This window comes from Panicum virgatum, chromosome 1N (assembly GCF_016808335.1).
Source record: "Panicum virgatum strain AP13 chromosome 1N, P.virgatum_v5, whole genome shotgun sequence".
Taxonomy (NCBI): Eukaryota; Viridiplantae; Streptophyta; class Magnoliopsida; order Poales; family Poaceae; genus Panicum; species Panicum virgatum.
Window position 1 is genome coordinate 56,000,616 of NC_053145.1, and position 60,948 is coordinate 56,061,563.

At 45.3% G+C, this 60,948-nt stretch overlaps 5 protein-coding genes across 6 annotated transcripts; 1 reads left to right on the forward strand and 4 right to left on the reverse strand.

The window, feature by feature from the left end:
* The first annotated feature begins 4,915 nt into the window (after window positions 1-4,915).
* LOC120656815 (MADS-box transcription factor 6-like) lies at window positions 4,916-12,439 on the forward strand. Its single transcript, XM_039934998.1, has 8 exons — window positions 4,916-5,353; window positions 7,902-7,980; window positions 8,987-9,048; window positions 9,127-9,226; window positions 10,223-10,264; window positions 11,611-11,652; window positions 11,767-11,924; window positions 12,066-12,439. The coding sequence occupies exons 1-8, from the start codon at window positions 5,172-5,174 to the stop codon at window positions 12,163-12,165; spliced, it is 765 nt and encodes a 254-aa protein (XP_039790932.1). The 5' UTR covers window positions 4,916-5,171; the 3' UTR covers window positions 12,166-12,439.
* Window positions 12,440-34,396: 21,957 nt separating this feature from the next.
* LOC120656816 (brassinosteroid-responsive RING protein 1-like) lies at window positions 34,397-35,860 on the reverse strand. Its single transcript, XM_039934999.1, has 2 exons — window positions 35,056-35,860; window positions 34,397-34,861 (listed from the first exon to the last, which is right to left on the reverse strand). Exon 1 carries the CDS (start codon window positions 35,642-35,644, stop codon window positions 35,120-35,122), a length of 525 nt encoding a protein of 174 aa, XP_039790933.1. The 5' UTR covers window positions 35,645-35,860; the 3' UTR covers window positions 34,397-34,861; window positions 35,056-35,119.
* A 2,229-nt stretch (window positions 35,861-38,089) lies between these two features.
* On the reverse strand, window positions 38,090-41,585 carry LOC120656817 (protein TRANSPARENT TESTA GLABRA 1-like). Of its 2 annotated transcripts, none has more exons than XM_039935001.1 (3): window positions 41,411-41,573; window positions 39,915-41,078; window positions 38,090-38,395 (listed from the first exon to the last, which is right to left on the reverse strand). In XM_039935001.1, the coding sequence occupies exon 2, from the start codon at window positions 40,996-40,998 to the stop codon at window positions 39,919-39,921; it is 1,080 nt and encodes a 359-aa protein (XP_039790935.1). In that variant the 5' UTR covers window positions 40,999-41,078; window positions 41,411-41,573; the 3' UTR covers window positions 38,090-38,395; window positions 39,915-39,918. The 2 variants fall into 2 exon arrangements, with proteins under 2 accessions (XP_039790935.1, XP_039790936.1); XM_039935002.1 differs by having other exon boundaries at window positions 38,105-38,395; window positions 39,893-41,078; window positions 41,411-41,585.
* A 311-nt stretch (window positions 41,586-41,896) lies between these two features.
* LOC120656818 (mitochondrial import inner membrane translocase subunit Tim13) lies at window positions 41,897-44,951 on the reverse strand. Its single transcript, XM_039935003.1, has 2 exons — window positions 44,675-44,951; window positions 41,897-42,244 (listed from the first exon to the last, which is right to left on the reverse strand). The coding sequence occupies exons 1-2, from the start codon at window positions 44,789-44,791 to the stop codon at window positions 42,095-42,097; spliced, it is 267 nt and encodes an 88-aa protein (XP_039790937.1). The 5' UTR covers window positions 44,792-44,951; the 3' UTR covers window positions 41,897-42,094.
* A 12,394-nt stretch (window positions 44,952-57,345) lies between these two features.
* On the reverse strand, window positions 57,346-59,601 carry LOC120656819 (B3 domain-containing protein Os02g0683500-like). Its single transcript, XM_039935004.1, has one exon. It carries the CDS (start codon window positions 58,941-58,943, stop codon window positions 57,693-57,695), a length of 1,251 nt encoding a protein of 416 aa, XP_039790938.1. The 5' UTR covers window positions 58,944-59,601; the 3' UTR covers window positions 57,346-57,692.
* Between the last annotated feature and the right edge of the window lie 1,347 nt (window positions 59,602-60,948).

Below are 60,948 nucleotides of genomic sequence, written 5' to 3' on the forward strand. Positions count from 1 at the left end.
GGCATGCGGTTAGTACAATATCAAACTCGATCAGCAGGGCCAGACAACGGTACGGTCCTTAACCGACACAGACGGGGCTAAACATTTCCCGCCCGGTCTCCAATTCCTTTCATTTCCTGCATCTTCCAATATTCTATATATTCAATTTATAGAGACATCCTATATCTCGCGAGTAACAGGAAATTACTCGACTCTAAAATATCATATATCTCGCGAGTAATAGGATATCACTCGACTTCTACCGAGACCTCTTAAGCATAGCAGTGCTACCGACCTACACATACTAGTATAAGGCTCAGGAAAACCTAGGGATCATGCAACTAAGGTTTCAAACAACTCCTGAAATGTAATGCACAAGTAATAAGCATACATAGTGATTCATAAATTGAAATAGTAGGACATGCACCGGGGCTTGCCTTCGGGCTACTGCTCAGAGCTAGGGGCAGACGGGCTTTGGGCCGGATCCTTGCGAACCCCCTGTTGGACTTGCTCCGGGTGCTCTTTCGCCTCCGCGATCACTTCATATACGACTCCTTCGGCGGCGGCGTCTACACGTATGCACATGACATGAGAATGTATGCAAATACGACATGTAACAACAATCTTTGAAATGCCCAAGTAGAAACACTACAAATTTACCCTAAATTTACCCAATTCTACATCCAACAGTTCTAATAAAACGCAGAATATCCGGATTCATATCCGGAGTATCCGGACTCCGAAGTCCGGAGTTTCCGGGCCTATACCCGGAGTTTCCCCCGGAGTGTCCCAAACCCGGAGTATCCGGGCTTATACCCGGAGTTTCGCCCGTAGTGTTCAAAACCCGGAGTATCCGGGCTTATACCCGGAGTCTCCGGGCTTGACAGCATTTTCGCCCCAAAAACTGAAATCTTGATTTTTGGCAAAACCACCCCACCAATATCAAAACCCTTTTAGATCCTAGTTGAGGGATGCATATAGAGTTGATTGACCAAAAAAAATCACTTAGAACCTCCTAGAAACATAGATCGGGGCGGCACAAGTTGGAGTACCTTGAACGAGCTTTTCCCCGCGCGAAGAACTTGAAACCCAAGGTTTCGTGGGGAGGAACATGTGGAGAAGAAGGTGCTCCTCGCCATCTTGAAGCCTTCTTGGCCTTGAGCTCAAGTTGGGGTGGAGGATTTGGGGTTTAGGGCTCTAGGGAGAGGGAGAGCACTTGAGGGAGAGAGTGAGGGAGGGAGTGGATGTGAGAGAGGGAGAGAGTGACGTGAGAGAGTGAGGGTGAGCGTGAGGGAGTGCGGAATAGAGAAGAGCTGATGTTTTAATGTTTGGAAATAGTGCAAGAGCTAAGACACGTGATATAGAAACTCCAGGTCCAGACTATCCGGAAGCAAATCCGGAGTATCCGGGTAATTCCGGAATATCCGGGTGCAAACCCGGAGTATCCGGGTTTTCCCCGGCTCCAGAAAATTGGACTGAACTTGAGTCGATTTTGGTGACTCGATTTGTACCCGAAGGATTAGGTCTCTAATTAACTAGTTAAGCCGTGATTAATTTTGATTATAAGTGATTAACACCTAGGGTGTTACAAGTCGTTGCGGTAGTGGTAGGAAAAGGTAGGCACGCACGTCAGGGCCAATCCAACCCAATCTCGCCTACGCGCCCTAGCTACACAACCACTGCTCGATCCCCTCCAGTAGTGTCCTCTCCGTGGTTTATTAAAGTCTCGGCGCCCCTCATTGGATTTGGACCCGGCCGGGGCGCCGCTTGCTTTTTTTGGGACGCCAGGCCACCCACCCAGAAATGCCAACCCCGCCCATTTCCTCTCCCCGGCAATCTGCCTCTCGCGACCCCTTTGCCGGCTTGCCGCTCGTCGGTCGGTCGCAGCAAATCTCTATGCGATCTAGGCTTTCCCCATTTGCACGAACGGCGCCCTTTCGTCGGCCGGCCGGCCGGCGGTGGACGACGAGGACTCCTCGCCGGGCTGGACGCCCCTGCGGCCAATCTTTTGCTTGGATTTGGCTGGTCCGCCCATTCGGGGAGGGCAGCACGATTCAAAGCGCGCACCCTGCCGGCGAATCCGAATATGGACGCTTTTGGGGGTGCAGGGAGAGGCAGGCGCCATGGGATCGATCGAGGTAGCGTGTGGTGGCAAAGCAGCTGGCGGATCGGAGGAGAGGACGATGCATGGCGCGCGGGCTTGCCATCCATAAGCCCACGATTCTCTTGCGCCTAGCAGCAGCAGGACGAGCTAGGGCTGCGGGCGCCAGCGGGAGTTTATGGCCGGAACCGCGGCCTCTCGTCGGCTCGCTCGCCGCCGCTCGCCGAGGAAAATCCGCGTACGGCCTCCCGCGCATCCCGATGCCCCCCGGCCCCCTCTGACAAGCGGGCACGTTCAGGCGAAACCCACGTGCTTGCGCTGGCATGGGCGCGTGGATCGTGGATGGACGATGCGGCTTTGGCCTGGCCCAGCGGAGGAGGGAGACGGTGGTTCTGTTCTGGCGCGGTGGAGGCGGGCGGGAAGGGTGGCGGATCGGATCGAAGCGGGCGAGGACAAGGATGGAAATGGACTGGTTTCGTGACCCCCCGTGACAGGACGGCGCGCCAGTCCACAGCCGACACGTAGCGCAGCCTAGGGCGTCTCACCTACGATGCACCCTCGCTCTCCCCTGTACTGTTTGACGTGGCCCTATCTTTTTCTCTCTCTCCTCCTAACTCCTGTGGTGTGTGACTACTAGATCCTTGAAGTATCAGAAAAAGCTTCTGTTGCGGCCAGTTTATTGAAACGATGGAAGAGCCTTGCTCCCGAGCTCCCAGCTAGGAGTGAACCAAGGGTAGAATAAACAAGGAAGGGTACTAGAGTTACTGGACACCTTGATGACATTCTATCAGCCATACCCTGATACCCAACACACGTAGTGGAATAGTTGCATGCATGCTTCTCCTTGCAAAATGATGAATAAATAAACAATAAAAGGCTGTAGCCTGTATACCAAGTGATTTTAAGATCAAATAAAGATTGGCAACAAATTGAAAAAGAAAAAAACAATCAGTTCCCTCGAGGATCAGAAGAACTGCATGCATCTCTACCGGATGCCATTAAACTAGTAGTGGTATAAACATGCACCTTCAGGGTACCTATATACTATTATAAGAATTAAATTGTTGTTCTGTTTAGGGATACTTTGTGCAATTTATTTTTCAAAGCTCTCATGAAAAAGCACAACAAAACAATTGTCCAGCATGTTATACCGCGACCGATCTTATAGGCCTTCTGATTGATATGAATAACTTTGTTTGAACTTTCGTTATTAACGGCACAAATAAATCCTAAGAAATGGGTTGTGGTATGCTGGCAACCCATATTTCGCAAAAAACAAACCACCAGATTTTCGCTTGCTCACTTAATAGTTTCAGTATTTTTTTGTTGCAATGATTGTAAAGTACCAATGGGTACTTTCAGGTACTTTTGCTTTGAAATTTTTTCTACCCATCGATTAATGGAAGGTATTTACAAAAATTAAATTAAATTAGTATTCGGTCTCATTTTTTGGTATTTGGTCCCACATTTTTGTACCAACAGGTACTTTAGTTTAGATACTTTTAAGTACTTCCTACCTTGACCACCGTACGATTCTGTCAGATGAACAACTTTTTTTTTCAATCATTGTAAAAATTCTCTTCATTGATATGTCCCAAAAAATATATCAGTTGGATTTTCTTGCAATGAAACAGACATATTCTTTTAGACTCTTAATTAAATTATATTCAGAATTTTTTGTTCGGAAATTGTCTTTCCTTGTTTGTTGACCATCCTGTTTGACCAATACAAGTTATCTTATCCTTATTAAAAAAACATCACACACAGGCACTGAATATGGCCGGGAAGCCAGCCGTACATGTGTTGCTCCCATTTTTAAACAGCTATTTTATACATAAACTGCATGATACTTGCACAAGGATAATTGTTTTACTATACTTGTGCAAGTAGTAGTGTGCAGTTGCTTGTGTGTGCGGATACGTACAGGGGTCTAAAGCAACCGTGTTGTGTCGTTTTCAAGAGGGATCTCTTAATGAAGAATGCTTTGGTTGAAGATTAACTAGCTAGACGATCCAACCAAGAAGCCCAAGTGTACGGTCTTTTGCACTGTTCGCTAACAAATCCGGTCCATCAGGAGTCACTAAGCGAGTACTAACTCCTGCCTAATAATAACGCTACGCTACTCATTTTGCTATGTATCCAAGTTTCCCATTTCATGTAACAACAATACATATATAGCAGCATTGCATGGATGGATCTCAATCATGTTCATATGGTTGATGCCGTCCCAGACTTGCCTAAAGACGAAATTTCCACAAATCAAGCCAGCTAGCCGGAATACACTAGCAGGGAGTACGTTCACAAGTACTAGCATCCACCCAAGGGCAAGGCAAACTGGCAACTGGAGAATAGCTTATGGGATGAAACAGGTGTTCCAACTCCCACCCGGCTTAAGCCACTCCTCCCTGCCTCTATATTTCCGGGCAGCCTCCGTCCGGCCGGTAGCTCCGGTGGACGGAGGAGTTGCCCCCGCCGGGGTGCGGTGGTGGTCCAAAGCCGCCGAGGCCGGCCGGGACCCAGAAGCGGTGGCGACATGCACGGTTGGGGCTAGGCCTAGGAGGCTCTCTCTCCATGGGTAGCCAGCCCCCTCTGGCCAAGGCCGCCCCTTCTCGTGTATGCGCGCATGCAGCCATGCACCGCGGCGTGCAGCATTGGAGCGCATCCGTTTCGGCACGGGCCTCCCAGTTAGGGTAAACCCGGCCGGGCAGTGGGGGTAACTGCGCAGGCAGCGCCCCTCCTCCGCCTCCTCCTCCTCCAAAGTTACCCTCCTTTAAAGCTGGGGGAGAGGGGATGGATGGATGGAGACGCGTGAAAAAGATGCGAGAGGAGAGACCGGCAGCGTGCTACAGGGCAGCCGCACAGTGATCCTGGCTTTTTTCCCGCCGGTCTCCACTAATATTCCGCTCCCGGCCGTCCTCTCCTCCCCCGCCGGCTCCTCATTATATCAGCGCGCACAATGCAAGCTTAGCTAGCTAGCCCTTGTTTGTTGGGTGTGGCCTAGCTGAGCTGCAGGGGCGAGCTGATCGGCCGGCGGCAGAGAGCGAGAGCCAAAGCCAAAGCTCGGAGGGGAGGAGGAGAGATCGTCGTCGTCATGGGGAGGGGACGGGTTGAGCTGAAGCGGATCGAGAACAAGATCAACCGCCAGGTGACCTTCTCCAAGCGCCGCAACGGCCTGCTCAAGAAGGCCTACGAGCTCTCCGTGCTCTGCGACGCCGAGGTCGCGCTCATCATCTTCTCCAGCCGCGGCAAGCTCTACGAGTTCGGCAGCGCAGGGTAAGCGATCGATCAAACACGCGAGCGCACGGCCACCTAGCTAATTAATTTTCAGCTCCTGCAAGCAGATCTGCTGCTTTTGCCTTTTAATTTTGTTTTCCCTTTGCGGAAAAGATCTGGTGATGCTTTGCTCCATTGCTCAGCTTTCGTTTCCGATCCCTTTTATTTGCTGCGCGTGCCTTTCTTCTCCGTGATTTCTTGCTTTTCTTTTCTGCAGCGAGTAGCCGAGAGCTCTACTCCTGTAGTAGTTCCAGGCCATGCTGAGGCATGTTATTTTATTCCTGCCATCTGCGTGTGTATCTGTGCGCGATGTAGGGGCATGGCGGTGTTCATATAACCCGGGTCCTGGATCCCTAACTGGTATGAGACATCCCTTCGGCAGATCTAAGATACCTACCCCTTTGCCTCTTTCTTCCACCTTCTCCGGGCACTTGAAGTAGTCGCCCACGCACGCACCTCTTTCCTCCATCTTCTCCGGGTACTTGGACTGGCCATCTTTCGTGTGTTGGAGCGTGCGTGTGTCAGAGACACGTTTCGGTTGCTGAGATAACAGGGGATCGTTGGGGGGGAAGGGGATGGAGAGGAGTTAACACGATGAGGCCTGCGAGGGGAAAGGGTGGTATGTTCTTTCCGTTTTGATCCCAGCGCCGTCCCTGCTTGTATGAAAATCCTGCTTCCCACGCTCGCGAGTCTTGGCACTTGTTTAGCTCTGGCCACCTCGGCGCACAGCAAACCTCTTCATCTTGCCTGATCTATCGATGCTGAACTGCTCCTATTCTCTGTTGCAATTTCATGTCAGTTTGCTCGATCGGCACTGAAAAATTGAACCGATTTTACCACGTTTTCCCCATACGAGATTTAGATCTACTTCAGTTTCAGGAGGTCTCAGAACTTCTTAAGTTGAGAGCTCAAGGCTTGATGATAGTCTTTCTGTTTTGCCCCTTCTCTTTCATCCTATGCACCTTGTTCCTCTCATTGTGTTCACAGTTCCATTACTTTCATTTCCTAATGGTTTTCGATGTCTAATATAGATTTTTGGTTTCCTCTTAAGGTATTTTGATCGGAAGTTATGTGGAAGAATATATGCTTTTGTTCCTTTTCTTGCTCTCATTTTATGCCTATATATGCATCTCAGTACTACTGAGACATGTATCACGCTTTCGACTTTATTGATCTTTATACGTTCCTTGCACTTCCTTAATTGGTTTCATGTATTTCGGACTTCATTGACCCTACTGCTTGAAGATTCTTTTACCTACATATTTCTGCATATGACAGAGATCTAAACTGATACTTCAGTTAAAACAAAGTTATTTATCTGCTGAAATAGATAAAGTTCATGAGAGGAAGCCTCCTGTTGTCCTTATTATCTTTGTACGTGAATGATAATTTTGTCGCTGCACGAGTGATCAGTTTTTTAAGCACTAGTTTTCAGTTCGTATGCAACTTGGATAATGAAATTATTGCTTTTCCCAGGTAATTTTAATAGCTAAAGTTTCAATTATATGCTGCAGGTTGTATAGGTTTCACAGTTGTAACTTCAACTAAACAATGCATTTTACAAATATTCAGTGATATATGAGGTAGATCTCTTGTATTATGTGTTTTTGTGCGATGCATGTTCGATCTATTTATGACCAAAGTGTGAGAATTGTTTGCTTTGTAGCAGGAAAGTTAGGTTTCCTTAAATTTAAATCCTTTGATTTTACTTGGTGAAAAATGTTTAATTTGAATAATAAGGTGCTAAAATAGTCACCGCTAATTCACTAAAATTTTGTTGCATCCTGGAATAACTAGCTATTCTGCTTTCTCAATTATATTCCATAGAATCGTCAGTTCATGGCTGTGTTCTTGCTCCTTATTACCCTCACAATATAGTGTCAAGCAATATGTTAATATAATGTTGAAATAAAATGGACTCCATCTGGGTCTGAAAAGTTACATCTATGTACCTCTATTTCTTTTATTTATGTATAGCTTTATAGATTTGGGTGCTTTTTTCGAGTTCATGATAAATCTGGATTAGTATTGAGATGACATTTGCAAGCCAACACCTTCTTTGGTTAGGCATGTATAGAATTGAATTTTTCAGAGTTGCATACGAATTGTTATGTAGTATGATTATAATGGTTTTACATAATCGTGTGATATGATATGTCATAGGAAATATATAGATCTGGCCATGGCACATAACGCTGGTAGCCATATAATGTAGCAAGACAGGAGGAGACATTTTTAGACATACATTAATTTACATAAACACAGGTTGTTTCAAAGATGGATGCCCCAAATAATCTTTGACCAAAAGCTTATGTGCATCCGTCATGTTTCAAAAAGCAACCACCTATTAATGCGATTCACTTATACTCGGTCCACATGGAATCAGACTTCCATAGAAGAAGAATATACTGATATTAGTAAATAGATACGTATCATCAATGGGGGACCTTATGTACACATGATACTTTTCTTAGACGTTATAGTATTATTTTTCAGCTTCCTTTTAATGGCATCTAATTTGTTTTTCCCCAAATAACTTCCTGTGCAGAATAACTAAGACATTAGAAAGGTACCAACATTGCTGCTACAATGCGCAAGATTCCAATGGGGCACTCTCCGAAACTCAGGTATATATATCAATTGTTGTCCGTGATAACGTCTACTTTAAAGTTCCATTTTCATCCAAAAGGTAAATATGATTTGTCTTTGTTTATATTTTTAAAATCCTACCGGACCAACAATTTTCATTTGATCCATGCACCATCCAGTTTTAATACCAAGGTACATGTACATAAAGATAAGGAAGGCAATGTACATGTACCCACAATAAATTTTGTGGTGGAGATATATATTAACTCCAGTCATAAAAATTAAGTTGAACTTTATATAAATAGAAATTGTTTTTTGGTGTATCTTAATGTTTAAATCACTTCCCATTTTCCAACAGTTTATAGTTTATCAACAAAGGAAACATGGTGAAATGAAATCAATATATTGCATTGTTGTTACAACCACAAGTAAAACTAACAGAGAACTATAGTTACTAGTCCAGGCAAACTGATTTCATTTTTCAGATTTAATTACCATACCCCAGTAGTAGTAACCTTCCAATCTGATATTTATTGCATGACCTGTTCTTAGATTCCGAGGTGTCATTAAGCTGCTAGCCAATAAGGACCACTAAGCAATTTTTTATCCAATATACTAGTACACATAAACTGTGTGATGCATATTGTTTGTCTTTTGACATCTCTATTCATCAAGTTAGTTATTGTCAATTGCAAAAAAAAAGATCCTAATGCTAGCCTAGACGTTATTTCTGGAATTTAGTATACTGATACAACATATATAGACTTGCTTTTCCACCTGTGTTTGACATTGTAAAATGGTTATTCCTGCTGTGTCTTTCAATGGTAGTTGTGTGTAGTGGATATGTCTTTAACTCCCAATGAAAGCCCAGCAATTAATTGTAAATTTAGTGAATTCCTCCAAGAGTTGATTTTTTTTCTATGTGACGTTCTTAAAAGGTCATTCCTGTTGTTTTCCAATGAATTACAGCTTGTAGATACGGTTGACTTGGCAAATGGAATAGTCATGTAATTCAATTGATGAGGTTCTACCTTTTGTGTGTAGAGTTGGTACCAGGAAATGTCAAAGCTGAGGGCAAAATTCGAGGCTTTGCAGCGCACTCAAAGGTTTGATTATCGTATTTTTACATGGGATAATGTAATGCCTGTGGAATTGTCATGTATGTATTTCTGTAACTTCAACAGGCACCTGCTTGGGGAGGACCTTGGCCCACTGAGCGTCAAGGAACTGCAACAGCTAGAAAAACAGCTTGAATGTGCTTTATCACAGGCGAGGCAGAGAAAGGTTCATATCTCAGTTTTCCCTTATGCTATGGAAAATAAAACACACATATGATTCGGTGTAACCACAAAACTCGGGTCGCAGGGATGGAAACAGTATGGCACCGTAATATAGTAGTAGCAATCTTGTTTAAGATAACACGCATGTAATAACTGAGGTATTTGAACTTCTTATGGGGTGAAAATAATTGATTTATAGAAGAGCAATGCTTCTTCCACATAGTTGAAGGAAACTTCCCACAAGGATGATTAAACACTTCAGCCTACAAATATGGGTCACTAATAATGAACCATAAAATGGTCTTATTTCATTAGCTTTAATGTTATTAGCACGTGTAATGAAGTTGTAAAGCAGCATTATACTGGTCTGTATCTGTTCTAATTACTGACATTAGCTTTTATAGGAAAAGGATAGTGCAGTAGCCTATATGCATCCTATCCAGAATAAAGCACACAATTATTTTCTTTGTAAATAAATTACTACAGGGCCCACCATTCTGCAGCATATCCAGTAGTTTGGTTGCATACATGCCTGTGAATAATTAAATTAATTACCTTAAAAATATGCTCTCACATTACTTATTATTGTACATTCTTTTCCAGCAAAAAGCAGTAAAAGAACTGAAAAAAGCATAATCTATATTCAATTCATATAAAGAAAGAGAAAACTGAAAAGTATTCTCTGGATGAAATTATTGGTGGAACTCTGTAGTCCAATGTTGCAATGTATGCATCTAAATTTCAGTTGACAGATTTCATCTGATACCTTCCGAATGGCAGAGCAAATTTCAGTTTTCTTCCCACTTTTATACTCCACTCTGAAATCTGAATGCATGTGGCCAATCGCCAATAATAAAACAATTCCTTTAGAATATGAAACCAAAATACCGAAAGAAATGTAACAGAAAAAATAATTGGACATATTGAATTATCAGTTTGTGTATAGATGGAAATGGGCACATTGTATGGCTAATTATATATTCCTCCAAAATTTTGCCAGACACAACTTATGATGGAACAAGTGGAGGAGCTTCGCAGGAAGGTAGTTTACGTCAGACTTGTTTATTCGCAAAACAAAATATAATACATGTTTACAGCAGTAATTATTTGAGCAGTACAGGCTCATGGAGTCATGGGCTTGTGGCTCCAGAAGTGCAAATATTCTACTACTGCCTATGACTTGCCATAGGTTGATACACTGTAGCCAGCTTGGGTATATCGCATGGACACTAGCTAGGGTAGATCCTAGTCCTTCAGTTAGAACAACCATGTGCTGTACAGCTATAGATATGATATGCATAGGTGTCTTCCATACTTTCTTGTAGCTCTGCTAATGGGTTGGAACCCGCACCATACCCAACCCCACCCAAAATTAACATATTTAGATACCCAACCCCACCCAACCCAATTAGTTAATTTCTCAACTCTAACCAACCCGCCCCATTATAAGCGGGTAACCCATAAAAATCCATGGGTTCTACTATGCGGAGGAATTTAGTGTTTCTACACTTAATATGGAGACCACATATATGTCTAGCTACACTACTTTGCACAGAGTATCTGTCAGTCATATTGACTCATCTCTAAAAATTCCAGTCAATTTCGATAAAATTTTATGGTGTGAACGCGAGATTTTAATTCCAGGATCCGGCTCTTGATGTGGAGCCCACGTGTAGTTCTAGCCACGCTGCTTTGCACAGAGTAGCTGACAGACGTACTGAGTCATCTCCAATAAATTTCAGTCAATTTCGATAAAATTTTATAGTGTGAACGCGAGATTTTAATTCTAGGGTCCGGCTCTTGATGTGGAGCCCACGTGTAGTTCTAGTCACGCTGCTTTGCACAGAGTAGCTGCCAGTCGTACTGAGTCATCTCCAACAAATTTCAGTCAATTTCGATAAAATTTTATAGTGTGAACGCGAGGTTTTAATTCCAGGGTCCGGCTCTTCATGTGGGGCCCACAGATAGTTCTAGCCACACTGCTTTGCACAAAATAGCTGCCAGTCGTACTGAGTCATCTCCAACAAAATTCAGTCAATTTCGATAAAATTTTCTGATATAAACACGTGGTTTTAATTTCAGAGTCCAGCTCTCACGTGGGACCCACATTTATATATAGTTATACTATTTTGTAAAAAGTATCCATTTCAACCCACCCCAACCCGCCTCAACCCGCATTTATATAGAACCCGACCCGATCCACCCCATTAACTAATACAACCCATTTTAACTCATCCAAACACACTCCATTTCAAAACCCACCCCACAAAACTCATTTCAACCCAACCCATTAGCAGGTCTACTTTCTTGTGTACAAGAGATTCAGCTGCTGGTCCTATACTCCTATGTCTAATTTACCACATCTATTATTTCCGATGGAGTTCGCAGGAGCGTCACCTGGGAGAAATGAACAGGCAACTCAAGCACAAGGTCCTTATCTGTTCCTAGTGGAACACCTATACATTATTGGATTGCACTTTACCATGGACATCATTTCTTTGCATTGTCGTTACAACTTTATGTATATGTTGTTCGATTTTACAGCTCGAAGCTGAAGGTTCCAGCAACTACAGAACCTTGCAGCATGCTGCCGCCTGGCCAGCTCCCGGCGGCACCATGGTGGAGCATGACGGCGCCGCATATCATGTGCATCCGCCTGCTCCCTCCGCTGCTATGGACTGTGAACCCACTCTGCAAATCGGGTACAATTTCTATCTGATTATATTGCAATTCAAGAAACAAATTCAACATGTAGCTCTGCTAGTTGGTGATCATACTGATCAATCAATCATAAAACTGATCATTGCGCAGTGTACTAACAAAACAAAGCTATCCGTTGCTAGGTATCCTCATCATCAGTTTCTGCCTTCTGAGGCAGCGAATAATATTCCACGCAGCGCCCCCGGAGGCGAGAACAACTTTATGCTGGGATGGGTTCTTTGATCAGTTCCCCTGCAGATCCACCCATCAGATGAAAATTGCAACAAATAAAAGGCGCATTCAGCCCTATATGTGCATATCCATGCTCAAGTGCTGGATGACGCCATCTTTTAAAATTTGTGTGTAAGAACTAACTAAGAACTGCACCTTTATTCCATGTGGCTGTGGTGTGGCACGTTTATTATATTTTCATTAGGACCATGAATCTTGTAAAAATACTTCTATGCTGCCGGTGCATGCACCATGCAATCCAAAATTATCTCTACATACCCAGTGCTGCTAGCTAGTATATGCTGATGGATCATTGCCATTAATTACTTGTTTGCTCATACCCGCAAAAAAAATTACTTGTTTGCTTTGTCTTTTCTAGCCCTGGTGCCTGTCAAAGCAGACAGATATATTTATAATCAAAGCTACCACAGCTAGCCATATGGATGTTCGGGTGATTTTGATTTTTGTGTTATATCTGCAAATACTTTCTTTGTCAAGTAACAGAAAAGGCAATGCTATCGCCAGAATTTCGACTCAAGTATAAACAGTTTAGTTGTTCAATGATGACAATGACATGTCATTGTCTTAGCAAATGCTGGTTCGTGCAAGAATGTATAGGCCGGGTTCGAATAATTGTCCTGTTTCAATCATGATGGAATCTAATCTTTACCAGATCGACTGTCGTATGCACTCATTGATGGATTTAAATGATTTTCTCTTCAAATTTGTGTAGATTATTATTGCTGAACTCATACTGCTAACACTATCTTTGTTTTACAGGAGTGTGGTGGCTGGACAAACATGCATGTCAGCATGGGCTTGCCCATCCGACCATATATATATATATATCACCAAAAAAAATAAATTAGTTGGTGGCTGATGCACTGATGACTTTAATTTGTTTGGTTCTCTGCACGACTAATATGGTGGCAACTTGGAGTAAAACACCGGCTGAGAGCAATTCATTTCATCTATACCTTTTGTCAATCCCATGCCTGTATTTAACTGAGAAAAAGTTATATGTGTTTACATAACTCATATAGCATATTTGATCTCAACACCATGCAATAGTAAATGTCATGAGTTGCCTATAAAATCGTGACATGATATTGAGCATTGTGAGGGGCTGTTTTCTCCCTAGCATCTAAAAAGATCTAAAAAGATGCCGGACTCCACTGGGAATGGGAATGGCCTAATAATGATTACTCCCTGGCATTTAACATGCTTGATAGCAAATTATCAATTTGGAAATGTATATGTGTTGGGGTTAGTAAAATTTCATTCACACAAAAAATATTTGAATATTGTTGGGGTTGCAGAAAGCTTTTATGGAGTCAGTGTCAGACCCAGATCCACGGGACTGTGCACATCACATAGATGTGACACCCGATCCAATTTGGAAGTGGTCTAGTAGTGGTCCATGAGTGCTATGTGCACATATTTAGTACCACCTTACTAGTTGAGTAGGGGTGGCGCCAACTTATAAGCTTTTGTCTCATACCATAGCACCTTCGGATTTACCCTTTTGCACAAAGCGAGAATAAAAGTGTAAGCAAGGTGCTATGTGTATGCAAGCCCGCCCCTCGGAAAGGCTAGACTCTTGCGGTTGCGCGTATGGATCAGTGTGTGGGCATATGGCACATGACGTGTGTGGGCCCGGATGGAATACACGGTATGGCATATGACGCCGACATTGGACATATGGTTGAGTTGGACCGATGATGATGTTGGATCCTTTGAAGGGGGTGTATGTGAAACCCGGTCCAATTTAGATGTGGCCTAGTAGTGGTCTATGAGTGCTATGTGCACATATTTAATACCACCTTGCTAGTTGAGCAATGGTGGAGTCAACTTATAAGGCTTTGTCCTCCAATCACGGGTTGACCCTTTTACACAAAGCGAGGACGACAAAGCGAGAACGAAGGTGTAAGCAAAGTGCTATGTATATGCGAGCCCTCCTCTCGAAAGGGCGGGACGGTGTGACAATACATATTCTAGAATAAGAGATAGCACATGGTGTCAGACCTAGGCCCATGGGACTGTGCACACCGCATAGATGTGAGGAAGATTCCGGATACCCACAAGAAAGGAAGAAGCCAGACTTCTACTAGGATTCCTCTGTAATCCTACTAAAACTCTGCATTCTAGGACTCCTACCTTGTACCCAACTAGTATCTCTCCCCCTGGACTATATAAAGGAGGGCCGGGTACCTAGATCGGCAGATAACCCATAAGCTAGATTGTTCAACAGAGCACAACACCCCAGCGCAGGGCGCAATATACCAAACCACCACACAGGATGTAGGGTATTATGCTATTCCGACGGCCCGAACCTGTCTAAATTTGTGTCTTGTGTCCATGCGTTTACCATCAAGTTCCAGATTCGGCGATCTGCTCCCAATAATCTCCTACCTTAGGGCATCCCAAGGTAGGTTGACGGTAAAATACCGACACGTGGACCATACCTCATACATGTTGTAACTTCTCGGATACGTGAAGGACTAGTAATGAAAATGAATCTCGATCTCCACCCTCTCGGAAGGGCTGGAGGGTGTTGAAACGAACCGAGTTCCAGAAACGAGAACCCGACTCCCTTCGTGATAGTCTCTGGATCGGTAGCTATCACATATAGAACATATTTCAATTACATATCACAGTCATACTTCTCGATGAAGTCATTACAGGGCTTAAATATACATAATCCAGAGGATTTGCAATACGAAAATCAGAGTACAAGCCCCTTGGGATAAAGGAAGTCAAACAGAACTCGAAAGCGTAGCTAGTCTTCTGGGCATCTCTCATCTTCAGGCTTTACTCTTCCACAGGCAAACTTGAGTGTAGCTCGACCTGTCCATAGCGTCCTTCATCGTCGTACAGCTCGATCGTCGAAACGGAAATGGATCCTGCATCTACCAAACTATCCCCAAGGACGAGATAGGCTCACATCACCGTCTGAATGCAGTTTTTAAGTGGAATGCACAGATATATAAAAAAAGAAGCCAAAGATAAGGTTAGGGTTTTCCTATGCAACAGTAGCAAGTTCATAGCATCAGTCAAATTCCCCCGACGTGGGCCATTCCGGCATCCCAGACTCCCGGTCAACTCACACCTTCCAGACTAAGCATATCCCATCAGAAACCCACCAAGTTGGTACCAAATCTCCCTCTCCTCACACCTCAACTACTATCCAAGCAGGCCAGTAAACTAGAGGGAGGTAGAAATATCCAGTAACACTAACTAATGGAAGCAACAGAAAAGTAGGGTCGTACATGACCGAGTACGCGGCTATACATATAGTTTACACTCTGCAGAGGTTGTACACCTGGACCCACTCAAATCGAAGCCAGCCGGAATCAAACCAATTGTCGACGACACACCGGTCTACTGAGAATGAGAACTAGCAGCCATGGCACCATCCTGCTTTCCCGGGTCTGGGCGTGTCCTCCCATGAGAGGTCGCCCCGGGACTGTGAAGCCTAACTTGCAACTCGGGGAACGCAAGGTTAATACATCCTTCCCCTGCACTGATATCCTATCCTCCTACAGGCTTGGCACCACACTTGCTAGCTATGGACTGGATCCTTCCGCATAGAGGATAAGTGGTGTGCACATACATAGTCCCACCAATCATAGTTACCCCAACCGGTTCCTTATATGCTGAGGCGAGCATCTTTGTCACATCTGTGTATCCGTCGCACAGTCCGCAGTGGGCACCCATCATAGGTCTCGCCCCTCTACTCCTCCAATCTGCCACGTCTTCCCAAAGGAAGGGTTTCCCGAAGGAAACATGCACCCGCCACAGGTGCTCTGCAGGATGTGTGAAAAGATCTTGATCACATGATGTCATAGCCTAGAGGGGGGTTTGAATAGTCTTTTCTTCAAATTTCAACACTTGACCCTGCTGACCCTGCCTGGACCGGTTAGACTGGTCTGTTCAGCCAGACAGACGGCGATTGCTAATTCGCGAGCGCGTGCTAGCAGCGAAACCAACAATCAATTTCCCGACAAGGCAGTACTTTCCCTTTCCAGTAAACAAAACATTCCCTTTTTGGCTTCTCAAATTTTTTCGTGCCCAGGCGGTTCCGCTTCAGGCGCGGCGTGCCGCGCAGCGCCTCTAACCCATTTTTTTTCCCTTTCTGCGCGCCAGCACTACCGTCAGATTCCCTTTTCCGCTCAAAATCATTCGGGGCCCCTAGGAAAAATAGGGGAGTAAAAATTGGGTGGGAGGTTTCACTGTAAAAGTTAATTTCAACATCACTTTTCTGAAAAGATAACTGCGCCCTATATACTTTAGCATGTGTATAAGTTGTCGATTCTGCGACAGGCAGCAGTCTTTCCTTTTTTTGGAGAGTTTTTTTGTCCCACATTTTTCTACTTTTGGAAATTTATAATTCGTAAATATAAATTTTTAGTATAACTTTTTGCGCACCTTCAATGAAGAATAAATTATTATCATAACTTTTTAATAAATTATTATCATAACTTTTTATGATATACATAACTTTAAGTATAACTTTTTTCCAGCAACTTGAGGAATAATTTCTTAGTACAACTTTCACGATACATACAAATTTAATGTATAGTTTTTTGAAATAACTTATAGAGGATAACATTATAGCATAAATTGTGTGATGATGTTATCAGCAAGATTTCTCACACAAACCTTTTACACACAAATTCATAAGTTTATGATACAACTTCTAAGTACAAATCCTCGGTACAATATTTTTAGTATAATTTTCTATATAAAAGTTATCGGGAAAAGCTTCAAATATATTGGAAGGTAAAAGGAAATATCTGGAAAAGAAAATAATGATAACACTCGTACTCACGTTCCCTTGGATTTGATAACCCTTGGAATACTCTGAGGTGAAAGCCCTGGGTACGAAAAACCGAGAACCGAGGACCGAACCGAAAAAACCGAGAACCAGAGCCGAACCGAACCGAAACCGAGAACTTCGGTTCCATTTCGGTTCCTAGTTCTCAGGAACCAAAATACTCGGCTCGGTTTCGGTTCCTAGGCCGGTTAACCGAAGAACCAAGCACATATGCATTCAGCTCATGAAGGCATCAACCTGGGCTAAGGCCCCACCAAAACCCTAACATACCCGTCCACCGCACCCCCAGCCGGCTAGTCCCAAACCCCCCAGTCCACTCGACAACCACCGCTTGGCCGCCCACCCCTGACCTCCAGACCCCTGACCCGGCCGGCGAACCCCAAGGCGGCTAGGCGGCGAGGCCCTGACGCGGCGACCCCAACACCCCGCGCGCAGTCTCGGCGTCCCCCCCGACCCCCCGTCCCATCCGGCGTCCGCGCGGACCGCACCGGCGCACCTCCGCCCGCCACCAGCTCTGCCTAGTGCCTACCCGGCCAACCGCTAGCATTTCGTCCTCCACGAGGCCTCGTCGCCTCGTCGCCACGTCCGGCTCCAGCCCTGCCTCTCCAGCAGGCCGCCACCGCCCGTCGATCCCGGCCTGGATCCGACACCCGCGTCCAGCTCCCGCCCGGCCGCCACAGCTTCATCCTCCACCCTTCTCCCGGCGCACAGGTGAGGGGCGGCGGCGCACACCCCACCGGCCAGAGCGGGCGCGGCGGCGGACACCTCTCGAGGTGTGCGGCTCAGCGGCACTGTGGCAGCGCCTACCTCGGCAGGCGAGCGAGCTCCTGCACGGCTCGGCGGCGCCGCAGCGACCCCTCCGCTCGGATTTTTTTTTCCGATTTTGTGAACTGTGTTGAGAGATGGTCTCGGTTTCTTCGGGTAGAACCGAAACCGAACCGAACTAACCAAAACCGAATTTGCTCGGTTCCTGACTATAAAAAGAACCGATCGATTCTTATTTTCTAGGAACTGAACTTCTATGGGAACCGAGGAACCGACTAACCGAATGCCCATGGCGAGCTACAGCGGTATCCGTAGTCGTGCGTTGCCACGCTTCCTGGCGAAGGATTCTAGAGCCGCGACGGCCGCAATTAGACTAAGAATCAGCTGTAGACGTCGGGCGACGGCTTCGCCTGGTCAGACCAAAAGTTCCGTCATAAGGCTTCTACCATGCAACCGAACATGGAGGATTACGATGACACTAAACAGGACGGTCACCACCTATAGGCTACATCTACAAGCTGTGGGAGGCACATCAATCGAATGATAAAGTCTAGCCTAGGCACCACCTCTAGACTATCGTTTACTAGCTCTAGTCTCGGCCCAGAACATCCGTCAATATTAGGTGTCTTAGATTAGAGATAACTACCATATAAACACTCAATCCAGTAAATAGCATGAAACTACTAACATGAACTTGTAAAGTAAATTATGAAACTGAGATAGTCATGAACACTTACAAACTGTGAACTTACAGATTTATAAGCATCCATCGAGGTACAAGTATAGAAGAGTGCCGACAGGCCCGGCACTTCCCCTAGGCTGCTAGCCAAAGCTGGAGGACGAGAGGTGGGGTGTGAGATGTGTGTGTCCTATTCTAACCCCCCTCTCATATTTATAGGGAGGAGCCAAAGGGTCTTCTCATGGCAAAACCAGCAGGCGAGGCACCCCAAACCGACTTAAGGAAGCTTCCTGGAACCTGCTGGACAAAGCTGGAGGTTAGTGGACGGGTCCACTAGTCGGCTGACCAGTGGGTCCCACCACTGGCCACCGTCGTTGGCCAGGAAGCTTCCTAGTGGGTCCCCTTGGTCTTGCCACATGCTTGATCTTCTAGAACGTCGGTTGTCTTGCTCTGGTGGGCCTTTTGATCCATGTGATGACACATGTCGTGCTCTGATTCATCAAACTTTTGTGCCTCGGATCATGACCTGTCGTCTAGCTCCAATTTAAGCTCAATTTTACCTGCATGCATTCTCAAACCAACAGTTGTGGAATTCTCATATTTACCTGCAGCATTCTCAAACCAATAAATAATCCTAAGCTACCATAAATTCCGCTTTAATGTATGGTTTTTAGGCCGGAGTTGACGTTCAAAACGGGTCGAATTAGACTGCCAACAAGATCCCCCACACTTAGCCCTTTGCTCGTCCCGAGTAAAGGTTAATATTAAGGTAGAAAAGATCTTTTTTTGGATAAGACAACCTGCGCAAAGGATATTCAATGCTTTACCTTTATTTGTGAACCTTTGGATTTCTTCCTCGCCGTTTTGGATTGTTGAAGATTGGAACAATCTTGATCCAAGCACCTCCCACATTTTGCTGCAAGTTTGGAATTTTTGCAAGTTTTACTCAAATTAAAATTATTCATGGACTTACCCTTGTATAGAATTTCTCAAAGTCTGAAAGGATTTTGATCACACGATGTCGTAGCCTAGGGGGGGTGAATAGGCGTTTCTTCAAATTTCAGCACTTAACCCCTGCTGACTCTGCTTGGACCGGTCAGACCGGTCGGAACAGGCAGACAGGTCACAGCAAGGATTAATCCCCTTCTCGAGCTTGAACCTATATGAAACTTGGAGTGTAGCTTTTACAGAGTATTTTCATCAATATAATTAGCTGCCTACACACAAGTAGAACACAACCAAGTAGATCGAGCGGAAGCACAATTCAAACTCAAAGACTATAAATGCAAGGTAAGTAAATCAAACCGAAATGAAGATGATGCAAAGGAGACACAGTGATTTGTTTTATCGAAGTTCGGATTCACCCCGTGCACCCACGTGTGAATCCTACTCTCAGTTGAGGAAGCTTATAGTGACCCCAAGGTCAAGCTATCTCCTCTCTCCACTATATGATTATGCGCCCACTTGGCACACGATCGTTGCTGCAACATACTTGCCGCTGCTCACCACAACCTTGGGAGCTAGCCGGCGACGCCTAGCTGTCTAGGAGCCAATTCTCCAAGAGTAACGAATGCTTCAATTGAGTTGGCCGACGCAACCGCAAGTGCTCAAAAGCTAGGGCTCAATCTCTCTTGCTCAAATGACTCTTAAGGAATGGATTCACTCAACCCAACTCAAGGATTCAATCTGAATCAAGCAACACTCACAAAGAGATGTTGGGGAGGACTCTCCAAGTGCTCACAAAGCTCTCAAATGTGTTCTGAGTGGAATGGCATCAGCACCCACGAATGGGTGAAGTCATGGGGTATAAATACCCCTCTCACAAAAACTAGCCGTTGCCCCTGTCAGTGTTAGATCGGTCGGACCGGTCCCCTAGACCGGTCAGACTAGTCGGTTTGAAAAACTAGCCGTTAGATGCTTTGACTGCTCAGACCGGTCAGACCGGTCCCCTGGACCGGTAAGACCGGTCCCTCACTGGTTTTGCAGTTAGCTCTTTCTTTGGCTATTCTCTTTAGGGACTATTTTGAGCACTTTTGGTATTATCTAAAGCCACTGATGTTGCATCCCTCTTGATAGTACGGCATACCTATACTCAAGTGCATAAATAAAATATATAATTTTCACGATTACTTGAGCTTCTTCATATTTTGATCATGCCGACCTTTCTTCGATCAATCTGTGAGGGCATCAACATCTTCATTCTTTGAGCACGCCCGCTTTGAGCTAGTGACTTTGAATCTTCAATTTGCATAGGAATGAATTCCAACATTGATTCACAAGTCACCTCTTTCTCTTGAATAATGATACTCTTCAACATAGAGCTCTCCATGACTCTAGGATCTCCGGCCTTTGACCCGTATCGGTTTCTTTGCTCCTCCAAGCCTTCGCTTGCGTAGCCTATTGAAACACGCCTCTCGGTCCTCTACCTTTATCCAAGCCGTCCATCTTGAACTCATGTTGATTTGTGTCATGCATGGAATCTTCTTTATCAATTCGAATTCTCAACTCAATCACATATGCAAACTTTCTATTTTGAGACGTTATCTTTGCATAAACTCATGTCTCATTCTCTTTTGTCTTGATTGCTTCTTTTGTTAGCAACCATTTATCACAAGTGACAAGTTCTTCCATATTTGAGACTATGCATAAGCATATCACATCTCATTCGCAAGACCTTTACTTGTCATTTTGAATCCCATCATAAGTCTAACAAACCTTAACAAATATTATAGCCTTTATATCAACCATGAATACCTTGCTCTATTTTTCCTTTTCTTGTTTTGCTTGTCACATATACATTATTCCAATGGGATAAACACACTTGCTTGCAACACATGAGCTCTCTTGTTTAATACCAATTCCTTAATTAAATTCTTGCTCATATTCTCATGCAAACAAGTTAGTCTTTTAATCGTGTTGTCAATCAATACTCCAAAACCCACTAGGAGCCTAGATGCTTTCAATTTCCTCTTTTTTGGTGATTGATGACAACTCGATTACAGCTTACAAAAGATACTCAATAAATTTTTTGAATTCTCAGATTTAGTTGGATCTCCCCCTCAATATGTGCACATGAATGGAATTCATCACAAGTTGGCCTCACATGCCAAATTGCACATATTGAGCACAAATGAGACTCCCCCTAAATCTCAGCATCCGTGGGGTGCGACAGGTGTGTGTGAACATCATAAATAAACCCGTGATGCAATATGACATGTAATCCAAACAATTTAGCAACTAAGCAGTGCTGCTGCCACAGACCGATCAGACCGGTCGCAGGGACCGGTCAGACCGGTCCACACCAACCAGCACGCCACATGGCTTAGACCGGTCAGAGACAGCCAGCATAGCCCAAGGCTGAAACAAAAAACATCACATCATACAAACATTTCACACTATCATAAATATTTCTTATGCTTTTAAAACATGATAAATACACCAAGTAGCACACAATAAAAATGTCTCAAGTCCACAAGTCCTTAATTAGATAGAGATGGATATGTTTTTATAAGATGAGACAAGAATATCCAAAGCACATCCGAATGTGTTAACCATCCATATCATGATGTCCATAACACAAACACATCCATATGTGATAAACATCCATCCATCATCCATACATGATAAGATCTAGATAATACAAGATGATGATCACAACACATCACTCCTACTCAACACACAGCACACACACATACTAAGATCTCTCAGCTTTAATCTCATCTTCTCTCCCCCTTTGTCATCCATCAACAAAAGGCGCACAAGAGGAGAATAGTGTGCTACCGTCTGAAACTCACTGTCCACCCGAAGAGAAGCCACCGGAACTACCCGGATAATCAAAGAACGAGTCACTCCAGCTGGCCACTGTCGCCTCAATAGAGTCAGGAGCTGGAGAAGGTGAAGGTGTTGTCCCTGCATATCCCGTATTTGGTGAAGATAGAGTCCCTCCAAGCCCAAAGTGAAGTGGAGGTGGTGCAGAAGCTATAGGAAATGTCGTCGACTATCCTGGAACTGTCGACGAACTGATGTGTTTCCCAAACTGAGCTGCTGCACTGAACGGTGGAATCTGCCCCATGAAACTAGAAGTGAACGGCGGGGGCCATGAGTACGATCATGCAAACTGAGATCCCACAAACTGTCCTGCGAACATCTGTGGGTCTGTAGCAAAAAGTTGTGGACCTGGACGGAACTGAGGTACAAAGTGTGGCGGAGGTCCGTGAGGAAACTGGTGAGCTGAAGAAGAACCACCTGGCTGACTCTCCTACTCAAAGAACATTCTCTCGCCCAGGTAGTCATACTACCCAAAGTCCATCCCCTGGAAGCTCTCAATCATCTGCTCAACTAAGGGTATCACAGCTGCCTCGGGCTCTGGAGAGATAGGCGAGAGCGGTGGCTGGAGCTGCAAAGCAGTGTGCATCCTCTTCTGGTTATCTCTCAGTTTCTTGTTATTTTTCCTCTCCCTCTCCTGATTAACCAGAATATCTCTCTGGTTCTTGATCATGCCTGCAAAGGTCCTGAACATCCGTCTGAAGGAAGAGGAAGATCTGCGAGGAGGGGATGCATCTCTCCCCTCGTAAGGCACATAGCCTCCAGCTGGGTCCTGCTGCTGAGGCACATCCTCAGCGTGCTGCTGTGCATCTGCATCCTGATCAGGCTGGTGACCCTGCTCATCCTCATCATCCTCCTGAGCCTCATCATATCTGCCAGCTGAGGGAACTCTCACATGCTTAGGATGTTTAATCCTAAGCGGCTCATGCTTCACATCCATCCCGAAGTTCCTCCTAGTAACCTTCAGTATCACTCTCATAATGTACGGTGCATAACCACAAGTCTTCAAGGGAGTCTCAGAAATATGCTTGATCTCCTCCCAAATGAAGTCACCGACACTGAAGTCACTGCCTCTGGGATCTGGCTGCATCTTGCTCATCAAATTCTTGGCATGCGCTGAGATATCACTAGGATTCCCATCCCGGGGTGTGAGTGTCTTCCTGAACAGCCTGTTCAGGATGGAGTAGTATGTGTACAACCCCGTGACCTTGCCTGCATTGCCAACCCTATCCCTTGGATACATGAATCTCACCTGATTAGCTATCAAGGGTAGGTCAAAGTGAATCTTAGGATGATTCACGTCCTGAGCATCAAGTCTCAAGTACTGACAGAAAGAGGTGTAGGAACGCTGATAGCGGTGTCCCTCTATCATCCAGTAGATAGTCCTCTCATTGTCATTATGTGCATCATGCCCAAAATAGACTGTGGCATAGAACTAGGCTATCACCTCCTTGTTCCAATCATGCTGGAACCCCATGATGTCCTTGATGTGTATGTCCTGACACATCTGAGCCACCTCATTACAAATCTCATTTTGCAAATTTTCCATATGAGTCCAATCAACCCACTGAGCCTCTGAGGCAATCCCTGCCTTGGCTAGAATGACAGACTGATAGAAATTCTGCTGAAAGCGTGTATGGAATCTGTAGTCAACTGTGTCCTTTGGGACATCCAAAGGACTCTGTCGCCTCAGCAAACGTGCAGCCGCTGTCATCACGGTGTTGTAGTAACTGACTAACTCTACACCGGCCTACCTGATAGGTATCTGAATAGCTGGGGTCACTAGAGGACCCTCCAAGTCTGAGCTGCCAACTGCACTCTCCTCTGACCCATCATCACTATCATCATCACCACCATCATCTCCAGCATCCTCATCCATATCATCTGCATCTGCATCTGTCTTAGTATCCTCTGCAGTATCACGAGGATCTCTCAAGTAGGGCTCATCCTCCTCTGTGTCATTGACAAACGACTCATCAAGGTCCATCAGCTGAGCATCTGTCCAAGCCCTTCTAGGCCTCAACTCTCGCTGACTAGTAGCTGCTGCAAGAGACTGTGAAGCTGAGACCACAGCTGCTGCCTCGGTACCACCACTGCTCGAGGCACCTCCAGCTACTCGTGCATCTCGATCCTCATTGAGTTTGCTTCTCTTCTCATGATTTCTCACGTATCGATTCATGATTTCCAACCTGAGATAGGAAGTATTTAAGCTAGGATTAGATCATGAGAAGCAAATATAAAGATCTGGATAGAAATAGATTAAAATACACTAGATTGGTGTTCTGTCAGCCACAGACCGGTCAGACCGGTCCCTGATAGGGATAGGAGTAGGGCTCGGATTTGATGATCATTTTTCAGAAATATTGCTAGATAAAGATTATGATAAGTATGAATAACATCTAGGATCCCATGGGAACAGATGAAGGCTTTTGGCTGAGGTTTTTTGTTCTGGCAAGACCGACCGGTCTGACCGCTCGGGCGGACCGATCAGACCGGTCGGGTCGCCGCCCGGACTCTAGATTATGATTCTGATCAATGTGCTTCTTGAAACTTGCTGATCTCTTAGAGGGTGATTCCTAGGCTTAGCAGGAACTACTTGACCAAAGGAATTGAAAAGTTATGCGCGGAGCTAAGAGATCGGGTGATTTGAGCATGTGATACCTTGGGAGTGAGATGAACTCGTGGAGAACTTCAAAATCGACCGCACCAACGGCCAATCCGCCCCTTCTAGCCCCAATGCACATGATGAAACAATCAAATTGAGGGCTAGAACTCCAAATCTCCAATGGAGTGGAAGATGGAGAGGAGAGGCGGCGCACGGGTGAAAAGAAGAAAGGGTCGGTGGCAAAATTGTGGAAGGAGTGAAGATTTTGACTGTTTTACCCCGGGGCGGGGTAAATGGGAGTTGCTGGGTTGGACCGGTCAGACCGGTCAGGCAGACCGGTCGGCCCCAGACAGCTGGAAAGTGTGCCTTCCGGTGGTTCCCGGATCATCCGGAGGGAGGAACCTCGGATCATTCGGACCAAGGCCGGATCATCCGGACTTACACAGTATTGAAAAACACTGTTTGGCCGGATAATCCGGGGTAACTCAGGATGATCCGACCCTGTGCAGAAAGATTGTGCAAGAGTGTTTTGTGAGTGATAATTCCTTGAAACAAATGGTTAAGCACTTCCAAAATTTCATATTTTTCTGACCTTATGTGCTAACCATGAAAAGAGATAGCAAGAATAGAATTAACTTAAGGAGCATTTTGATAATGAACAATTTCTGAACATGAGCTCCTTGTTACTTCCAAGGAAGATAGGATGTTTCCAATATATAACCAGTCCTTGGATGAGAGAAGTGATATGGATAAAGATCTATGGACTTGAGAAAATCTCACCACTTGTGACCAGCCATCAAGCAATCAATAAGAACAATAGTCACAAGTGGCTTGGTACGGTCATGAAGACCAATGATCCAAATATTATCAAATTGACATACAACCTATCATGCTAGTTGAGTTTTTCAAAAATTCTATCCTACAAAACTCATAGCATGCAACAAGTCAAGCTATCACCACACTAGAGAGTTTAGCACAAACCTTACACAATTTTACTCAAGATTGACACTTAGTCACAATTAGGAAGGTTTTAGCTAAATATCTAGGTGACATGATTTCTTGAACTTGATGCACACAAATGCACACACTAGCATGACAATATGGCCTAGATGCTCAAAGGTAAAACATAATGAGTAGAAAACATACCTTTGCCTTTTAGCCACTTAAACTTGTGCATAAGTAATTTAGAAACAACACTAGCTCTCAAAGATGAGATATAGTGTTCAATGTAGCACAAGTACTCATGATTATGCTTAGTCAATCAATATTTGATCCATGAGAAGAATGATCTCACATTGGATCTTCATTCTTTGAGCACGCCCGCTTTGAGCTAGTGACTTTGAATCTAAAATTTGCATAGGAATGAATTCCAACATTGATTCACAAGTCACCTCTTTCTCTTGAATAATGATACTCTTCAACATGGAGCTCTCTATGACTCTAGGATCTCCGGCCTTTGACCCGTATCGGTTTCTTTGCTCCCCCCAAACCGTCGCTTGCGTAGCCTCTTGAAACACGCCTCTCGGTCCTCTACCTTTATCCAAGCCGTCCATCTTGAACTCATGTTGATTTGTGTCATGCATGGAATCTTCTTTATCAATTCGAATTCTCAACTCAATCACATATGCAAACTTTCTATTTTGAGACGTTATCTTTGCATAAACTCATGTCTCATTCTCTTTTGTCTTGATTGCTTCTTTTGTTAGCAACCATTTATCACAAGTGACAAGTTCTTCCATATTTGAGACTATGCATAAGCATATCACATCTCATTCGCAAGACCTTTACTTGTCATTTTGAATCCCATCATAAGTCTAACAAACCTTAACAAATATTATAGCCTTTATATCAACCATGAATACCTTGCTCTATTTTTCCTTTTCTTGTTTTGCTTGTCACATATACATTATTCCAATGGGATAAACACACTTGCTTGCAACACATGAGCTCTCTTGTTTAATACCAATTCCTTAATTAAATTCCTGCTCATAATCTCATGCAAACAAGTTAGTCCTTTAATCGTGTTGTCAATCAATACTCCAAAACCCACTAGGGGCCTAGATGCTTTCAAAGTCGCTCATCTATATATCCTCACCAGAACTTGCCTTATTTTTCCTACTTAAGAGATGGCTGAAGTGGAGCTCGGTAGGGAAGATGAAGGCACACATTTCCATTACCCCTGTTGGAAAGTCAAAGATCGGATCCAATCCTCAAGGTGGACTTTGCCAAAGCCTTTGATACAGTGGAACACTCTTCTATTCTTCAGATGATAGAGAGCCTGGGCTTCCCACAAAAATGGATCAGATGGGTAAGCATGTTGTTCACGCCGGCAACATTGTCAGTTCTCTTTAATGGAGTTCCTGGGAAGCATTTTAAATGTAAAAGGGTGTCAGGCAGGGTGATCCTTTATCACCTCTTCTATTTGTGCTAGCTGCAGATCTTTTGCAGCACCTCATCAACCAGGCTTATAGGCTGGGCCTGCTACAGGCTCCTTTGCCAATCCTTGACATGGACTTCCCAATAATATAATATGCTGATGACACATTGCTTTTAGTTCAAGCCGATGCCTCTCAACTTTTTTGTCTCAAAGCTCTGTTGAACAGTTTTGCTCAGTCTACAGGACTTCATGTAAATTACAGCAAGCCTGTAATGGTTCCTATAAATGTGGATGAGGACAAGTCCAAACATTTGGCTGCAACTTTTGGATGCTCTCTAGGAACTATGACTTTTACATATTTGGGACTTCCCATGGGATCCACAAAGCCAAAAGTAGAAGACATGTCCCCCCTTATTGTCAAAATTGAAAGAAGATTAAATGCCTCATCTTCCCTGCTCTCCATGTCAGGAAGACTCCAATTGGTTAATTTAGTCATTACTCCCATCACCACCTATGCAATGTGCACTCTGAAACTGCATAAAGGATTAATTGAGCAAATTGATAGGGCAAGAAAGCAGTGCTTGTGGAGAGGGAATGATGCAGAGAAAAAGAGTGGGAACTTGGCATCCTGGTCTATGGTACAGCTACCAAGAATAAAGGGGGGCTAGGGGTTATGAATCTCAGGATCCAAAATGATGCTTTACTTCTCAAACAGCTACACAAGTTCTACACAAAGCAAGACATTCCATGGGTGCAGCTCATATGGCACACTTATTATCAGTAGAAAGTACCTCATGCTGCAAGGGAAATTGGCTCCTTCTGGTGGAAGGATGTATTCAGGCTAAACACTTTATACAAGGGAATTGCAAGATGTGTTCTGGGTGATGGCTCCACAGTGCTCTTCTAGGAAGATTTGTGGTGCCCAGTGATCCTAGCTCAGACATATCCCAACCTTTTTCTGTCTGCTACCAATGCAAAAGCATCAGTACATGACATCATTAATGCCCCTGATCTGGTATCTATTTTCAATTTTCCACTGTCACAACAAGCATATCATGAGCTTGGGGAGTTATAGAATGCAATATCATAAATACATTATGATGAAAATCTTAAGGATGGATAGGTTTTTTCACTGGGGTAATGAAAGATACTCCTCCCAAAAGCTTTATAAGCTGGCATTTGCTGGGATTGAAGCGCCAAGTACCTTCAGTGGATTTCGAAAAGTCAGTGAATTCCACAAATTAAATTCTTTGGTTGGTTAGTGGCAGTGGATAGACTAAACACTAAAGACATTGATCGTCTATTTTTTGCCTGCCCATTTGCAACAAGTTGTTGGAATAGACTTGGTATCCAATGGAACCTAAACTCTGAACTACACCAGCGTCTCGGTCAAGCTCATCAAGTATTTCAGCACAACTTCTTCACAGAAGTCTTTCTGGTGGCAGCATGGGAATTATGGAAGATAAGAAATGCAGTCATTTTTGACAATGCGCAGCCAACGGTACATCTCTGGTCTGTGAAGTTCAGAGATCAGCTTCTCCTTCACCTTTTTCATTTTAATCATGTAACCAAGGACTCAATAACTTCTTGGCTTAACTCTTTGTAATCCTTTGTAGTTAGCTCTTTCTCCCCCCCCCCCATGTAAGTATCTCTTAACCTGTACTAACCTTTAATGAAAAATGAAGTGTTGTGGGGAACCCCACGGGTTTCCTTCAAAAAAAGATCGGATCCAAAGAGATATAATATTTAAGTTTACTTACTGATCAGACCGGTGCCCAAGGTGGATAACAGCCCTTTTTCATGACTGATTCTCTCTCCATCATCATCATTTTTTTTGGGCCATACTTTTTTAGTATGCCATCTTTTTCAATCATTTTTTTTGTCGTACTTCTTTGGTACGCCATATTTTCTCTCTTCCTTACTGTGGGTCATGCTTCTTTGGCATGCCATCTTTCCTCTCTTTTCTCATTGTGGGTCATGCTTCTTTGGCACGCCATCTTTCCTCTCTCTTTTTTCAGATGGAGAGATATTATCAATCTAAAACTTTGGTGCATTTAAAATAAACACTTATGCACAAGAACTGAATCAAAAAAGTAAATTAAACATATCCCCCAAGGGTCTCAAAATTTGATCAATCTCAGAGTAATAGCAAGGTGCATATGGGTAGAATTTATTTGATTCTGGCTCATCATATGGCTCTGGTAGGTATAGGTAAGGGAAAGGACCATGAATTTTTTTTCACATTTTCTTTAAAAACAAATCCCCAAACTCACAAACAAAACATGTTAAGTAACTCAAAATCAGATTATATCACAAAAGACAACAATTTAAACAGTTTGGGGTTCTTATGATATGGTTCACAAATTCGGGTTTAGCAGAGAATAAAATTTATGCATTTGTTTAAACAAGATGAAGAACCCTTTTTATTGGCATGGTTTAAATAGTTTTAAATTTGGAATTTATATCATGTTTAAAGCATGAAAGGGAGAAAACGAGTGAGAGTGCAAACTCGGGGTATGCGCGGCGTGCATGTGACGTTTGGAGGTGATCGCATTGTGTAGGAACGGAACATTGTGGGAATCTCCCCCACACTTGTTTTTTGACTTGCTTATAAAATCACACACAAAGACAAAACAAAAACGTAAAATCGAAGAGACTCTACCGGCATTAACACCGGTGAGCCAACAGTTTATTACGGCTAAAATTTACTCTCACCAAGATATATACTTACTCAATCAAGGCTCAATTCAAGTTGCATCAACATGATGATGTTTTGCAACATGAATCTGATGCCTTGACTTACCTTCCCCTTTGAATTCAGCTCATCGACCCACCCTCTTGGAATGAACTTCCTGCAGGGGTTAGTCCATGCATATACAACCAAAATCTATAAGAGTATTAACTCTAGGCTCATCAATCAAACTTAACTCCATGTCTTGTTTAATTGAAGAAGGCATTTTAACCTAAGCACCATGCTTAATTTAAAAGGCTGATGAACGTATTTTGCAAGACACATTCAAACCAGAGCATACAAGCAAGAAGAAGGATGTATAGAGCATGATTAAGCTTTGTGCAAATAGAGATAAGCATAAGCACGTACCTGGCGATCCTCGTGCGACCTCCCGGAAGGGCTTTGTTTAATGTCGAAAGTAGGACATTTTTTTATAGAGCAAGATGTAATAGCTAACACCATTTCCAAACACGATGATAAGAATTGATACGAGGGAACTTACTTGGGGGTACTCACATATCTTCCCCACACTTGGAGTTTGTATTGCTGGGCAACAAAACTCAAGTGTGTGGAGTTCAAATCTCCTTCCGTAGTTGTTTCCTCACCAAAACATACCAAGTTGTTGTAGTCGGCGCAGCTTACATATCCGTAGGTGTCGCTTATCCATCGTTCTCTTTGATCTCCACCTGAAATGGTTAGCGACCAAGAATACCCAAAGGAAAACACTATCCTAGAACATGCTCTTGCTTTTTATTAAAAAGGAAAGTAAATAAATAATGATCTGAGTTATCTCCCGGCAGTGCTTTGTTTATGGTTGTAAGCTTGACCATGAGAGTTCCTGTAGCTATCATTGGTGATGTGTCGTTGTTTCATCACCAATCGTTGAAGGTAGCTACATGATTAGTGCCGCAGTGCACCCATGAAATCTGCAATGTTTACGATAAACAAATGCATCTACAACCACCATCCTGAAGATTTTGCAAGGAAACACCTCGAGATAATTGCATTTCTCGTGTGTGCAGGGAGCACTAAGCATGCCTGACTTTGGACTAGTATTGAATGAGCATGGTTCTTGTGGTATTTCAAAACTGAAGCTCCCAAGCTCATGTGTGGAATCCTTCTCTTCGGACGCCAGAGTCGGCTCCTTGTACTCCATGGCATGTTGGTTCTCCATCTCAAGAGGTGCATCATAAAAAATTAGAGTTGTGTCTCGATCATGGTTGAGAACAACGTAATCTGGGCCAGAGGAAGGAGGCTCAAACTCGATTGAGGATAATGATGATCGTTCGTCTTCACAAAAGTGAAGGGTATCTTCCAAGTTGCACTCTTTAGAACATTTTGCAACTTCCAAGAGAACATGCTCGGATGATAGGAACAGAGATGTATGCATCATCTTCTCGAGCGGGTTTTGCTTAGGAAGAGGCTTTGCTAAAAGATTTTCTAAGCAAGGAGTAGCAGTGGCAGAAGCATCTTCCCTTTGCATTTCATCTAGGCTCCCATGAGATGCCAGAAGTTCTTCTAGCGGGTAGCCTAGGAGAAGATCAAAATCGAGGATATCGTAGATGTGGAAATCTAAACGCACCTCGATTTTGTCTACGATGATAGGCACATCCCTTGCGATCCCCCGACATTCAAAGAAGAGTCCGGAGGGACTTATAAAGTATTTGTCGGTCGGGGTTAGAGGCTTGTTACCCACAAGAGTATCCATGAGATACTCGGATATGATGTAAACCTCATCAGCAGGGTCACAAAGAGCAACTACAGTATTTCCCCTCATAGAACACAGGAGGTCGTGGAGGTTGGGCTAACCTGAATTGCTTCAGAAGTTCGCCTCACCTCCTTCAACCAATCCATTGTGGATATATGATGGGAAGAATTATTGAAGGTCTCAAAAAGACATAACAATTCTGTAGGCTCTTCGCGCCTAAGATGATTCGAGGCATTTTTTATGTTTCCTGAATGATCATCCTCGAATCAGAAAGAGAACTCTGAAGGTTGAATTTCTTCTTTCTTCGGCGTTCGTGGTTCGGGAGAGGGCCCAACAAATGAATATGGGGATGTGAAAGATGAAAGCTCAGATACATGTGTTGAGAAACTCTCATGGCTCGACATGGATTCCTCCCGACAGGGTTCGCTATGATTGGTGGGAAAGAAAGAGTTTTCTAAGAAGCTACCTAAGATCTCTCTTTATTCCATTGGATTTACGCATGCAAACCATCCTCCAGCGGCAACGCCAAACTCTAGGGCAGATTCTATGTCTAAACCCGAATAAAAGATATTCAATGATATATCTTCGGGTATAAACAAGTCTGGGCTAGATGCCAAAAGGCGTAAGAATCTAGCCCATGCTACACCTATGGACTCCTTCTCTAATTGCTCGAAGTCAAGGATGTCAATCGGTAGGGAGTCTAGGCGTTCGGTGAGGGAGAACGAGTGACAAAAGTCATCTCAAAGTTCTTTCCAATCACCGCTCATACTCCCTGTCGTGCGGGTGTACCATTGCTCCACTCTTTTTGTAAGAAAGAAAGGGAACAATTTCCACCGCAAGGCTTCATGTGTCGAGCCTAGGACTACGAGGCATGAGCACAGTTCCTCGAATTCTTTCAAATGGTCATAGGGATCTTCACTAATTTCTCCAGAGAAGGGTCGCTTCCGAACCATGGCTATATAGCCAGGGTCGACTTCACATATGGATGAGGTAGGTGATGATGGCTCAGAGAACTCGCCCTTAGGAGCAGAAAGGTTGTGGTAGCGGGGGTAAAGATAGCAGAAAGAAAATTAAAAAGGATGGTGAATACATCCCTCAGGATAGAGAGGCTTTTAAAGGACAGCTTCTCCATGGGTAGTGGGGGTAGAGGTAGAAATCAAGAAAAATGAAAAAGGTACGAGGATGAGCTGAGTCTTAAGATAAAGGAGCTGTCGCTCCCAGGCAACGGCGCCAGAAAGCTTGTTGGCATTTCCTAGCGTCGCTACTAGATCAACTAGCGACGGCGCCAAAAAAGCAACCCACGAGTAACAGAACCTCACGAAAGAATCCGCAAGTGTACGGATACCGATGTAGCTTTCACCTCAAAGTATTCCAAGGGTTATCAAATCCAAGGGAACGGTGAGTACGATATCTAAGGTTTAGGCTCATCCAAGGACACATCACCAGCAGGATCAAAGGGGTAGAGAGGACTACTCAGAATCAAGGTAAGATCAGACTAAGAATCAGCTGTAAACGTCAGGCGACGGCTTTGCGTGGTCAGACCAGAAGTTCCATCATAAGGCTTCTATCATGCAATCAAACGTGGAGGATTACGATGGCACTAAACAGGAATGTCACCACCTGCAGGCTGCCTCTACAAAACGTGGGAGGCACAACAATCGAATGGTAAAGTTAGCAGGTGCGGCGGCGTCGAGTGGAGGCGAGGCAGAGGAGTGGGTGAAAAGTGGAAGAAAGCTGACCGGTGGGGTCAGGCTGTCGGTGACAGCAGGCGGAGGGTCGAGCGAGGTGGCGATTTGGGCCGGCGCGCGGAGATGGGCCAAGGCAGGAAGAAGCGAGGTGTGCGGGGTCGGGCTGCTTCGTGGGCCGGCAGGAAAAAAGGTTGACGGGCCGGCAGTGCTTAGCGGGCCACGCGTGCGGGGCAAACGGGCCGGCGAAAAAAAAGTTAACAGGCCGAGGTAAGGTGTCGGGCTGTGTTTATGGTCCAGTTAGAGTTAGAGTTTGGTTAGGTTTTGCAAATAGTTTGAATGGCCTAATTCAAACTATTTGCCACACCAATTCAAACAAAAATCATTCAAAAGAATTTTAAACAAGGTAGATTTCATAAGATCCAATTAAACCCCAAATAAATCACACTAGCAGTTATAATCCTTATGTTTAATTATTGAATTCTATTTTCTAGGAAAAGAGATAGAAGAGAGTTCAACCTTACATTATTTTCTAGCTATTAACACATGCTTATGATTTTTTAAAAAAAAACTCACATTTTTGGAGTTATAACATTCCGTAAAAATACGGGATGTTACACGTGTGAAAATATAAGAGATAGCACGTGAACCATACCTCATACATGTTGTAACTACTCGGATACGTGAAGAGCTAGTAATGAAAATGAAACTCTCCACTAGGAATAGCCTTAGATAAGTTAAACAAATTAATTAAAAATGCCTTTGACCTTTCCGCATTTTATGTTTGATGTTAATTCAATGCTGAATATCACGGCCAACTTAAGAACCTTCCTCAAGCTTTAATTTATTGGGAACAGCAATTTGACGAAGGACAAAAGGTCTGATAAAGGTGTTCCCATCACGTTATGCCAACGAGGAGTCCAGAGTTGCTTGCTCAATCATTCGATTGCCGACCAGCTCCCCAACTAGATAAGTACTAAGTTACACAAAAGTTAATAACTAATTAAATATAATTCGTGTATTACATAGTAGAAGGTAGAGAGAGAAGTTCGTGTACAATGAATATGGCTGATGATATAGCACAGAATGTGCATGTGCCCAACTAGAGATAAGTTGTGCATGTGCCCAACTAGATAAGTAGGAGTACTAAGTTACACAAAAGTCAATGAACTAATTAAATATTATTCGTGTATTACATACTAGTATAGAAGGTAGAGAGAGAAAAGTTCGTGTACAATGAATATAGCTGATGATATAGCACTATAGCACTATATATGAATGTAATGTACATATCCTATAATGAGGATTAGTCGCCGGATAAGCCGTCGACATGTCGAGTACTATATAAACTGTCAGGTGGATCGAGCTAAACAGCTGCCAATTAAGCCCCCCATTGATGATTAATGGTTGGCTGATAGCAGAGGCGCCGTTGTACCGCCCGGCGGCCATGTCGCCGTCGCTAACCTGTCCGCGCCGCGCCATTCCGGCGGCTCCACCCAGGGTTTCACTTCCCGTCCGGTAACCACCGGTTTTCGGGATTTTTTCCCGTTTCCGGTCCGGTCCGAGATGAAAAACCGGATCCGGTTTTTTATATTTTAGGCTTCTAAATCTAAAAATACAAAAGTAATTTTTTTTATGTTACTGTTCCGGTTTTAAACAGTACCACCGGTTTTCTAAACCCTGGCTCCACCTAGAGATGGGCTGCGATGAGGCCCGGCCGTCGAAAAGACAAAACTGCCCTCCAAGAGGACCGCTCACCAAACGCGCGTGAGGAGGCTGGCGAGCCGGCCCAGCCGGGCCCGGCCCCGCGGGCGCGGCAGCAGGTCGGACCGGCACAGCGGGCACGTCGCCCGCCCGAGGTCGATCCACCGGTCGATGCAGCCGCGGTGGAAGGCGTGCGCGCAGTTGCCCAGCCGCCGCACCTCGTGCCCCGCCTCCACATTCTCCAGGCACACGATGCACGTCGGCGAGGCCACCGCCGCCGCCGCCGCCGCGTCCTCCTCGCCGCGGCACGCCGCGTGCCCGCCGCCGCCCGGGGACGCCACCACCAGCCGCTCGGCCACGAGCTCGCCGTACTCCACGGCGGGGAGCCGGCCCTTCACCTCCTCTGGCTTCGGCCCGTCCGCCCGGCGGGGCGAGCCGTCGTCGTACGGGAAGGGGCAGAGCCCCAGGACGGCGAGCATCAGCAGGAAGGCGTCCCTGATGACGCTGAGCATCTTGCAGAAGACGACGACCGGCTTGGGCACGGCGAGGACGTAGCTCACCAGCGGGAACCCCATGATGATCGCCCGAGCTGAAACGCCAACCGGCAGAACGAAGCAGGGAGGTCTTCCGCGCGATGAGACCGAAGCAGAGAGCTGTACGTGCTCGGAGGCGAAAGCAGGGTGGTCTCTTCTCTGGATAGAATTCTGGCGGAACGAACGGCAAGGCTCGGGAGAGGATATGGTGGACAAGTCAGAGCTAGCAGGAGAGAGAGTCCCGCTGGTTATATAGGGCGAGCTGGGGCGGCCGGGCCGCCGGGTGGGATGGGGGTGCGCCGGCCGCGGTTTGCTAGACACGGCGGGTTGCCTTCACAACGTTTCTGGTGGCCGGGTCCGTCCGGTCGGTGAGGAAAGGTGCGTGCACCTGCCGCGCCGCGCCCGCCACCTGCGGGGGGTTTTGCCGGTTGGACCGGGTTTCCCGCCGGCGCCCGCGGCTTGCGCGGCGTGACGACCTGGCAGGCTCGTTGACGAGGCGAGGTCGCTGGTAACCCTCTCGCCGCGCTCGTGCTGGCGCTTGACCCCGCTCGCCGAGGTGGAGCACGGTGCGTCCACGGGCGGGCGCGGTGGGAACATGTGCGATCAGCCCCCCGCGCGCGTCAGCAGGTTGAGGACTCGGAACGTTCGCCGCGGGGGACTCGGCGTCCGCGTCGCCGTCGGCCGGTCGTAGCTCGCATTTTTTTTTTAACCACACAGCTCGCCCGGGCGCGTTTTCTGCGTGAAAAACGCCTGGCGAAAGTAACGGCGAGCACGGCGCTGCACGTTTGCTCGGCTCCTAGTGGAGCGTCGGGTCAGATAGCTGGAAAAAAAAACAAAGAAAGGTTCGGCGCTTTGTGTAATTGTCACGGCCGCAGACGTGCTTGCTGACGACGATGTCCATGGTCGAGACTCGAGAGGGAGCTGGCACGTGTTGTGAATGCCGCATACCACGAGACGAGATCGTGAGGCCGACGCGGAAGCAATTCTCCTCTATTTTCGATTCCTCCCCCTCCAATCCAAACAGCCTCTCAGTTTGTGTTTCTGCCAAACCCAGGTTCGAAAAATCTGCAATACTTTATCTACTAGATAATATGATGGTCCCATGCCAGAAATAAAAGAACAATAATAGCTGGCAGTAGTGCCGCCGGTGATGATCGAGTCGCTCTGAATGTTCCCGGAGGCTCCGCCGCCGGGCGGCGGGCCACGGCGCACGTGCACCCCCTCGCCGCCCGGCGCGTACCGGAGCAGAGCCGATGGCCGGTGAGCCGTCCGCCGTCGCGATGGGGGGCACGTCGGCTTTGCCGTGGCGTGCGCAGGCCACATGTCCTCCGTTCCGATAGCTGGGAGGTCCCTGTCGCGGCTGGGGAAGGCTGCGCGCCGGCGGCGTCAGCCGTCAGCGGCAACCCCCTGCAACTGCAACCAATCAAACCATCAAGCCCCGGCCCCGGCCGGTGGAACGCGTCATCCCTCATGCCTCGGGCGAGTGCGTGCACGCTTCGGGTCGGCGGCTGCCTGCTGCAGGGCTGCACATGCCGGAGGTTCCGTTTGGGTGATTGGGTCCGCGCCGCCCATGGCAGCCGCGCCGCCCATGGAAGACAGACACACAGGATTGAGAGGGTCAAGACCAGCGATTTGCAATCAATGAGCCAAGAAACGGTGCCGAATCTCCCTGAACTGTAGTGTGATCAAGCAATGGAGCCCATGCTTATCCGTGGGCGGCCGAAAAGGCAGAAACAAGATGGGAACTGCGTACTGCGACCCACAAGAAGATTCAGGACTTCAGGCTCTTTTGTGTATTTTTTTCTTCAACAAATTGCAGTGCTACAATGTAAAAGGAAGCAAAACAAAGATATTTCTAGTCTTATAGGGCTCGAGTGCTGTACGTATGGCAGAGCCAAAATTGACAAATGTTATGATGCACAGAGTGTTTGATAAGGCGAACTCAACTCTGCTTGTTATCTGAAAGTCCGACGGCCCATAGAAACAATCCCACGTTTAAAACGCACGACTTTTCCTCTTTTGTTCTGGTGGACCCATGCGCTGTAAACGTTCTCTTGCCTTTTTTACACAAGGCCTGGGCTTAGTTCCCGTGATCGGATTCTGGGAGCAAGTTCAACTGATCCACAACCAATGGGCAGAATGGCATACAAAGAGTATAGAAATGTCGTGGAATTCTACAAGAAGCTCATAGGACAGTGGAATTCTTCTTTTCAAGATTAAGCAGGAGCACTGCATTGCATTTAAGAAGGAAGCAAGCTAGAAGTTACAATTGAACTTGCACCCAGAATCCGATCACGGCACTACACTTCAGATCACAGCCTTAAAGCCTAACAGGGTTTTCAAATTTCTAACAAATGGTTTTCAACATCAAATTTCAGCTAGGCTCTTTCTTCAACATTTTTCTTCATAACGGCCTGTTACCATTTGAAGTACTTAGGAACTTTTTTTCCCTTAACATAAGGAAGCTGAATAATAATAAAAAAAATTTCAAGGCCAACACGATGAGAATGAGCAAATGATTTTCTAATCCATTTAGGAACAAGTGCTGCAATGCGTCAAAGCTAGCAGCTCTATATTTCAACATTCACAGGAAGTTCAGAGATAAATCCACTATAACATAGCTTTTGTTGAGGTTTAAGACAGCGAGTTCATTCCTTGCTGGCCCAATAGGTGGCATCCAAGAAAAGAGGTCAATGGCGTACCATATACGTCAAGAGGTCTGCCACCACAATATTAAGCTGATGATTTTGAAAGTCCCATGGCTCACATAATCGAGCTTTCGTCAGAACAATTCTGCATTATAAGAAGTGGGTTTTCATGTCAAAAATATATATTGGATATCAGTTAATAAATATATATTGGATATCAATTAATAGGAACACCTTTGTTTTAGTGGATTGATAGGAACATTAAGGCAAAGGATAGCTCGAAATAAGTTGGTTAGAACAATAAATAGTTAAAACATAAACCACATGGTCAACTTTCACAACAACGTTCTTTAGAACAATGTTCAATCTTATGAAAGTTTATCGTATAATATATACAGTCATTATTGATACCCGTATACAGCAAAAAAGCAGATCTAGCAACACTTGCTAGTAGCAAAGACTGAAAACAGTATAATAACAATATTCTGGTGGTAAACAATTACCATGTAAATGTTACTCCCTCCGTTCCAAAATGTAGGTCGTTTTGGTTTTTTTATATTCATAGTATTTGCTATGTACCTAGATACAATGTATTTCTAGGTGAACAGTAAAATCTATGAACCTAGAAAAGTCGAAACAACACCCATTTTGGAACGCAGGGAGTACATATAAAAAATCAAAACGTGATTTGCATCAGAAAATAGTAAGCTAGCCTAAGAACTAGTAAAAAGCTGAGAAAAGGGCAAGATGGTTGAATTCTGTAGATTTATAATCATAGCCTCAAATGGAAGTCCTTCAGAACAGAAGAACTACATGTGAAATACTTATTTTTGAAAAAATTTCTTCACAATTTGCACAACTCCCATCAGTCTCTATCATATAATAGTGTGTGTTTTAATGTCTGAATTATGATCCTGAGTAGTGTCGTTTATCTAATATGGTTAATTGGTTATGAACAGACCCTGAATTTTCGAGTTAAGACAAAATATAAGTTTTCACCTGACCCTCTACAGTGTTAGGAAATATGCATAGCATAGTAGCCCAGCTACAGGATGCAATGCAGAACAAGCCTGTTGAAGCATTTGCATGCTAATTGGCATTATGGTTCAGTTGTTGTCTGAACCTTTTACCTTGGTTGAGCTTGTACAATACTAACTGAGCTTTTCTTTGTATATAGCTGAACCTTGTAAAAATTTCAAAAAGTGGGCTCAACTAAAACGGTATATTAGTATTGAAAACTGACAATGTAGATTGCCGGTTTGCTACTATTCAATTGGCTATTCTAAGTTCCAGGTAACTGTCACATAAAGATGAACTTGCTCCAAATTTTGATATTTTATCACCATTAATGTTCTAAATACTAGCAATCAGTAGCCAATCATTCACATAAAAAAAGAAGCATCTCATGGATGATGCATCAGCAATTGCATGGATGCACAGAATAGCAACTTTCAAGCTGTAGTATTGATCGAATTAGGCTACTTTCAGTTTCAGATATTATGGTAACACCATTAGAATTAGCTCTGTTTGGTTCCTACCTATCAGACTATGCAATTCCAAGACCTCACACCAAGTGTGCACAATTGTCTTCAGTTAAATTTTAAGCACATTGATATAAATACAAAAACTTGAAATGTCAAACCTCATATCACCATGGTACCGACCTTGTCAGACCCTGAGAAGCTGGACCTTGTTCTCAAATGCGATGGCCATCCAGTCTGGGTGGGCGGCCGCCCACTGAAGCTGGTTTATCTCGGCGCCTGCATCGTACACTAGCACAGGATCAATCCCCACGGCAGGCACAGCCGCCGCCGGTGCCGGCGCTGGCGCCGTCTCGGGCAGCTCCCAGATCAGTGCCTGCCCGTCGTCCCCAGCCGAACAGAGATGCCTACTGGCCTGCGGCGCCCACGCGACCGCGTTGACGCAAGCCCGGTGCCGGTGCAGCTCGGCCACAGGCACCCCTGGCGCGCGTATGTCGAGCACGACGACGGCGCTGCTGTCCATAAGCAGCGCGGCCATGTAGCGGAGGTCAAATCGGTTCCATGCCAGCCTGAGCAGCGGCGTGTCGGGGCGCGGGCTCTCGTAGACGATGGTGGAGTGCTCCTTGTCCCGGAGGTCGAAGACGCGGACGGAGCCATCAGCCGAAACAGAGGCGAAGACCCCGGCCTCGCCCCAGGCGATGTCGTGCACGGCCTTATCGTGCGCGATGAGCTGCGTCTCGACGACGCCGCGTTCGATGTCCCAGACGGTGCAGGTGGTGTCGATGGAGGCGGTCCCGATGCGGCGGGGCTCGACCTCGTTCCAGTCGAAGGAGGTGAGGGGCGCGGAGAACTCGGAGGAGGCCTTGCGGTTGTCGAGGACGGAGCGGAGCTCGGGCGGCGGTGCGGAGGCGGAGAGGTCGTCGAGCGGGGCGTGCCAGATGCGGAGCGTGTCGGCGGAGGAGGCGAGGAGGGAGGGCGCGGAGGCGCGGGGGTTGAACTGGAGCTTGGTGGGCGGGTAGGGGTGGTCGAAGGAGAGGGCCGGGAGGGCGCGGAAGGAGGCGGCGGAGGGGCGGACGGGGTCGAAGGAGAGGAGGGAGACGCGGTTGCGGAGGTCCTCGAGGAAGCTGCCGGAGGCGAGGACGGGCGCGGTGGGGGAGAAGGCGAGGGCGTAGATCGAGTGCGGGAGCTCACAGGTGAAGGCGTGCGGGTTCGGCGTGTCCGCCCCCGCCGACGAGGCGGAGGTGGACGGCGGCTTGGGGAGGTCCATGGAGGAGGAAGGAGGCGGGTGGGATTGATCCGGTGGCGGAGCTGGAAGGGGTGGATCGTGCGGGGACTCGAGATACCCAGGCCCTGTTTGGTTCATGTATCATATCATAGCACACATTCCCGAAAAAAATCTCACATGCATGGAGTACTCAACGAAGTCTATTTGCAAAAATTTTTCACGGATAGATGTAATTTTTCACGACGAATCTAACGATAGTAATTAATCGATGGTTGGCTACAGTGATGCTACAGTAACCATCGTCAAATCATGCGATCAAATATCTCATTAGGTTCATCTCGCGAAGTAGCCAGGATTGGGGAGTTAGTTTTGTAAATTGTATTTATTTAGAACTTCTAATTATTGGTCAAAATTTTTATGCTACTTATAGTACTCTAGACCAAACAGGGCCCATAAGTAGAAGGGGATGCGAGCTCCCTCGGGAAGATGGTTCAACGCGCACGTGCAAGCGACAGGTCTACGGCGGCCGGGCACGGGGGTTGAACGAGTACGGCCGGCGCCTGCTCGACGGCGGCCGGCGGGGCTGTGGCTGCCTGGCTGGTGGGAGGGCCGGATGGGGGGCGAGACGGTCAACCGTCGTCTGGTCAAAAGTTTGTTGCGGTGTGTCAGTGTGTGGGTCAGGTGTTGGACCGACTCTGGAGTCTGGGCACCGGGATGCGATGCGGCCGTCGCGTGCACGTCTGTTCTCTCTGGACGAAGGAGCTCAACTCTCAAATCTGCGTCCATGACGCGACTGGAGCAACAACCTTCTCCACCAGCACTCCAGCAGTGAAGATCCGGGGATCAGCCGGCAACTGGAAGTCTAGTGATACCTTGCATTTCCCCTCAGTACAGCAAACAAGTATATGAAACATGCAGGCCAGAGAAACAAACCACGGCATGAGCGTAACTAAACATCTGCGCCACTGGATAGAGCCTGTTACTTCTACTAAAGCAGAAAGGCTTACAAGAACCTCGAGTCTTTAGAGGATTCGCTGCTTGGACAACCAAGCATCAATTGTTATTGCATATCCTGACAAGTCAAAATTCTCAAGGGTACATCACTCTCAGGAGCGATCACTGAAATCATAATGTGCTCTTAGCGCTGGGAGCTGAACAAGGCTCGGCTCACAATACCGGTGGCCTCAATGTAGCGGTCAACACAACGTGATATGCAGCTGCTCTCGCTTCCGCTCAAGCTTGATCCTGGCTTGGTCACACACTTTTCAAAGCACTTGTTCCCCACGGTCTGCAGAGACAATCAACATAACTCCATGAGTTAAAGAAAAGGAACTCAGCACCATGTGAAACAGGCAATCAATTTCATATAAAACGTTGTCTTTTCATGTGTAGTTTTTGTTTCTGTCAGTCCGTGGGGATAGTCAACGTCATTCTGAACTTAAGAAAATAGATGTAGCACCATGTGAAACAGACAGGCAATTTCCTAGATACATCGTTTTGACCTTTTCTGTGTATCTTTGTTTCCTATACACAAATCAAGATCGGTGGGCCCCATGTTTACAGGGTTGTAAATGCTAAGGCTGAGAAATAGCTTTCGAATTCCTCTAGTAAGTTGATGAGCGTGAGAACTAATGGTATGACACAATGTGAAGAATTAACAATAAAATGACACAGCAACAGTTCAGGCTTATATACTTCTTGCCATGTCATCCTTTCAGATCGAAAGTACTGCCTGAACAAAAATAACATTTACCTATTTTAAAACACAACTAAAAGAACAAGGGTAAAATAAGGGGAGTTGAGACTAAATGCCTAAATGGATAGAGGCATGCAAACTCAGAGATGCCTTTGGGTGAAAGGGGTTCCAAGTATCAGGAGTTGTCTTGTGGGACAATTGGCTAACAAACAAATTTGGGATCTCACAAAGCTTGGGCTTCCTTTTGTTTATGGGTTTGCGTGGGCAGTTTGGAAGATGCAGAACAAAATGTCAGTTGGAAAGAAAATTTCCTAACAAACCAATTGATGTTATGTTCTATGCGAAGTTGAGAAGACAAGTGGAAAGAACATCATGCCGCTGCTACACTGGATGAATGACTATGTTAGAGTGGAGATAAGTCCGTGGTTAACTAGTTCTGGAAGATGTCAAGTTTGTACGGTTGATCCGTTGATGTGAGGCCATCTAGCAAAATAGGTCTTTGTTTCATGCTCACGGGGGACCTGTTCTATGTTCTTGTTAAAAATGGGTTGCTACAATGCTCGTACAATTGTTAACCCAAAAAAGTGCTGTGATTTAGTGCCTTTCAGTATAAGCCAAGAAATGTATCTGATCTAAAAGATGGAAAGCACAGAGACAAAGAAAGCAGCAGCACATTTATAGAAAACAAACACAATACAGAACATCACCAAAGGCAAGCATATGCACATGCACATGAATGTATGAAAGCTCAAATCTGTAATCTGAATCAGTAAGCTTATGAATATAGTCAAGCAAATCAACCCAGTTTACCAGCTATGAATTGGGTGCAGTAATGTGTACTTCAATTCAGGTATATCGACATGGATCATAAGGTGTTATTTATGAATCCTACATTACAAGATCGTTCAGTCACATCCTTCATGCATGATTTGGACTTAGTGCCAATCAGATAAATAGCTTGTTATCTTTATATACTAGAATAAGGTTCAGAACAGCAGCAGTTATGACTGGAAACGAAAAATCCAGATGATGCATTCCAATCCATGTTTTAAGAAGATCTAAGCAGTGTGTGGGTGTGCTTCACGCCTAGGTGGCAACTAGGTAGTCAAGGCAGACTCCTAGGGGGTTTAGACGAGATACACTTAGACAGGACGGTGACACCTTGCCTTAGCAGGCTAGGCAGACATTTTAAGTGGCTCTAGGTCTGACCATGAGTGCTATTTCTCAAACTGCTACCAACTTGTTGCATTGACGAAACTTGTCAAATGCTTATGACGAAATGAGAGGGTGCTGAAAGTCGACAGGGATTGAACCAGGAACCAGCTGCTACCTATCTGATTACCAGCTCACAGCCAAGTTCTGGCTACCATAGGTGGTCGCTATAGCATAAGGTTGCTTCACCATCTCCAGACTAACTTTTAAATCTACAGATGCCTAAAGACAATGGTAAACCGACTTATGCGAAACAAAATTAGGCTGGGTTACCCCCATCAATTAGGTGTCCACTTCAATAAAATACAAGGATAAACCTGATTTCTTAACTAGCAAACTTGAATGAGCTGCTGACTGCTCAAAACATAAAGCTTCAATACTACTTTTTCCATAACAATCTTCAGTTTTCTGCTGCATTCATGATATAGGCCTAAATGCATTCATGACTGCTCAAATTTTTTTCAAGCTCTTTTTCCTTAACAATCTTCAGATTTCTCCTTGAATTCAACTATTCAAGGAACATAACATGGACCGAGTCTTTTTCTGCGCAACCATAACAGCTAAACCGCTCTCAGGTCAGTAATATATCTAATCTGACAACAAATCACAAGTACTACACTCCTTATCAATTACAACAACAAAAGAAGCCACAAACAAATATTTGCTCCCCCTCAAGTAAAGTGTCACATGCTGAGTCGGAAAATCATGATAATCCAGCAATTAGCAAGCAGAATCTAACATCTCATACATATCAGCATCAGCCATCAGCAAAGGGACAACAAGAGAAGGGAAGATTGGAAGGGATCTGACCTCGAGAAACTCCTGCGCGTAAGCCTGTGCGAGCTGCGCCTTGATCTGCTCCATAACGGCCTCCGGGTTGGGGCTGGAACCTGACGACGACAGCGAGGGCGACGAGAAGGAGTCCATGGCCGCGCGCCCGCCTTGCTTGCGCTCCAAGTCCCGCACGGGCTATCGGTGGCTGGTTACTGCGCTGCGCGCTCTCCGTCGAAGAGGATATTTGCCGGCACGGCTGGTGGGTATCCCGTATACGGCGCTGGGGCGGCGGGGGAGCAGGGGAGCAAAAGCAAAACCCTAGCAAGATGATCGGTTTCCGTGTGACAAAAGAAAGGTCCGGCCCACCTTCACAAAAAAGGCTTGGCCCAATACATATGTAACGGCCTATGGACTTGTTGTCGGGGTGGGTATGTGAAGGGGCTGGGCCGGCTTTTTCAGATGTATAACGGGCCTCATCAGTAGTCACGTTTGCCCGTTTGGTACACCAACACTGTCGCCTTCGCCTCTATCACCCACTCCTTTTGTCTGAAGATTCTCGAGCAATTTTGTAACAATGGGATTCAGAAACCAATTAGTTTGTAATTTTAAATAGTCAGATTCAGAAAGGGGTGTTTAGTTGGTGAAAAAGTTTGGGGTTGCCTACTGTAGCACATTTTTTTGTTATTTGCCAATTAGTGTTCAATCATGGATTAATTAACATCATTAAATTCATCTCGTATGAATCAGTTAGACTATGTAATTAGTTATTTTTTCAACTGCATTTAATACTCCATGCATGTGTTCGAAAATTCGATGTGACGGGTACTGCACAAACTTTTTTGAAAACTAAACCCAGCCAAAATGTCTAGAAAGAAATCAATTTTGTAACAAAGCCTGGGCCTCATCTTTTTTAATCATCTGGTTGCTCCATACATGAACCTGTGCGGGTGCGGTAAAGCCGTAAGGCGGCAATCACTAACCAGCAGGCTGAAATTAACCGCGCGCGCACGGCATGACTACGCACTGGTGGGGTAAAGTAAACACCGCTGCCCCCTGCCCCCTGCCCGCCGGTCGTACGCCTTCGCTTCTACGGCGGCAGGAAAACTGCTTGTTTAGTTGAGAAATTCTAAATTCTAAATTTATCACATTAAAAAAGAATTTTACATGCATGCAGTATTAAATTTATACCAAATAAAAAATAAATTGCATAATTTGCTTGTAAATTGCGAGACGAATTTAATGAGCATAACTAGACTATGATTAGATACCAAATTGCTACAGTACGCATGCTAATTAGACTCATTATATTCGTCTCATAATTTACAGACAAATTATATAATTAGTTTTGTGATTAGTCTATATTTAATACTTTAAATGTGTAAAAATTCCATTTTTATAACTTTACAACGGCAACTAAAGGAGAGGGCAAAACCTGCGCGGCTGTCCTCGCAGGGGCCCTGCCCCTACCGCCGCCTCGAGCCATCCAAATGCATCGCCCAATCATCCTGTGTGCGGCTGGTGGGTGGCTATGCAGAGCAGAGAGACGACGGGCGAACACCGAGCGTCCGCCAGCAGGCAGGCAGGCAGGCAGGTTCCACCCACGGGCCACGGGTCACCGTTGCTACGCAGGCAGCAGAGGCGCTGCCGGCGCCAGTTACAGGCTTACAGCTCGGCGTCACAGCGATGATCTGCGACGAGCACGCTGCTCACGCCCAGGTCTCCGTCTGCTGCTCTGCTGGGCTCCGCCTCCGCTGCAGCACTGGGCCCGACCTGGCCGCCGGCGCCGGGTTGTTCTGCCGATGGGCCCTGCGGATACTGTGCCATGCGCATTGTCACTGCCTGGACATGGGGGGACGGGGCCGACGGGCCCACTCCTAATCCACCGGCTGAGCCGTCGTTTTCGAGCTCGCAATCGCAAAGGCACGGATGGGGGCTTCCATTCGGAGATCATCATCCATCCCTTCTCGGCTTCTCCCTCTCCACTCCAAGCGCCCTCTGTCAATTTCTCGTCTCCCAGCAGGCCTTTGCGCCCGAACGAACGGAGCCCTTTACAGCCTTTTTCCTCATCTTTTTCGACCAGCGCGTGGCGAGGCGGCGCCATCATGCCCATGCCGTTCGTGCGCTCGTAGGGCTCGTCGATCGATCTGCACTTGTCTGTCTGCAGCTCATATGCTATCATAATCATATGCTGCGCGTGGCATCAATCAGTGTCCGTGTCGACCGCATCATGGCTGAGTTGATCTCTGCATGCGTGGTGCGGCGGCACAGACACATAGTCAGATAGACAGAGCACACGATTCAGTCCCAGTACTCTCCGAAGAAGAAATGAAGAATAGCCGGCGAAAGCAGATCGATTCCTTGGTTCGTGGATGAGCACGACCTGCCGTGACAGCAGTGCGATCGGGATAGGATGTCTCCTGTTCTAGATGCCGCGATGCATGCAGCTATCTAACACATGTCCAATCAGGGATCGGAGCCAAAGGCGACCAGCTAGCAAAGCGCCTGGCGGACAGCGTCCACGTCTCCTCCTACCTCCGGCAGCGACACTTGCCGGCCGCCGGGCACGCCTTCGCCTTCATGCGTGTGCAGTGTGTTCCTCCTCTCCGGACTTGAGCTCGGGGATGGAGGGCGTGGAAACAAAAGCATGAGCAGGTTTTTGCATGCATGCCGCGAACCTGCCGCCTGCGTCGCGCAGACAGACACAGAACGACGGCTGGCTGGGGCTGGCGGCCGGGGGGGTCCATCGTAGGAGCGAGCCGCTCAGTAAGGGCGTAAGGCTGCGCTGCGTGCGCGCCGGAGCCTGCGCTCGAGACTACCTGTCGTCGTTGACATGCACTGACACCGTCCTTGTTTCCCTTCAGCAGCGTTGGTTTCTCCTAGGCAGCTTCCGGCCGGCCGCTTATTAGTACTCAGATGTGATATATTGTGCTATGTTGTATACACACTTGCTTATTAGTTGCTTGTATGCGGAGGACCAGGTGTACACACACTTGCAGACAGATTTATCTTTTTTACTTTGTGGTCTCAGGACTGCAGAGGCTTGCTTGGGAAGATCACACGCTCTTGCGGACAGATTTGTTATCTTTGGACTTAGGACAATGATTGTTGGATGTTTGTTCTTGGCACCAAGAATAATGTGCTGGCGCAGAATTTTAATTGCGAGGAAAAGGGCGCGCATGCAAACGTACTGAATGTGGCAAACTAATAAAGGGATTGTGTAGTGCTAGTACTGCTTTGCATCTGCCAAGGAGCTACTCTAGAGCGCATGTTCAGTTTCGAACATTTGTACGCTTCTTGCTTTACTTCATTGGAATAAGCTAGCTGCCTACTCTAATGAAATGTTTCCCCGGCCTGTCTAATTAATTAAGAGATATTATGCCCTATGTTTGTGTCTTCCTAAAGGAGTCGAACCACACCCAAAAAAGAGACGCGAATATCTTTAGTTATTTATAAATCCATAATAAAATGCTCTGAATTCATGGATCATTCGGTACTGTTTTTTTTTCTTATATCTAGAATCTGTTTCCGGTTCTGAAATATGGATTCTCCTATTTCTTTTTTAAATGAAATTATCCTATTCCCAGAGAGAAAATGTTTGTAGAATCCCTACCACACATGGAGAAGTACAATTAATACTTCACCCTATATTTCAAACTAGACGTATAGCCCGCAAATTTGCGCGGCTAGTATTAAAAATAAAATTCAAAAAAAATCATATCATTATATCCTTACTTAACGATTATATTATTTTTATCATATATCACCCTATTTATTATCGTAAATTATGTCTTATTGTTGGTTAAAACAATTCTAATATGATCTACCTATAATAACAATTTGTTTTGTTGAGCTTTAATAATATTATGCATATAATTATTCTTATTTTCATTTTATTTTGATTGATTGTTGTTAGCTTTAGTTTTTATTAATAGTATATGTTTGTAACTGATACATAGCAAAATAGTATTTTATATTTAATTTTTCATAATGGCATTGGTGGGTGATTTTTAATTAGGCATAGGGGTATTTTAGGCTAATTTTATTATAATGGCAGTGGTGGGTAATTTTTATTTTTTTATTTTTTCTGATTAACGTGGGAATTTCTAGGCCTTGAGAGCAAACGTGGAGGCTCCGTTTGTTAGCCAAATAATAAGATAATAGATGGGAAAAAGTCTATATCACCCCCTCACATACGGGGGTGGACTACATAACCCCCAACCTATGAAACGGTTTATATCACCCCCTGAATTTTCCAAAATCGGTCAAATTACCCCCTAAAGCAATTTTGAAAAATCATAGTAAATCACAAAAAATCATAAAATAAAAAATCTAATTGTGTTGGACTGCAAATGAGTAGATCTACACAGTGAACATATAATATGATATGTTTTAGTATATTTTTTTACAGCTATGAAGAAAAGCATAGATCTAAAGCTACAAAAAATATACTAAAGTATACCATATTATATGTTCACTGTGTAGATATACTCATTTGGAGTCTAACACAATTGGATTTTCTATTTTATGATTTTTCTGTGATTTACTATAATTTTTTAAAACTACTTTAGGGGTAATTTGACCGATTTTAAAAAGTTCAGGGGGTTGTAGACTGTTTCATAGGTTGGTTGGTTATTAGTCCACCCCCATAGGTGGCGGGGTGATACAGACATTTTCCTATCTCATCTCTCTCAATTAGTACATCCAGCCAAATCATTGGCTCGTAGATGGTATTGTACTGTACAACTTACTGATATATATATATATATATAATTTTGGTTTGGTCTGTCGTGTGTCATTGACAGGTGGGTCTTACTCCATCCTGTATATGAGTCCGACTAGCCTTTCATCAATCGAAATTCTAATTGGAACCTAGACAAATCAGTCGGAATCATAATCGGAACCCGGACAAATTAATCGGAATCCCAATCGGATCCCAGACAATAAATGTCTCACTTGATCACAACATGTGTTGTACACGGAGTGAACGAACATAAAGTTGGTGATATTATGTAGATCTATTATCACTACTAGAAAACAAGCCTTAGGTCCACCCCAAATTTGGAGTGGATGGAATTTATGGATGAGCCTTAGGTACCGGTTGGTATTATCAACCGGTACCTAAGGCTCATCATAGGTACCGGGTGGTAACTTTTACATTGGTACCGGGTGGTACCACCAATCGGTACTAATAGACGAGCCTTAGGTACCGGTTGATATTACCAACCGGTACCTTAGAAGCCTTAGGTATCGGTTTGTATTACCAACCGGTACCTTAGGCTCATACATGAGTTACTTTAAAAGGAAAATATCTCCTTCTCAATCAGAACTGCTGTGTAGTTGAGATGGTAAAGGAGCAGCACATGAGGCTAGAGGTCGTGGGTTCAAATCCCAACCAAAGAATATTTTGCGTGATTTAAGAGGCCATATGTACCGGTTGGAAATAAGGCACCGGTTGAAAAACCCGGTGTCTTAAGACGAGGCCGTTGGCACAGCGCCAAGGCCAGTTTTCTAGTAGTGTATACTAACTGTACTAAATGTCATCATTTAGTACCGGTTGGTGTTATGACCCGGTACTAAACGGCTCCCGGGCCCCAAGCCATTTAGTACCGGATCATAACACCACCCGGTACTAAATTGTGGCATTTAGTACCGCGTGGTGTTACGGCCCGGTACTAAATGGTCTTGGCCCAGTAATAAATGGTCCGTCCTGGTTACTTCAAAATGATAGCATCTTCAGTACACTCACATGTGTTGTTGGTGGGATGGTAGAGGAGACTACACACAAGGTCACAGATCATGAGTTCGAACCCCAATACACGCGAATATATTTTTCCAAGGGATAGTATATTTAGTACCGGACGCTGCGACCGATACTAAATGGACCGTCCATTTAGTACCGGCCTAGCAATGCACGGACACAATTGTCTAGTATGCATATATATATATATATATATATATATATATATATATATATATATATATATATATATAGGAGTATCTAGAAGTCTTCAACTCTTTATGCATGCGCGCGTGTTACTTTGTGTTCACTAGAAAGAAGCTTCACAGCAGCTAGCCACTGTCCAAGCATGCTGTACACAACGCTAATGCGCGTCTGCGTTCATAAGTCTATGCCATACAAATGAAAGTTCTAGTATTTGTGTAACCGTACCCTATGATAAATTAATTAATAAATCTCAACTTTTCCTCCCAAAGAAAAAAAGAAAGTAATATATGTATGTGAATCATGATATCATGATTTGAACCTCGTGGATGCGAGTGGTTCCCCATGCTGCACATGCATAACATCTTAATTATTCATAGCTGCTTTTCAACATATCGTTCTCACACTCAATGCTTAGAAGATCACTGTCAATTGCTCTTATGTGTTCCTATTGTGTCTATGCTACGTTAAGACTGACTGCGCGCATACCAATAAGATACAAGACAGTTATTGGAGTAACAATAAGGATAAAAAAATAGGGAAATGAAATATCGTATTTGAAATCTTTAAAGTTAGGAGATTGCTAATTACAGATACCTAATGAATATCACTACAAATTTGTTGCTATCTTTTTTAGCAAAATGTTGGACCTGATTTCAAGAAAGGTTGTTAGTTTTTAAAATAAGTTACACAAGTCTTCAATGGATAATTACTCATTCTACCTCAAAACATTTTTTCCTTGATTTTTTCCTGAAATTGTTGCTGCCATTTGTACAAAGTTTGACTCGTTTTACATCAAAATATTTTGACTATGTAATAAATCACTTAATTTACCTCTCTCAATAGTCCCATGACATGCATCATAACCTATACCCGAAACAACTTCTAGAATTATTTTGCGATTGTTTTCATGTAACTGTTATCTTAGGGTTAAACTATCAGATGAGAGAGAGAAATAATGACTGAAAAACTGCTCATTTTTGTAACATGGGTTTTTATGTCAACTATGAATTTGAACTAAAAACTTGTACATGGAGAAAGAAGAATTTTTATTTAAAATTGGATCAATTCTAATAGCTCGAGAATTTAAAAGAGCCCCGAATAACTTGGAGGTAATAAAAGCAGTGGCGGAGGACCTCATGTGGCGAGGTATGGCAGCAGCCATACCTCAGTTATCAAAATCTGTGTAACTTCCCTTCAAACTCGAAAGCATGTGAGGCGCAATGGTGCGGCTGTGCCTCTCCAAACACGAGGTCGCGGGGTCAATTCCCCATCTTGTGCGCATTTCCTCCTTTTTTTATGCTCATTTTATGTATTTTATTCTCTTCCTACCCTGAGTTTCTGCTAATTTTATGTGTTTTATTTTTTTTCTTTTTTCTTGCCATACCTTAACTTTCAACCGTCCTCCGCCACTGAATAAAAGGGACTGTGGCTACGTTTCACGCACACGCTAAAAAGTCATTACATGATATGATTCATCATTAGTAGTATTCTTGATGATCATGATAATGATGATGATTAACAGAAATGATGGCCTGCTCATTGCATCAAAAGAACTTAGCTCACATTGCAGCCACATAATGACATAGGAGTAATAAAGATGATCGACATGCCTGGCAAAAGGCCACCCATGCACCGGGTCGTGCCCAAAAAAAAAATTCCACTTCACCACTGGTTGATGCAACAAGACACAGTTGAGACACACAACTGCGCGCGCAGGCGGCTCGATCACAGTACAGCGCTCTCGGCTGTCCGTCGACACGGCGCGCGCCTGTCACAGTTCAAAGGCATCGATGAGAAACACGTACCGGACCACCGGTCAGGCAGGGGCATTCGTGTACACGCGCCGCATGCCTGCGCGTGCGCCTGGCACAGCGCCAGCCAAACGATCGCCGTACCAGGCAGCACTGCAGCAGTAGCAGGGTAGCAGCTAGCATAGCATTATTTACACCACGCGCAGACACGGCGCAGTTTTTCTTTTCTTTTTTTTTGAAAAGAAAGAAGGCACACGGCGCAGTAGAATCGGACGACGCCTGCTGCTGCCGCTGGAAGCAGCCATGTTCGCAGATCCAGCAGGCTCCCGTTCAATAATATTTTTCTTTTATACTATTTTAACGTCAGTTTCCGGCCACCAACCAACCAATATTATTTTTCTTTCAAATAGAGTGAGCATCTGCGGGGGCGCCATGCATGCATGAGCATCATTCTTGCAGCTCAGCACCATATCCCCACATGCATGCATGCATGCTGATTGCCACTCTCTGCCAGCCAGGGGAACAGGCTCCGACTTTATTTAATGCTGAAAATATTGTCTTTTAATATTTGTTTAATAATGCCTAGTCCCTCTCGGACAGCATAGTACAGAGGTCAACAGGAATATAAATATTTTCATTTCAATAAGCAACGAGAATTTATTGTCAGCGCAAAGAAAAAAAAAGCTGTACACGACAGTCTAAAAGTAGTATGACCTGCGTTCATTTTCAGTGACAAGAGTGGAGTGCTGTGTAGAAAATTAATACGGGTTGAGAAATTGTGCATGCATGTATTTGTGGATAATGTCATTACGGTAGCGTTTAGTTCCCAAATTTGTTTGCACAGTACCCGTCAAATCAAGTTTTGGAACACATACATAGAGCATTAAATGTAGTTGAAAAAATAACTAATTACACTGATTCATACGAGATGAATTTAATGATGTTAATTAATCCATGATTAGATATTATTTGTCAAGTAACAACGAAACATGCTACAGCACCCAAACTCAAACTTTTTCACCAACTAAACACCCCCTACATTATTTGCATGTTTACACTAATATCAAATCACATGTGCTTGCAATGCTGAATCGATCATCAATCGGTAAGTAATCAACAAAAAAGTTACACCACCGGGGACTTTAAATTTATCGTTCAATTTAGAATAATAGGCAAATATATGACTACATAAGCATTATGCAACAAGAGTCAAACTACGTATTATTTAGGAACAGTTTTTTTCATTGATTACAAATACTACAGCCTTATTTGCTACTCCCCAATTAAGAAGAAAATAAACCAATATTAACTCATGAAACTTATATAATATTGTTTCTTGTCTATAGTATTAAATGATACATAGAAAGGTCCTACATATATTTACACGTACTTAACCACAAAATGATATAAAAAATTCATTAATTTTTTTCTGCAAACATCTTAAGTCTCTAGAATGAATGGAAATCCATCGTGGTTTGTTAAAAATAGGAACAAGTGTGTTGATCCCATGCCAACCATAAATATCTAATGTATTATAAATCATCTTTTGACTAAGATATGTAATTCTTTATATATCGCATAATAGCTAGATGCATAGAACTTGTCATGCTCCATATATAACATATTGCACGAACATGTAATAAATGTAGGGACCACATTACCTTATCTGTTTTAATGCTTTAAATATGTTTAGAACTACGATGTTTTGTGAGTTATAACAACCATAGTTGTATATTTAACAAGACTAATAAATGAGATCATCTTAAAATTCAAGCCATTTGCTATGTATGATATTGTACACACAGCTAGATCATAATATTGCAAAAGCTTGAAGGGTTTGATGTATGTGCAAAAAGCATGTTATATATAACACAAGCACACACGATCCTGATTATATTCAACTTAGCTTAAGTGACGATATCTCAACGTACCATATGGCTTGTTTTCCAGCCGCCGTTGACAAACCTTGCTAGCAGCCACAGTTAGTTTGCTTGATCAAATTAATTATTGATACTGGACTTCATTCGTTCTTAGTCACCTTGCTTAACACTCAATTTGCAATCATTCGAGCTGTTATAGATATCACTTCAAAATCAAGCAGCTGAGCATTTTTAACAAAGTTTGACTGATAACATGAATAGAATATATATGTAAGTCATAAATACAAAAAGAATTAACATACCTATCATTTGAACTACCAACATATATATTAAATAGTATTGTTGTGTATTGATAAAAGAATAGCATTACTCAAATCACTGTCCAAGAGAAATATCACAAGCAAGAGGCAAGAGTGCCTTTTCACCAGCGTTAAAAGGTTGTGCCTTTACAGGAGTTCTACGGTATAAGCTCTGCAAGGGAGCAAGTAGACATAGACAAAATAAACCCACACACCATCCTTCCATTTCAATAATCAAGCTCTTTCCAAATGATTGGCTCAAGAACATGTTACTAGCTCCATACATTATATCAGAACATCCAATTAGGTAGATCAATATACACCATATATTCATTTACAAATATTTTCACGGATGTTCCTACAACTTTTTAATATTCAAGTCAATCATTCAGCTATTTCAATCTACAGGAAAAATCAATGACACCAGTCTGGCTAGATTGAGTATAATAACAATTAAGAAGCTAAGTGAATTGGCAAAATTTATATCTTCATTATTTGTTTTTAAATCAGAATGTTAATTAGAATTAGGTCACATCTTGATCTGGTCTGTTAATACTAACCCTCAGCTACAAAGAGCTGATATTAAAAGGCAAGTACTTCTTCCTTGCAGTAAAAAAAACAAAGAAAATAGATTGATGGAGTGAAATCTATTAAGACGCGATGCAATACCTTGGAGATTAAAATGTAATGTGATCCTGCAAGGTAAAGTAACTAATAAAGCCATTACACTTGATATCGAGTAATCATATTAATTATCTATAAAACGAATAGCAAACCCTCTTCCCCTTAAGACGAAACTAAGGGGGTGTTTAGTTCCCAAAAAAAATTCTACAGTACCCGTCACATCGAATTGTTGGACACTTGCATAGAGCATTAAATGCAGTTAAAAAACTAATTACATAGTTCAACTGATTACAACGAGATGAATCTTTTAAGTATAATTAGTCCATGATTGGACATTATTTGTCAAATAATAACGAAATGTGGTATAGTGCCAAAACCCAAACTTTTTCACCAACTAAACACACCCTAAAGAAATCAGTCTTATGAAGTACAAACGAGGAGGAAGGATCAGCATGATGATTTTAGAGGTATAGGTTGAGTAAATTTTCTTTTCTGTAAACATACTTCATCGGAATTGTATATATTATTTCTTGGACATTATATAGAACAACCCGGCCTTAGGCATCCGTTACTAAATTTCCACTTTCATGAAATAAGCTAGATCAAGGCTTGGGCCAAAATGCATGACCTGGACCTTTCAGCCTCCTGTTTTGATGTAGGATTCAGTTCTCAGTCTCGGCCTTGGCCTATACATAGGGATTCTAACAAATAGCCTGATAGAAGAATGTGAAAGAGGACAGCTCGTCAGCTCGCGAGCAGAAAGGCATCTATCTAAATCAAGCCATATGCCCCAACTGGAGAAGGGTTAACTATATCAAGAGGTATATGCATAATCATGCATAGCTTGGATCGAGTTTGGACTTTGAAAAGGAACTACATCCGTATATGCTGAACACAGCAAGGCAGGACTGCAGGAGAAGAAAGAGTGAGCAAGCACTTACTCCATATATATGTGAGAGGCTTCCTTCTTCCAACTTCCATTCCATCTTCTATGAAGAAGGCTAGCTAGCTAGCTAGTAATAGTACACACACCACCACGGCCTTACCCTTTTCACCTTGCCAATCCCACACATCCCTCTTGCCCTTTCCCATCTTTCAGTAGAGACCAAAGGCACTTTTCTTGTGAGGTTCAACGCCCATCCCTTCTGAGTTTCCGACCCATCCCATTGCAAAAGAATTGCACCCATGCCCTACAGATTGGTAGGTTGTTACGGGCGTCTAGCCAAAGCCGGCAGCGCTGACGAGAGGCCGGTACTACGTGGCCTCTCTTGCTCCCACACCGCGCCCCTGCAGTACTCGCAGGCTGGTGCAGTAAAAAGGGACAAGGAGGGATCGAGCCAGCGAGCAAGCATCGATCCAAGCAACACTACACACACATCGCACAAGGAGGGGGGCAGGCGCTGGCAACACAGCATGCAGGCTGCAGCGGCAGCCACCAGGTTGTACACCTACGCACTGTTCCTGCTCCCACAACAACAGTGCACAGCTAGGTTCGTACGCCGATCGTCCTCCTCTCGCCCCATAAATTCCTGGCAGGCGTACCATGGCGTTATGGCCAGTCATGGCGCCATTGTTGGCAATGCCCACTAGCTCTTTACAGATCACTGCCAAGACCATAAAGACCTCTCCCCCTCTCTGTTGCTCTTGGAGGTCCTGCTGCCTGAGCTCGAACTGTAACTGTACATATGTATACCATGCAGTATGCAGTAGAAGCCCAGACAATCCAAACTATACGTAATTTGGACCACAGATGGAGTTATTTCTGTGCCCCCCTTCCTTAGCAAGAAAAGGAGAGGGGTCCTTGTTTATTCTTGCTGCGGCAGAGCCTTCTATGCTCTATACATGTATATATACACTCAAAAGAAGAGCAGCAGTACAGTACTAGTACAATAAGTGATGTCCCGACCTCCCAATTGATATGAGATTATGAGATAGCATCAGTACTGAGTGCGAGGGATTTTAAGATCTCACCTGCAATTTGTTGCTTCAGGCTTGTTTCTGTTGCGAATGCGCGATCGGCATCGTCCTCCATCCGTGCTTCTGCAGTTGCGTGTCAATTTGTTCTAGAAGATTTATAAGTCATGACAAAGATTGACGATGCTGCTTCTTCAGTTGCGCGAGCACCGGATAATTCCGCTGATGCATATCTTCAAATCTTGAGACATGTTAGGAGATGATAGACAGATTTACAGGCACATGTTATCATATGTAGGGAATCGATATGAGATTGCATTTCCTATCAAATCGGGACAAGAGTACTGAAGTACACATGAACGGAATGTAACAGCGCGAGAAAATTCAGATCACGAGTGCTGAATGATCAAGAACATATTGACACGGATTTGGGAAAAACATTGATCGATTTTCCTAGTGTTTATCTGTATCTTCTCAAACCAACTCATCAAAAAAGTTAAGAGCCAAAAACAAGGAAGACGTCAAATCCTAGATCCTATCAAAAGCTATAATGGATGGATTAATCAAAAGTAGAGAGGTAAGGAAAACGAAAACAAGCAGAAGAAAGAATTGTTGAACTTTCCTTTGATTTTTTCCTTTAGGTCACAGATCGAGATCCAAAGCTGAGCGCGCCTCCCTCTTGGAGGAAGACGACGACGACGGTGACGCCGCGGCGGAGGATTCCGCACCATGACGAGGCAACTCTAGCAGCCGTAGAGTCGGTGTCCTTTGCTGCCACCCGGGCATCTGCAACGACAACGCATTGCCTTGATGGCTCGCCTCGCCGCCGTCTGACTGCGGGTTGTTGTCGAGGTTGACGCCGAATAGCCGCACGCGCTTGGCGGCGGTCGTCGGGCTCTCGATGACCGGCACCGAGTCAAGAACGACCGGCCGTGACGCGGCGGTTACGCCAGCGGCGCTGGGTTGCACCGTGTAATGCAGCGGCAGCGTCGGGGCGCGCGGCTGGATCGGCGCGTGCGGAGGCATCGTTCTGGCCGAGTTGAAAATCAGGAGCTGCCTCCCCACGGTCGGCGCGGGGTAGGTCATGCTCATGCCGCGGAAGTCGAGGCCCTGCCGGAGGCGGTGCTCGTAGAGCGTGGCGGGCGGCGAGGGCGGCATGAAGAACCCTCCGCCCCCGCCGCCGGCGCCGAATCCCCACGGGCTGTAGTGGTGGGGGCCGTAGTACGACGCGAGCGGCATCGGCAGCGCGAGGTTGGAAAACCGGAGCGGGCCGCGGGTGTCGACCCGTCGCTTCCAGTCGATGAAGAGGCGGTGGCGCGCGTCCTCGGCGGCGGCGCGGGAGAAGGAGACGGTGTCCCCGGCGACGAGGCGCTTCTCCTTGACGAATCGGCTCCAGCCCTTGGTCATGACGTAGCTCTGGCTGCTGTTCCAGTAGGAGTAGCGGAAGCGCCAGTGCTTGCCGGCGCTGTCCTCGAAGCTGAGGAGGAGGCCCTTCTCGTTGGCCGCCGCGTCCAGCGGGAAGTACTTCTCCGCGTACTGCTTCGGGATCACCAGCCGGTTGAGCTTCCCCACGTCGCTCGGCGTCACCACCTTGTCGAACATGTGCTCCTTCTCCACCGCCTCCGCGTCCGCCGAGCCGCCGCCGCCGCCGCCGCCGCTCCCCGACGCCCCGGCGCCGTCCCCCGACGCCGAGCGGAAGGGGGCGGCGCTGCTGCTCCCCGAGGCCGACGCAGATGCGCTCGTGGAGGCGGCCGCCGAAGACGACGCGGTGGCGGCCGCGGCCGCCGGCATGAAGGAGATCTCGCGCCTGGAATTGGACGCGTCCGCCTCCTGCTCCTCGTCCGCCTCCTCCTCCCTAGAGAATCGTCCGCTCGCAGAAGCGAAGTGATCCATAGCCACCAGGAACACACCAGTAGCAGCACGCACACAAGCTCTACGCTTTCTTCGTTCCCCCGGTATTTCTTGTCGCCCCCCGGTAGGCCGGTACTCCCCCTCCTTCGCGTCCTTCCACTTGCTGCTACGACAGCAGCTGGAACCTGCCCTGGAGGCTGGAGCTAGCTGGGAGGCGGCGTGGCCAGAGAAGAGACACTGTTGCGGAGGCGCAGGCGACGACGCTACTATAGGACAGCGTAGAGCGGGATCGGATCTACCTGCGTATGCGTGTACGCACGCGCCGCTGTTGCTTGCTATGCTACTCTGGAACGGGGAGCGGAGGCCGGCCTCAGGGGGGGAAGGAAGGCAAGGAAGGAGACGGGAGCGAGCGATCGAGCGAGCTAGGCCTAGGCCTAGGCGGCGGGGAGGGAGAGAAGAATTAGGCCGCAGGCGTCCGCATTGACGGCTGCACAGCGCGGCGGACGCCTTTGGGATGTGGCCAGATGGGATGGGGATGGCGACGGCGACGCGGGCGCGGATGGATGGAGTTGCTGCTGCTGCTGGGCTGGGTCGCTGGTGGTGGTGGAGGTGGAGGTTAATTTGTGGCCGTGTGCTGCGGCTAAGCTGCCTGCAGCAGGCGGCGGGCGGGTGCGTGTGTGTTCCACCTTTCGCACGGGTACAGGGAGGGGAGGGCGACTGCGCAAGAAGATTCGTGGAAGGCGACCTGTGGTGAAGTTGCTAGCTGCTGCAGTGCCGCCTCTGCCGTATTTCCCTCCGCCACCGCGCGAGCTTCTTCTTCTTCCCATCCCTTTCCATCACTGTGCCGCAGTGTTGCTACAGGGGGCCGTATTTTCCTCCGCCGCCGCCTACTGCTCGCACGGAGCTCCTGAATTTTCTCTTCTTTTCTTTTCGAGGAATTAGCTTTCCTATAAAAACGTTTTCTTAACTTGCTCGTGGAGAAATAAAAAGCAAGCAGCGTACGTAGACGGAGCTGGGGCAAAAAAAAAAAAAGTGGGGCGTACTGTACAGTGCAGTGTGCAGCTAGTAGCTTTATTATAAAGGGGGCGAACGGGGGTGTGGGGCCCACGGATTTTCCGCCGGGGGTTGGGGCTCATGTGAGCAATCGTCCTTGTCACCATGCTACGGGTATCAAATGTGATCGCACGCCGCGCCTGCCTGCCTGCTACGACGACGGGTCGGCTTGCTGCCTGCCTGCCTGCCCGCCCGAGGGATATATACCCACGCACCCGCTGCCCTAGGGTTGTAGGCCTCTAGCTTCCTAGGCTGGGCCCAGCAAATACCATTTCCATCAAGGAGATTTTCAAGCGGCCACTTGCGGTGCCTCGATGATGTGTACTGAAAAGGATCGCTCGAAGAGCCTGGTAGAAAAACTTTTCCGCGTGCCTTGCGAAATCCTCCGAGCAACAGGAGGGTGTGGCTCCGAGACCGTGACCTGAGGTGTGTGCACCACAGGGGGTGCCGATCGATGGATAGCTTCAATACTTGCCAAGTTTGCTATAAACAATTTGAATTTAAAAACATTTAGTATTGTAGGTCGGAGACATGAGAATTGTTTGCTTAGTTTTCTTTCCTGAAAAATTTTCCATGATGAAATAACTGGATTTTATAAATGTGTACTATTTGCTTGATAGCAGCTGTGGGCCGGGCGTAATATTTTTGCCTATCCAACAGTCAAATTTATGAATGTTCACTTAAGAAATATAATGCTCCACGTGAGAACAAAAAGGTTCAGCTCAAGGAAAAATGTTTCATCCTGATGATAAACATTTTTCAAGTTGAACTAAAATGTCTTGGAAGTTGATCGGGATGTTTCATTCTAGATCCGATGGCCAAAGAAAGGAACTTATGGAAAATAATAAAGACCTAACTCACCTAACAAGCTAGGATGATAAACCCTTATGAATAGTGTCAGATGCACTTGGAGACGAAGACTATATGTCATGTTCGAAACACCAATGCAAGGATTTTGATTGAAGGGAAAGGGAGTATATCTTGGAAAAGATGG

What these genes read in the sequence shown, in the direction of transcription:
- LOC120656815 (XM_039934998.1), top strand. Translation starts at nt 5,172, where the DNA reads ATGGGGAGGGGACGGGTTGAGCTGAAGCGGATCGAGAACAAGATCAAC. An exon ending in ACAGGCAACTCAAGCACAAG is followed by an intron (nt 11,653 to 11,766) that starts GTCCTTATCTGT and finishes TCGATTTTACAG; the next exon opens with CTCGAAGCTGAAGGTTCCAG. An exon ending in GAACCCACTCTGCAAATCGG is followed by an intron (nt 11,925 to 12,065) that starts GTACAATTTCTA and finishes ATCCGTTGCTAG; the next exon opens with GTATCCTCATCATCAGTTTC.
- LOC120656816 (XM_039934999.1), bottom strand. Translation starts at nt 35,644, where the DNA reads ATGGGGTTCCCGCTGGTGAGCTACGTCCTCGCCGTGCCCAAGCCGGTC.
- LOC120656817 (XM_039935001.1), bottom strand. Translation starts at nt 40,998, where the DNA reads ATGGACCTCCCCAAGCCGCCGTCCACCTCCGCCTCGTCGGCGGGGGCG.
- LOC120656818 (XM_039935003.1), bottom strand. Translation starts at nt 44,791, where the DNA reads ATGGACTCCTTCTCGTCGCCCTCGCTGTCGTCGTCAGGTTCCAGCCCC. An exon ending in ACGCGCAGGAGTTTCTCGAG is followed by an intron (nt 42,245 to 44,674) that starts GTCAGATCCCTT and finishes TTGTCTCTGCAG; the next exon opens with ACCGTGGGGAACAAGTGCTT.
- LOC120656819 (XM_039935004.1), bottom strand. Translation starts at nt 58,943, where the DNA reads ATGGATCACTTCGCTTCTGCGAGCGGACGATTCTCTAGGGAGGAGGAG.